Source organism: Oratosquilla oratoria, chromosome 1, assembly GCF_046742065.1.
Source record: "Oratosquilla oratoria isolate Oo_2021 chromosome 1, ASM4674206v1, whole genome shotgun sequence".
Taxonomy (NCBI): Eukaryota; Metazoa; Arthropoda; class Malacostraca; order Stomatopoda; family Squillidae; genus Oratosquilla; species Oratosquilla oratoria.
This window is the reverse complement of record NC_134777.1, coordinates 57241453-57307685: the sequence shown is the minus strand read 5'-3', so window position 1 is coordinate 57307685 and position 66233 is coordinate 57241453. Positions and strand designations below refer to the sequence as shown.

General features: G+C 40.3%; 1 protein-coding gene across 4 annotated transcripts; it reads left to right on the top strand.

Moving 5' to 3' along the window:
• The first annotated feature begins 7208 nt into the window (after window positions 1-7208).
• LOC143027608 (pyridoxal-dependent decarboxylase domain-containing protein 1) lies at window positions 7209-51194 on the top strand. 4 transcript variants are annotated; one of them, XR_012966636.1, is made up of 18 exons: window positions 7236-7387; window positions 23488-23708; window positions 24499-24838; window positions 26565-26752; window positions 27271-27460; window positions 27771-27918; window positions 28150-28277; window positions 28459-28530; window positions 37051-37155; window positions 37286-37387; window positions 37808-37876; window positions 37989-38090; window positions 38346-38510; window positions 40729-40963; window positions 41330-41482; window positions 46550-46752; window positions 48384-48444; window positions 48727-48928. XR_012966636.1 is itself a non-coding variant. In XM_076189167.1 (18 exons), the coding sequence occupies exons 1-17, from the start codon at window positions 7322-7324 to the stop codon at window positions 48435-48437; spliced, it is 2538 nt and encodes an 845-aa protein (XP_076045282.1). In that variant the 5' UTR covers window positions 7236-7321; the 3' UTR covers window positions 48438-48444; window positions 48727-48915. The 4 variants fall into 4 exon arrangements, 3 of the variants coding, with proteins under 3 accessions (XP_076045196.1, XP_076045282.1, XP_076045115.1); XM_076189167.1 differs by having other exon boundaries at window positions 48387-48444; window positions 48727-48915; XM_076189081.1 differs by lacking the exon at window positions 48384-48444 and having other exon boundaries at window positions 7209-7348; window positions 48727-51194.
• Window positions 51195-66233: the final 15039 nt, after the last annotated feature.

The window sequence follows — 66233 nt, the reverse complement described above, 5'->3', positions numbered from 1 at the left end:
TCGTACGTGGAGGTTCGTCGCAAATTCCAGAACGAATTTGGAGTTCACCGTAGCGTCAAAACACTGGACAACAAGTCAATCTGGAGGATTGTTAAACACTTCGAAAAGGAGCAAACACTCCACAATTGCAACAAGGGTAGAAGTGGCGCAAAACCAATCCTCACGCCAGAGAAACGCCGGCAAATCAAGGACTCAGTTGTGAGAAGCCCCAAAAAGTCCTATCGCAGACGGGCACAAGAGCTAAGCCTTTCACCAGCCACACTGCTGCGCTCCATGAGGAATGATCTGAAGCTCTTCCCCTACAGGATTTCCACTCATCATGTCTTGAAGGATGAGGACAATACCAGGCGCATTGAAATGTGTGAGTGGTTGGACGAGAAGCTGGAGCGCTCACCTGGGTGGTTGAACAACATCTGGTTCAGTGATGAGGCTCATTATCACCTCAATGGGACGGTAAACAATCACAATAACGTTTTCTGGGGCGAGGAGCCTCCTGAGGAGATGAGTGAGAAACATCTGAAGGGCGCCAAAGTGACTGCATGGATCGCATTCAACCCCAGACATGGTCTTCTCGAACCGTACTGGTTTCAGGACGGGCGTGGCAAGACAGTGACAGTCAACAGCGAGCGTTACTGTGAAATCATCAACAAGTTCAACACTGAACTTGGTCAAAGGTTCACTGTCCACCAGAAGAGCAGAATGTGGTTTCAGCAAGATGGAGCTACGCCCCATACAGCTCACGATTCTCTCGCCTTGCTGAAGGAGCTTTTCGGATCCCGCGTGATCAGTTTCCGCACAACACACGAGTGGGCACCTCATAGCCCTGACCTCAATCCCTTGGACTTTTGGTTCTGGGGAGCGTCTAAGGGAGAGGTGTATGCAAACAAGCCAACCACCCTTGACCAGTTAAAGCAGAGTGTCGAAGCTTATGCAGCCAATGTGACGGCGGAGACATGCCGCAAAGTCGCGGAGAATTTCTGCCTCCGGATCAAAGCATGTTTTAATCGACGTGGTGCTCACATCGAGCACGTGCACTTCAAGAAGTTTGCTTGAGTGCTGAACAAATTGCCATCATGTCAGCTTTTCAGAATGCTAAAGTTTGTTCTTGCATCTCTGTCCGTTCTTAAATAAACCGAGGTAAAAATTGTGGCATTTTTTCTGGAGCACCCTATACCAATTCGAAATCCTGATGCTATTTCTATGGTGGTCCCCGTCATAATCGTGGACAGTGTCTTGCAAGAAATGTCACTTGCCATAAATGTGATAAACTGGGATACTTTGCTAAAGTGTGCCGGTCTACTACGTTGTCTACTTCTGCATCCACTCAGTCTTCTATATTGGCATTTATAAAGGCAAAGGATTACAAAGGCGGAGCATGCCGACAGGAGACCTTTTGGTCTATATCTAGGTCGGATGCGAAAAAAATATATAATAATTGTATACGCCTCATATACATGACGAGTAGTATCGCCCAGTCATATAACCCACTTCCTCCCTCACTCACTCACTGTCCACCGACAGTCAAGCATCAAACGCTGACCTAAGCACTCCTCTCAAACTAGCCGACTCAACACTTCGTGCTCGTGTGAACAGCACTGTCAACCACCATACACACACACACGAACACACGCGATCAATCTAGTAGCCATCCAGTACTGACATACGATATTACGTATACTGACGGTCCTCCCCTGGATATATAATTAACATGTATGGTAGTAGACATCAATACGTAATTAATGCAGTTGCCCCACCCATGTGGGACAACAGACAAAATAGAGATTAATGTTAAGATCACGATTAAAGGCAACTCAAGAACTTGTTCATTTGGCACTTCCGGAGAGGAAAACTCTCTGGCAAGACGCGGACCAGCGTCGGTTCTTGTGACGTGCCCTAGTGTGACTGTGTAGAATGTGTAATCTAAGTTTCTTAAAGGTATGACAACCAAAAGAAAAAGGTGTACATAAAGTTTATATATGGAGAGAAACCAAATATTTATAAATTTAATAAATGTGGAATTAATATATATATATATATATATGAGATGGAATAGAGTAAGGTTTACGTGCGTTGGGCACGTGGGTATCTGAAGGTATAATGGTTACCTTGATACCGTGAGCTGAATCGAGTGGTATGCCAATGTCCGGCAGGGGGTGGTGTTGCTGACGTTGCAATTGGAGTAGTCGAAGGCAACGTTCGGTGAAAGAGGTTGGGTGGTTGATGTGGAAAGTGGGTATGCTGTCTGGGGGGATGAGGTGGCTGTTACGCGGGTCTGTGCGCAGCCGGTGTGAATCCTCTGGGGCGGATGAATTATGCTCGCATGTTATGGAAAGGGAGACAAAGCGAGTATCAGGGATGGTTTGAATGGGTAATGTATGGTTATTATTACGGAATATATTGGAATTAAGTGGAAGAAATTTATGTTACCTTGAGACATAGGGCACGTCACAAGAACCGACGCTGGTCCGCGTCTTGCCAGAGAGTTTTCCTCTCCGGAAGTGCCAAATGGACAAGTTCTTGAGTTGCCTTTAATCGTGATCTTAACATTAATCTCTAGTTTGTCTGTTGTCCCACATGGGTGGGGCAACTGCATTAATTACGTATTGATGTCTACTACCATACATGTTAATTATATATCCAGGGGAGGACCGTCAGTATACGTAATATCGTATGTCAGTACTGGGTGGCTACTAGATTGATCGCGTGTGTTCGTGTGTGTGTGTGTGTGTCGTTTGGTGGTTGACAGTGCTGTTCACACGAGCACGAAGTGTTGAGTCGGCAAGTTTGAGAGGAGTGCTTAGGTCAGCGTTTGATGCTTGACTGTCGGCGGACAGTGAGTTAGTGAGTGAAGAAGTGGGTTATATGACTGGGCGATACTACTCGTCATGTATATGAGGCGTATACATATCAAATAAAAACAAATGAATGAATAAATAAAAACTATAATAATGTAAATAATAAATAAAATAAATAAATGCATAGGTATAGTTAGATAATAAGCAGGTAAATAGTAAATAATAATAAATTGACATAACTAATAATATTGAACAAACGGACAAATGATAAAAAATAAACAAATAATATAAAATAAATTATAGTCATTACAGCATGGAAATTCGTTTTGTTTTGAAGGGTCATTGTAGTACAGGCGGTACAGTCCTCGCTTTATATGAAGCATTTCGCTCTGACGGGGGTTCGAATCCCAGCAGATAAGTTTATTTCCAATTGTCAAAATGACACAAACAATCAATACAGCATCTTGCTTAGGTGTTTATCTAAATGATTCTTAAAGATTCGAACTGAACTACAGTGCACTGCCTCTGCAGGAAGTTAATTCCATTCATTAACTACACGATTGGCGAAGTTGTTTCTACCCACTTCCAAATTAAATATATTTCCGGACAGGTTCTAAGTATTCTTTTTAGGCTACAACACAAGGCCTAATAAATATCCCTTAAAAGTGCTCAATGGCAATAAATTGCTTTCGTCTACGACTATCATTTCATTTTCCTGCAGAAAATTTCCCTTCCTCTCCCACAAAAACCGTTCCTGCGCGAGCTGGGGTGATGAAAATGGAGAAATAAATACGGCGGGGCGATACAATTTCACCCAAATTATTTGTCCTGAATTCCTGGACAGTGGAAGGAGGAGGGGGTGGTTGAGGGGCATAAGAATTCTCATACACTGGGAAATTGGTGAAAGGGGATAGCTACAGTTGGGAGCTAAAGCCCAGGAAATTTGGGACACCGGCCGGGACCACGCACGTTCCCTCCAAGCCGAGCGTGTAATTTCAAAGGACCAGAGAAATGTTTAGATATAGATAGGGAGATAGACTTTATTTGGCAATGAATCAATGTACATGAAGTGCAAATAATGACAAGAACACATAGTTCGGAATAATAAGTATAAATTGCCGAGGATAACACAAAATTCTCAAAAGAAGGGACTATTATGATTCAAGATATCTCCACAATCACTGGCATGCAATTTATATTAAAATTTATCTTTGTATCATGAACATTATTTCACAGTAATTCACTTATCAACTAACTGGGCAAGATACATACATATGTGGTTGGAGACTTCCTACCTGGCTAGCCCTGCGCGCTCTAAAACCTTGCTAACATAATAAGATAATACCTCTGATTATCTCTTTGGCCTCTCTTTTAATAGTGAACTGACTGGTGATGTCTTCAAATGAGTGGATGCCCTCAGCTAAACAGGATGCTGTTGATACGAATATTCGTGGATCCATGCGTCGCATAGAGGCGGCGGGAACCTTGCCTGCCCTTAGTCGATAGCGCTGAGCACGTGTGGGGGAGGGGAATCAAGTCCAAGGATTTAATTTCCCAGATTTCGTCAATCTTTCCGTACTTTTTACACTCTCTAGAAGTCTGTCTTCCTGAACACGTAAGTTCCATGTATTGAATCACTGGAGTGGGTTTGCCAATGACCCCGACTGAACTTGTAGATTCAGATTTCGGGGCACGTCACGAAGCACAGTTCGGGGTACGTCACGAAACATATTTCTGGACATGTCACGAAGCATATTTCTTGTTTCAGTAAGTTTCCGGGACACTCTTAACACGAGTCACTGCAACGTGATTGGCCATGGCCAACGATGAGAATAATATGTTCATGCTGATTTATTCACTTTCAAGGAAGTGAGGTCCTCAAACGTGTTCTCTTGGAGAGTGTGGCGTGCCTACTGCGTGATATCAGCGGCATCAAGCATGAGGGGACGCTGTTTTTCGGCGGGCACTTTTCCAACCGTTAAATGGCAGAGGAATGCGACGCAACGTCTGGGCAGAAGTTGAGGCAATTCTAATAGTTTTGTGATGTAGTACTAGTTACAAGAAAGGGACACATGATCCTAACTAGGCTAATTAAAACTAGCCTAGACGAGAAATGGCAAGCGTGCGGGTGGGGGGGGGACGCAGCGGACCCTCCAACCAAAACAAATGACAAACAAAATAAAATGGTAATAAACAGATAAAAGATAGCAATCCTAATCACAAAGTACAAGGATACAAATTTGTAATATGGTGAATTAGTTAAACTAATTGAGAAGTTGAGACATTTCAATCTTAACATTATAACATCTGTGATGACTTCGATCATGAGCATACGAAGACATCTTGAGAGACGAGGGGGTATTCCTGAGTAAATAGAAGATACTTAAACTCGATAGGCAACTACAAATAATAAGCGTTAAACTCTCACAACAGTTGCTGGGAAGCATGGGGGGGGGTACCAAGAAGTAGTTATTATAGGCCTTAAGACTTCCAGAGCTTCCATTGAGCGAAGGGAAAGTAATAGCCGGCTGAAAAGAGAGGAAAGAAAATGGGAAACACTAGGCAGTGTATCACAACGCCAAAATTGAGACATTATTTACAACTTTCCTGGAAGAGATTTTCATATATTTGAGTTGGGAAAACATTAATGAGAAATATTTCATAATCATAGATTTGCAAAGTAAGTTATTATAATTTCAGCAATAACTAACAAAAAGAAAAAAATACAGGGTATGCTGAGTGTTCTCAGCAAGGAGTCTCAAAATAGAAAAATAACAATTAGTCTATGGTGAGAAGTCTGAAGAGTATAATCTGTTAGATTATATATCAAAACTAAATGAATATGAAAATTAAACAAAAAATACTATTAAAATTAAGTGGAAAATGTTTGGCAGGCATAAACATGAAAATGTGGCAGGAAAAGGCGAAGTGAAGGTGGAGGTAGAATGTAGATTGAGAGAAGCGAGTAAATGCCTTGGTGGATTGAAGAGTGTAATGAGGAATAGACATTTGGGAATGGATGCTAAGAGGAGACTGTATGAAGGAGTGATTGTGCCAACGGCACTGTATGGGGCAGAAACATGGAACATAAGAGAAGAAGAGAGAAGGAGTTTGAATGTGTTTGAGATGAGGTGTCTGAGAAGTATGATGGGGGTCACTAGGCTAGATAGAGTGAGAAATGAGGAGGTGAGGAGAAGAACAGGGGTGAAAAGGGAGTTGGGAGATAGGGTTGATGAAAGAGTATTAGAATGGTTTGGACACATGGAAAGAATGAGTGAAGAAAGACTAGTAAAAGAGGTATGGAAGGCAGATGTGGAGGGAGTGAACATGAGGGGACGTCCTAGGATGAGGTGGATGGATGAGGTGAAGGGGGCTTTGGGGAAGAGGGGAATGTATGTTGAGGAAGGGAGAGGACAGAAGACAGGGGTGAATGGAGAATGGTTGTATATGGATGATGTTGTGATGCATGAGGTGGAATGGGGGGTGAGGTATGTGTGAGCAAAATTTGACGCAGCCCGAAGGGATTTCTCCCCGTCTTTTCCTTTTATGCATGGGGGGACGGAGAGGGGGGTCGCCGATTTAATGAAGCGGCCTTGCTGTGGATGTGCTGTGTCTTGTGACACTGCTTCTGACCCAGGGCAGTGGACAAGGTGCAGGGATGACCCGTCATCCAGGAGGTACTAAGATAAGAGGGAGGGTGGAGGGGTGTGGAGTGTATTCAGGGATGGAATGGGTGGGAATGATTTTATGCCTTTTTCTTTTTGGCTACCTCCCTTGTAAGGGGGAAAAAGCCTTGGTATATGTATGTATGTATGTATGTAGGCTATGTATGTATGTTTTACAAAGTGAAACTTGGAAATTGACAAAGGCGATGGAAACTAAGCTAAGGAGTGCGCAGAGAACAATGCAAATGTCAATGCAAGGAATAAAATTGAAAGGCAGGAAGAGGGGAAGTTGGTTAAGAGGACAGACTATGGTGAAATATATTGTGGAGGAGATAAAGGACCAGATGTGGAACTGGGCAGGTCAAAACGCTGCAATATGGGAAGCGAGGAAGAGGAAGACCTGATAGATTTTGAAGAAACGAGATGGAGAAGTTTGCAGAAGTGATTTGGTGGTAGTTGGTGCAGTCGTGTGAATCACGGAAGAGGCTGGTAAAGGAATTTCTTCAGTAGTGGATTACAAATGGCTGATTTATCGAGTGATTAATATGTATAGGTATAATTAGAGACAGCTCCCATTATTTGAATTATGCGCCATTTTCAAGGTCCCTAAGAAAAAATAAGATTCAATCATATTCATTATAACATATTATATGAGTATGTTTCTATTAAGAGATTCTTACATTTACTGAAGAAAGGCAAAATTCAAATAGGGAACCTTTAATAAAGGGATACACATTGTACGACTGCGGTGTGTCGTCAGCAAAGCTACTGCCACGGCGTAAATAAGATCGGCCGTAGGGCGGTGAACACTCCATAGTATTATAATTTAGTGATTTATAGTTTGGAATTTTGACGGTGACAATGGCAGAACAGGAGAAGGTGGTAGAGGTAAATAGAACAAACTCGGGTGTGCCTGTGGAAGTATTGGTGAGAAAATGTAATGTGTTGGCAAACACTGGTGTTGTTTACGTGGCTGCGAGCTTTGGTGAAGTGTCAAACTACTGCCATGAAATGTTTACTTCTCTCAAATGTTTGCAGTCCCCGCACCATATAATGCGATGAGGGTGGTTTACCGCGATCATTTTTTCATGTGTTTCAACTGATGAATTGATTTTTATATGATCTTTGTGTTGCATACCATGTTAATTAAATGACTTGAGATGGGTTGCCAATTTAATCGGCATAGGCTGAATGGGAGCAAAAATTTTCAAGCTTGTATTTAAAATTTTGCCTTATTACTGCGAAGTAATGTGTAAATTTGGATTCAGGACACTTTGGGAAAAGTAGTATTAGATGTGAAAGAGGTTGGATACACCAGGACTACATAGGGTGGAAGAAGAATTAGATACATGGTTTGTGGGGGTGCTTGCTAAGACTGAGCTAATACTACACCAAAATCACCTACATATTAGCCCTGTCAAAAAATTCCTTCCCCATTATACCAACCCAGCTGAGTTATCTTAAGAGGGAAGCATCATAAAAAGAAAAGAGGTGGATTTCCAAGTTGGCCTTGATGGTGGACGTCTAACCAAAGACAAGACAAGACAATCGGACAAGAATAACAGTGGCATAACTTTATTCAGGCCACCACCCAACATTGAAGAAAATACCAAAATTGAACCAGCCTGGATAAACTCAAATTTCTGAAAATGCAGTCACCATACAGAAGACACTGAGAATATTTTAGTCCCACTGACACCCAACATAGACAACAGCATAAGTTCTCCTTGAGTGACATGTAGGCCAAACTGGAGGCCTTTGCTAGTTATATAGGGGCCAGGGGGGGGGGTTAGGTTATAGGTCTCCTGTAAGAGTGACCTGTATCAATGGATGGATTGGTGGGAAGTGTCCCTGCTAGAGGTTATGAGACATATTTATTCCTAGGAATCTATAAAGAAAAATTTGATATCTTTATAAACATAAGTAAAATACTCTTGACACTTGGCGATGCACAGGAATACTTGTACGTGGGTGTTGTCAGCTTATTTGTTGATATCTGGAATACAGAGAACATTTGTGGAAAGAGAATCTTTATTTTTTAAAATAGGACTAGATAAATAATGTGATGGAAGGGAAAGGATGTAGTTTTTGAAAGCCAAAAAAATAGATGAATAGTAATAGATATCCCTGATCGAAACTTGCTTCCACACAGCAATTAAAAAGTCCCCATGCCCTTTCATAGATATTTTTGGGAAGAGACATTGGACTGTTGTCTATGTTGTATTGATGTGGGATGCCCCCCTTCCCCCCAAAAAAATAATGAATAAATAAAGAACAGGACAACAGTAATAAGCCCATATAACTTTTTGTTACCTACATGTTTATGTAGGTAAAAGAGAAGTACAGCAAAAGGTAAAGGAGGCAAAGAGGAGAGCAGATGTGAAGTGGGGTAAGAGTATGACAGAAAATTTGGAAAGTAATAAAAAGATATTTTGGAAAGAAATTAAGAGAGGAAGAGGAGGCGAATCAAGTAGAGAAGGAAAGGTAAAAGGTTCAGATGGAGAGATGATAATGGAAGAGAAGGCAGTAAGGGGAAGATGGGCAGAATATTTTAGGGAGTTGCTAAATGTGAAGGAGGATAGGGAGGGAATGATAGGTGCCGTGGGAAATGCTAAGAAAATGACCGTGATGAGTGAGGAAAATGGAGGAGAAATAAGGAAGGATGAAGTGAAGGCAGTTGTTAAGATGATGAAAGCGGGTAAGGCACCTGGTCTGGATGGATGCCATGCAGAATGTCTAAAAAAAGGAGGTACAGTGATGGTGGACTGGCTGGTGAGATTATTTAATGTTTGCTGGAGAGAGGGTAGAGTGCCGGAGGACTGGAGGAGTGCCTGTATAGTTCCACTTTACAAGGGAAAAGGGGACAAGTGTGAATGTAGTAGTTTCAGAGGGATTAGCTTGTTAAGTGTAGTTGGGAAGGCTTATGGGAGGATCTTGATTGAGGATTAGGAGAGGAACAGAGGGAGTAAAGGTGGAGTAAAACACGGCAGGTAAACTTCTATTGTAATTGTACGTGGAATGTACAATCTACGTCTTCACGTCACTCTTACGACAGTCAAGAATGACCTGTATGCACCGCAGCAAGCTCACGACTGCTTGCATGCGTGACTAGGCTTGAGTAGCATGCCCTTTAACCCCTTCCATACGGTGCCGCACACGTAGGCGTCATGGGGAGCGAGTGTATTCGCGAGGCTGCCATATCGGCGTCTTGATTATATTTATTGTAGTCGCCCCTCCATAATGACATTCTTTCTAATTCTTTTGTAATCGCATTTTCTATGGTTATCAAAATTCACGGGTGAAGAGAGAACGATCGATATAAGCGGTGACTATATTTTATGATGCGAGTATTATTACGACACGTCGTACGGCTGGCATTGGTTGCTGCCACCGAGATCTAAGTCCATGACGCCTACGTGTGCGGCACCGTATGGAAGGGGTTAACAGTTGCTAAATCTAATTTTTACAATTATTTTGATTATTCACTCGCGCACAGAAATTTACATTCATACACCTTTCAGTTGCACAACAACTTAAATTTAATAGTAATAATGATCTATATCCCATTCATTCAACTTTCGCATTACAAATATATTAATAATTACTTAATAGGTACCAATGGCAATTAGTAAGTTCCCGAACATTCACGCTGACACGCATGTACATACACACGAAGATACAGGGATAGAAGAAAAATGGAATATATTAAAAGAAATTTATAATGAAGGAGTGAACAAATATGTACCACAACAAAAAATGGAAAAGGCATACATAAAGAGCTGGTACAACAAAAGATGTAGTGAAGCTAAAGAAAAAAGAGACAAAGCTTGGAAAGAGTGGAAAAGAGATAAGAAACAAAGCAAATGGCAAACGTACATCAAACTAAGAAACGAATATGTAAAAATACGCAGAGATGAAAAGAGGAATTATGAAAAAAGGATAATAGACAAATGTAAGGAAGAACCCAAACTATTTTACAAATATGTAAATGGAAAACTGAAAAACAAACAAGAAAGAGAAAAACTGTGCCAAGATAAAAAGGAATATACAGAAGAACTGGAAATGGCTGAAATTATGAACAACCACTTCAGATCAGTATTCACAATAGAAAACTCGCCTAACAGTGTAAATAGAGAGAGAGAATTATCTCCAGCAATGAAAGAAATAAACGTAACACAAAAAGAAATCAGTGATCAAATTAAAACCCTTGATGTCAGAAAATCACATGGCCCAGACGGGATTGCAAACTGGGTACTGAAGGAATGTATGGAAGAATTAACTGACAAAATATACAATATAATTAAATCCTCACTTAAAGAAGGAAAAGTACCATTGGACTGGAAAAAGGCAAACATTGTACCAATTTATAAGGGAGGTGATAAAGAAGATCCATCTAACTACAGACTGGTCTCATTAACAAGTACAATAGCAAAAATTTGTGAAAGAGTTGTCAAAAACAGATGGGTTAAATACCTGGAAGAAAAATCTATACTGAACCCAAATCAATTTGGATTCAGACAAGGGAGATCATGTACAACAAATCTGATCTGCTTTTACTCAAGATTAGTAGACATAATACAAGAAAGAGATGGATGGGCGGACTGTGCTTTTCTGGACCTGCAAAAGGCATTTGATAAGGTACCTCATAAGAAATTAATAAATAAGATAGAATCAAAGGGTGGAATCAGAGGAAAATTATTAGAATGGATGGAAGACTTCCTGATTGGGAGGAAAATGAGAGTTGTAATTAGAGAAAAATTCTCCAACTGGGAAGAAGTAAAAAGCAGTGTCCCGCAAGGATCGGTACTGGCCCCAATCATGTTCGCTGTATACATTAATGACATGAATGAAGGCGTGGAGTGCTATATAAATTTTTTTGCAGATGCAAAATTACTAAAAAGGTAAAAACAGAAGAGGACTGCAACTCATTGCAACAAGATCTGGACACGATATGGAATTGGACTCAAAAGTGGGAAGTGAAATTTAATATAAAGAAATGTATAATGGAATTTGGAAAGAGTAAAAACAGAATATCAAAAGAATACAGAATTGGAGAAGAAAAAAGAAAAAAGTAAACTCTGAAAAAGATCTTGGAGTGATGATTGGAAAGGACATGAAACCTGATAAGCATATAAATAAAATATTCGGAGAAACCTACAACTTATTGAGGTCAATCAAAGTGGCATTTACTTATTTGGATGAAGAAATGATAAAGAAAATACTAACTACACTAATAAGACCAAAACTTGAGTACACAGCATCACTTTGGACACCCAGCACCAAAAAGAATATTAAGAAACTAGAAAGATTACAAAGAGCGACAACCAAACTAGCACCGACTCCCTCCGAACTAACATATGAGCAAAGACTATCCAAACTGAACCTACCAACACTGGAACAAAGAAGAGAAAGAGGAGATTTGCTGACTATGTACAGAATAATGAAAGGAATGGAAGTTTTAGACAGGAACGACCTGTTAGTGTGGGACAACGGCAAAACGAGAGGACACGGAAAAAAACTGAAAAAAGATAGTTATAGAAAAAACTTGAAAAGGAACAGTTTCCCACACAGAGTGATTAATACATGGAACAAATTAGACAACAAAACAGTATGTGCAAACACTATACAAGATTTTAAGATAAAACTTGATGCGGAGAGATACAAAGACGGGTCACCACGAGCATAGCTCCCCTCCCGTATATTACAACTAGGTCAATACACATACAGAAATTCTAACTATGCATTTATCTGAATCTACATGGAGCATAATGCTAACAAAATAATAATACAATAGGAACAGTGTGGATTTAGAATGGGTAGAGATTGTGTAGATCCGATCTTTGTAGTAAGACAAATATGTGAGAAAGCTATAGGAAAGGGGAAGGATGTTTTTTTGTTTTTTTATGGATCTGGAAAAGGCTTACGATAGGGTAGACAGAAAGGCACTGTGGGAGGTTATGCAGATAAAAGGGATAGGAGGAAAGCTTCTAGGAGCTGTCAAGAGTTTTTATGAGAGTAGTAGAGCATGTGTCAGGATTAGAAATGGAGAGAGTGAGTGGTTCGAGGTAAAGGTGGGACTTCGTCAAGGATGCGTTATGTCACCCTGGCTGTTCAACTTATTCATGGATGGGGTAGTGCGAGAGGTAAATGCAAGGGTAGTGGGTCAGGGATTGGAGATGATTAAAGAAAATGGAGAAAAGTGGGAGGTGAGCCAGCTGTTGTTTGCTGACGACACTGCGCTTGCGGCAGGATTGGAGGAGGGACTGAGGAAGTTGGTGACAGAGTTTGGGAGAGTATGTGATAGAAGAAAGCTAAAGATAAATGTGGGTAAAAGTAAGGTGATGAGATGTACAAGGAGTGAAAGTGGCAGTAGACTGGAAGTGAGCATTAAGGGAGAGCGACTGGAGGAAGTGGATAGTTTTAGATACTTGGGTGCAAATGTGGCAGGAAAAGGTGGAGTGAAGGTAGAGGTAGAATGTAGATTGAGAGAAGCGAGTAAATGCCTTGGTGGATTGAAGAGTGTAATGGAGAATAGACATTTGGGAATGGATGCTAAGAGGAGGTTGTATTTACCTAGTTGTATTTTGCGGGAAGGGGAGCTATGCTCGTGATGTCCCGCCTTTGTATCTTGCAGTGTCTAGTTTGTTTTTAAACTCATGAATGGTTTTTGCGCATACTATTCCATTGTCCAGTTTGTTCCAAGTGTCCAAAACTCTATGAGGAAAACTGTTTTTCTTCAGTTCTCTTCTATAGCTATGTTTTTTTATTTTCTTTCCATGTCCTCTTGTGTTTCTTTTGTCCCAGTTAAGTAAGTTCTCACTATCGAGTACCTCTGTGCCTTTCATGATTCTGTAGATGGTCAATAGGTCACCTCTCTCTCTTCTTTGCTCCAGTGTCGGTAACTCCAGTTTAGCCAATCTCTCCTTGTATGATAGGTTTGCAAGTGCAGGTGCCATTTTTGTAGCTGCTCTTTGGATTCTTTCTATTTTCTTTATATTCTTTTTGGTACTGGGGGACCACAATGTCGCTGCATACTCTAATCTAGGCCTTATCAATGTAACCAATATTTTTTTCATCATGTCTTCGTCCAAGTATGTAAACGCCACTTTTATTGATCTTAGCAAGTTGTAAGTCTCCCCGACAATTTTGTTAATCTGTATATCATAGGACAAGTCGTTCGTGATAATTACTCCCAAATCTTTTTCGGATCCTACTTTCTTTACTTCTTTGGTTCCAATTGTATATTTTCCTGATATTCTGTTTTTGCTTTTTCCAAACTCCATTATGCTACACTTCTTAGTATTAAAGTCCACTTCCCATTTCTGACTCCAGTTCCATACCCTATTTAGGTCTTCTTGCAGTGCTTCACAGTCCTCATCAGTTTCTATTTTCCTTAGCAGTTTGGCATCATCGGCAAAGAAGCTCATGTAGCAGTTCACGTCCTCATCCATGTCATTCATATAGATAGCAAACAGTATTGGTGCCAGCACAGATCCTTGCGGTACTCCACTGATCACCTCTTTCCAGTCTGAATATTTTTCTCTGAGCACTACTCTCATCTTTCTACCAGTCAGAAAGTCCTCTATCCATTTTAGTAGGTTTCCCTGTATTCCTCCTATGTGTTCCAGCTTTTTTAGTAGTTTTCTGTGTGGTACTTTGTCAAAGGCTTTTTGCAAGTCTAGGAATGCACAATCAGCCCATCCATTTCTTTCTTGCACTATGTCTATTAGTCTTGAGTAAAAGCATATTAAGTTTGTGGAGCATGATCTTCCTTGTCTGAATCCGAATTGTCTTGGGTTTAATATGTCATTGTCTTCCAGATGTATGAAGGAGTGATTGTGCCAACAGCACTGTATGGGGCAGAAACATGGAACATAAGAGAGGAAGAGAGAAGGAGTTTGAATGTGTTTGAGATGAGGTGTCTGAGAAGTATGATTGGGGTTACTAGGCTAGATAGAGTGAGAAATGAGGAGGTGAGGAGGAGAACAGAGGTGGAAAGGGAGTTGGGAGATAGGGTTGATGAAAGAGTATTAGAATGGTTTGGACACATGGAAAGAATGAGTGAAGAAAGACTAGTAAAGGAGGTATGGAAGGCAGATGTGGAGGGAATGAACATGATGGGACGTCCTAGGATGAGGTGGATGGATGAGGTGATGGTGGCTTTAGGGAAGAGGGGAATGTCTTTTGAGGAAGGACGGGAGAGGACAGAAGAGAGGGGTGAATGGAGAATGGTTTTATATGGATGATGTTGTGATGCATGAGATTGAATGGGCGGGGGGATGGGGGGGTGAGGTAGTATGTGTGAGCAAAATTTGACGCAGCCCAAAGGAATTTCTCCCCGTCTTCTCCTTTTATGCATGGGGGGACGGAGAGGGGGGGTCGCCGATTTAATGAAGCGGCCTTGCTGTGGATGTGCTGTGTCTTGCGACACTGCTTCTGATCCAGGGCAGTGGACAAGGTGCAGGGATGACCCGTCATCCAGGAGGTGCTAAGATAAGAGGGAGGGTGGAGGGGTGTGGAGTGTTTTCAGGGATGGAATGGGTGGGAATGATTTTATGCCTTTTCCTTTTTGGCTACCTCCCTTGTAAGGGGCAAAAAGCCTTGGTATATGTATGTACATGTTTATGTACTTTGGAAGTTATTGTTCATTTACAAGACTTGCTTATATGATATTTTATAAATTTAATGCCTAGTGGGAGCCATGGGTCAATGGACTTACTGATTGACTACCTAATGAAAGATTAAAAGTTATGGAAATTATAGAGAAATAAGGCATGAGCTCTAGCCTATTGAGGAGTATCATTGCACTTTACTTGCTTACTTGGTTTACTTGGAGAGGTTCCGAGGTCAGTCCTCACAACCATAGTGATCTACCGCTGCTGCCAGTCCTGCTGTCCCTCCTCACAGGGGCCAGTTGGTCTGTTATTGTACTTGATGACAACCTACTGATGGCAGTGTAGCCTGGCACTGGGGGCTCGTCTGGCACCTTTTCCATAGAAACCTGTCCAGTACATGCTAGCTGTCCACTGAGCATTTGGTTCTCTCTCTCTCACTTCTTTTGGGAGGGCATCGAATATTTTTGGACCCTCGTGACCTAGGCTGGATGCCAGTAAGGTCTTAAGTCTCTCTGGAGCTCTTGGTGGGAGCGTTTGTCTCTTGCAACCATATTTTGGATAATGGCAGAGAATTTTCTTCAGCTGGGAGAACCCTCCATTCATCAAAGTGTTAAAAATTCACAATAAATCCATTGAAGAATATTATTTCAGTTTAAAATTTTATTCATCCAGGAGGTGCCAAGATAAGAGGGAGGGTGGAGGGGAGTGGAGTGTATTTAGGGATGGAATAGGTGGGAATGGTTTTTATGCAAGTTATTTTATTCTGTTGGAAGAAGCCTCCACTCCTGAGATGGTTAAAGGTTCTTCTTTAACCCATTTAGGGGTATTTCTGCTCTTCAGAAATTTAATGAGGCAAGGGTATTCATATATTCATCAATTAAAGATCCATCAACAAAGAAAAGACTATTTTAGTCAAATGTGTAAGGTGTCATATTCACTGAAAAAGATAACTTAGCATTACACTGGTGATAATCAACACTTCTATCCATGGGAACAATATTGTGCCAAAGAGGTGTAGTTATGGAAATATTTAAGAGAGGCCTAATGTGGTATTAAACCATAAAGGAGGACATAAAGAAAATCCCAGAATTAACCATTGTTTGACCAGCATCTTAGCTAAGATGTGTGAGAGAATTGTGAAAGATAGATGGGAAAAGTATCTAGAAGATATGACTGTTTTGATTAACAATCAATTTGATTTCAAAAATAGTTCACACATCTCAAATCTGTTAAGCTAGGTAGTTAATGTGCTACAAGGGAGAAGTGGTTGGGTGAATTATGAGTCTTGCTATATTGCTTCTGACCCAGGGTAGTGGAGGAGGGGATACAGGGATGACCCATCATCCATGAAGAGCTAAGATGAGAGGGAGGAAAGGGGAGTGGAATGGGTGAGAGTAGGCATGTGCCTTTCACTTGGCTACCTCCCTTATAAGGGGAAAAAAGCTCTTGGTGTATAGATAGACAGATTTGGAGAAAGTTTGACAAGGTGCCACACTAAGGTGGAAATAAGTGTATATTTAAGGACGTACTGAAGCACCAGTACATGGAAACTAGTAAAAGAAAGGGTAGAATAGAGAAGTAATAGTGGAGCTCCACAAGAGTTGGTACCTGAGCATTTGTACTTAGTTTGTGTAAATCACTACACTAAACTACCGGGTATTTGCACAATAATGCCAAAAGATGGCTAGCCAATCATCTGGCAGGCAGGAATGCTTTTGTGTCATATAATGGCCAATCATCGCACACCAGAAACATTAAAAATGGAGTACCACAAAGCTCAGTGCTATCCCCCACACTCTTTAATCTATATGTGCATGATATAACCACACCAGACACCTCAGAAATACAAATCTCGTCCTACGCAGATGACATAACAATCACATGTACACATTGTAACACAGACAAAGCTGCAGAAATAATACAGCCATACCTTGACACACTTAACACATGGTTCATTACAGACTCAAAATAGCCCCAGCCAAATCTACAGCAATACTTCTCACCAACTGGACAAAAGAACACAAACACATACCTCATCTCTATATCAACAGTACTCTAATACCACACACACGCACACACACTCGTCGGTCAAAGTTTGGAACTCTAAGAAAACTTCAAGTTTCATCAATCTCAACAATGAGGGAGTACCTTTGTTGTATTAATAAGGAAGGAGAAAGCTCATGGTGTAGTGGGAAGGTGAAGAAAAAGGAGAAAGAGAGGGATTACTGAGGAAAATGGAAGGAAATGAGGAAGGGGACGAATGGGCCCCAGATGTTAGAAGAGGTGTAAACAAGAGGGCTGCAGAACACACAGAGGTGGAAAACAAGGAAGCAGAAGTGTCAAAAGCAGAAATATAGATAATATTAGATCAATGGAATGAGAAGATAACTGCTTTTATGGATTTAAGGAGGGAGAAGGTGACAACCTCCCCCGACTGGTAAATCTAGAGGAGAAACTAAAAAAATTGAACGAAACATGGGAGGTTAGGTTTAACAAATTAACATTAGTTACCCAATAAGTTGATAAACTGGAAGAACTAAAGAAGGAGAATCAAAACCATACTAAAGAAATAGGAGAATTAAAAAGACAGAAGTAAAGGATGAGAATAAGGAATTAAAGAGGAATAATAAAGAGAATAAAGAGTCCATAGCAAAAGAGGTAAGTGGTTGGAAAAAAAAGTACAAGAGAACAATAAAATTTAATTTAGAGATATAGTGGAACAGCAGATGAAAGAACAAACTAAGGACACAGTTATTAAAGTGATGAGGGTGAAGTAGAATATAGTAAGAGACTTAGTAGATAAAAAAGAAATGTATAATTATATTAGGGATGGAAGAGAAGTATAATCCAAATAGGACTACAAGAATAAAGGAAGAAAAGGAAAAAGTAAACAAGATATTAAGTAGTTCAAGAAGATGAACCAGAAACAGGGAAAGAAATAGAAGAAATATATAGACTAGGGAAATACAATACAGATAAGACCAGACCAGTTAAGATTAAATTCAGGTCACAAATGACAGCAGAGAATATCTTGGCAAAAACAGGGAAACTAGCAATAATCAATATAAACAAGTATGGATAAAAAGAGAAATGAATAAAGAGGAAAGAGAGGATGAGAAAACAAAAAACTAGAAGCTAAGGAAAAAATGAGAAAAGAACAGAATCAGAAAAAGAGAAATTCTATTGGAGAGTAGTGAATATAAAAGTGAGGAAATGGTACATAGCAGAGAAAAACAGAAGGGAAACAGAAAAACATGATGGAAGTAGCAGAAAATTAAAAATGTCTTACACAAATATAGATGGCTTAATACCAGGCTTGAACGAATTGAATGATTACCTGGAGGAAAAAGAACTGGACATAATGGGAATTATAGAGACAAAATTGAAAGGTCCACTACCACCCAACAGTGTTGGACATGGTGCATATAATTATTGGATTAGAAAAAGAGAGGTAAAACAAGGGGGTGGAGTTATGTTCCTGACTAAGAAGGATATAAATGTGAGGAATGTCACAGATGAAAAGAATAGAGTAGAGATGATTATGATGGAAGTGGAGGACAAGGATGGGAAGAGCAGGAAGTTTGTAGTAAATTATGTGCCTCCTAAAATGGCTTCATGGGAAGAGAAAGAACACAAAAATATGTTAGAAGACACAAGGATAACACTAAATGAGATAATGGAAGATGGAGGAAGAATAGTTATAATGGGTGACTTTAATAGTAAAGAAATCTGCTGGGAAGAGATGACAGTGAAGGGTGGAGACGACCTATAGGGAAATGTACTACTTGATATGAAATGAGGAAGAACCATCAAGACTGGACCTAATAATCACATCAGAACCCGAAATAGTGGACAAGATTGAATATAAGACACCAATAAGTAAAAGTGACCACATATTGGTTGAGCTTGAACTAGATGAGGAAAAATACATGAAAAAAAATAAACAATATAAAAAGAGAAGATTGATGTATGAATTTTTTTTATATAATATAAGAGAATTCTTTCAAAAAGCTGACTGGGAAAGAATACACAAGGAGGAAACAACAGTAGAAGAGAAATGGAATATTTGACAAAAATTTATTAAGGAGTGGAAAAGTATGTTCCAAGACAAAAGCAAGAAAAAGAATATGTAAAGTGTTGGTACAGCAAAAGATGTAGGGAGTTAAAAGACAAAACGGATAAAGCTTGGATAAAATGGAAAAAAGACAAAAGACCTGAAAAATGGAAAATGTATACTAGTTATAGAAATGAATATGTACAAGTGTGCAGAGAAGAAAAGAGAAAATACAAAAAAGATGTCATAGAAAAATGTAATGATCAACCAAAACTATTTTACAGATTTGTAAACAACAAACTAAAAAGCAAACAAGAATTAGATAAACTATGACAAGGAGTTGAATACACAGAGGAATTAGAAATGGCAGAAATTATGAACAAGTATTTTAAATCGGTGTTTACTAGGGAGAACATACAACCGAGAGATATTGAGTGGGAGGAGAAAATCCCCCCTATGAAAGAGATGGAAGTATCAAGGAATGAAATAATGAATCACTTGAGTAATCCCGATGTCAGAAAATCGCATGGACCAGATGAAATGGCAAACTGGATTTTGAGAGAATGCTGGAATGAACTAACAGACAAAATACACAGTCTAATGAACTTCCTTGAAAGAAGGAAAAGTTCCAGAAGACTGGAAAAGAGCAAATATGGTACCAATATATAAAGGAAACAAGGAAGACCCTACTAACAATAGACCGGTCTCTCATACAAGTACGATAGCTAAAATTTGTAAAAGAATGATCAAAATTAGGTGGGTAAGGCATTTGGAAAAAAACAACGTACTAAATCCAAGGCAATTTGGATTTAGACAAGGACGATTATGCGTCACAAACTTAATGTGTTTCTATTCAAGGCTAATAGATGTAATACAAGAAAGAGATGGATGGGCTGATTGTGCATTTCTAGACCTGAAAAAAGCTTTTGATAAGGTGCCACATAAGAAGTTGCTAAAGAAATTAGAAACTGCAGGAGGACTACAGGGCAAACTGCTGAAGTAGACAAACACTCTAATTGGGATGAAGTGATAAGTGAAGTTTCACAAGGAACAGTTGTGGCCCCAATAATGTTTGCTATATATATAAATGATATGGATAAAGGAATTGAAAGTTATATGAGCTTCTTTGCAGATGATGCAAAATTGTTGAAAAAAGTGAACACTGAAGAAGATTGTGAGTCGCTACAGAGTGATCTCAATAAAGTATTGGAATGGAGTAGGAAGTGGGAGATGAATTCAATATTAAGAAGTGTAGTATAATGGAATTTGGAAGAAGCAAAAAAAGAATAGTAGGATCATATAAATTGGGAGAAGAAATTAAAAAAGTAAAAGATGAGAAGGAACTGAGAGTCATTATTGTGAATAATATGTCCCCTGAGAAACATTTAAACAAAATTTTTGGAGAAACTTATAATTTAATAAGAACAATCAAAGTGGCATTTACATACCTGGACGAAGAAATGGTAAAGAAAATACTAGTCACTTTGATAAGACCAAGATTGGAGTATGCAGCGATGACGTGGTCACCAAGTACAAAAAAATGTATAACAAAACTTGAAAGAATACAAAGAGCAATTACAAAATTGGCACCAACACTCTCAGAACTATCATATGAAGAGAGACTAGCAAAACTTGAGCTACAGACATTAGAGCAAAGAAGAGAGAGAGGAGACTTGATAATTATTTATAGAATCATGAAAGGCATAGAAACTATTGATAGAGAGGATCTAATAAAATGGGATAGTAGAAATACAAGAGGACACGGAAAGAAAATCAAGAAAGACAGTTATAGAAGAGACCTGGAAAAGAACAGCTTTCCCCACGGGGTAATAGACGTTTGGAACAAGTTAGATGAGAAAGTGGTGTGTGCAAAAACGATACACGAATTTAAAAACAGTCTAGATAAAACAAGATATGAAGATGGGATACCACGAGCATATCTCCCCTTCCCATAAAATACACACACACACGCACACCAAGAATCGATACATCCATGTCATTCAAGCAGCACATCACAAACATAAAAAAGAAATGCACACCTAGACTGAACACACTTAAATTAATGACTGGAACAACATTTGGACAAAACAAAGAAACTAATACTAAAATATACAAACAATGCATATGGTCAGTGATGAATTATGTTAGTCCAGCATGGGTACCTAATCTCAATGAGACACGCCTCAACACCCTTCAGATTGTACAAAACAAAGCCTTAAAAACAAGTACAGGCTGCACAAATGCAACACCTACAGACCATCTACACTATGAAACAAAAGTCCTCAAAGTCAAGGATCACCTTGATATGAGAGGCACACAAACACTTGCTGCAGCCTCCACAAACACAGCACACCCATTACACTACATAGCAGAACACCCACACACACCAATAAACAGAAAAAAAAACACTCGGATACCTATATCACACACAAATACTCTCCTCTCTTCCTCCAAAACCACCAAATACCGGCCTCCAGAAACATATTCATAATAATATCACTCACTGCTCCATTAACACACTAAAAGACAACACATTGCTGCATGCCAGACCCCCTGATATCCATCCCTCTGAATCCTCTCTCCCAAGAAAGGACAAAATCCACCTAGCCAGACTGTGGTGCGGCCACCACCCAGCCCTTCTAAGCTACCAGAAGAGACTGGATGACCGCATTGTGGACAACTGCCCAGGATGTAACACTTCACCCCACACTATTCATCACATAATGGAAGACTGCATTATACACAATCACACATGCAAACAACTCAACATACACTCTATAAAGGATTTGTGGGAAAACCCCGTTCCAGCCATGGAGACGGGACTGCTCATACAGACAGTCTAGGAAATGACAACAACAACAACATCTGTTTGCATGTGGTGCAAAGATAATGAGGAAATAATAAGATGGAGATGATTGCAAATTGTTACAAAAATTTGTAGGCTGATTCTTTGAATGGAACCAAATGTGGAAAATTATTTCACTACTAAATAATGGAAAGTATTGGATATGGGCAGATGTACCAATAGGCCAACAATCATTGCTCTATAAGAAATAGAAAAATTATCAGAACAAAAGAGAAAAAGAAAAAAGGTGAGGAACCTGCACCAGGAGGCATGGAGCTGTGGCTGAAGCACCTTTGCCCCATGTTCTTGCTCTGTTAGGGCAAGTAACGATCACTGAAGAGAATTGGAGAGAAGTTCAGGATTTGAACCCACAACTATGTGAATACAAGACCAGCATGTTTCAAATTATGCCACCAGTGTAATTGGAAGAAAAGGATCTAGGAGTGTTGATCATGGATAATTTGTTACCTGATAACCCTGTCAGCAAGATGAGTAATTTTTTGTTGATGGACAAACTAATGCCATTTCACAATATCAGTAAAGAGGATGGAAAAGTTCATGAACAACCTACTCCACCCAAGATTAGAATATGCAACATAGGTGTTGCCCTCACAAAAAAGAAGACTATAGATAAGATTGAGATAGTAGAGACTAGAGATCACATAGGTCCTCAACTAAGCAGACAAACTGTATTTATAAGAAAAGATTAGAAAAACTGGAGCTGCCTTCATAAGAAGAAATATGGAAGATGACATGATTGGGATGGTCATGTCAGCAAAAGGAGACAAAATTAATGGAGAAGACTGTTTGGGATAGGAGAGCATATAAAATAACATAATTTTCCATGCAGGTGTGTCAACTTGTGGAAGAGCTTAAATGAAGAAATAGTCCAGTCAAAAACCATAATTAAATTTAAGACTAAGTTTGATCCATGGAGACAGATCTTTGCTTGATATGTTAAGATAATTTAGCCTGTACATTACAATAAATTTAGGTAAAGTAGGTAAACATGCATGCAATTTGTGGTTCCATAAAATAAATGAAAGACTGGAGATTTTGAAATTTTAAAAATGAGCATTGTTTTGAAATGAGAAAGTCACATGGGATGGGATAGTATAGATTTTTGTAAAACCACAAATAGGTAATCACTTGTTTTTGTATTTGCCCACATTATTCAGAAAAAAAAAATTATTCTTGCATAACCAGTCATATCTCAGTCCGTGATTGTAATGACTTATAAAGAAAAAGTTCCAGCCTTACTACCTATGAAATGTTAATTACTCTTTTCTTAATCATTAAGGGAGTAGGGAGTTCCATGCCATAAGGAAGAAAAGTCTAGCACTGAAAAACAAATATATGTTTTCATAAGTGTGTAGAAAACATACTTATGTTATTCTTTCCCACATAATTAATGAGTGCATTCCATATTTCTTCATGGAATATTAGCCCAGTATTATTGATTTTTAGATATAAAGATGTGTATGTTAATTTTTGTACACTTTCTCTCATTTAGGAAGGAGCTGAAGATAGAGTGGAAGCAAAAGAAGATCCACCCAAAGCAGTTGAGCTAGCTACTGAGGAACCTGTTGTAGAAGCAGCTCAAGCAGCCACAGAGGTTGAGGAACCTACAGAGCCTGTAGCAGAAACTGAAGCAACAGAGGATCCAGTAGAAGTGCCAGAAGAGACACCAGCACCACGGAATTTGGAAGAAGTGGCTATAACAGAGAGTGAAGTGTAAATTGATATGTTATGGTTTTATAATTAAGCGGGGTAGATTCAAGAATGTTGAAACAAGAAACTTGTGTAGATTGAGTGGAATAGGTGGGAGTGGGTGCATGCCTTGACTTGGCCACCTCCCTTATAAGGGGTGAAGAAGCCCTTGGTATATAAGTAGAAAATTATGATCTAGGAACACTTATGCATTTAAGGAATTGTATAATGTAAAATTATTTTCCATGTAGAAATAAATATAAATATTGGTGGTTGCATTATGCTACTTGGTACCATTTCATTTTGCAGCATACTTCTGAGTGCCATCATGGAAGCTACAATTAGTAGGAGATTTATAAGCCATGACAGTTGTATGCTATTATCAAACTTGTAAATGTTAAAAATGTAGTAAAGAAGCACTGTGGATTGTATTAGAAAGACATATATAGGAGAAGCACAAAAACACAATTTTGAATTGCACCAACAGATATCATAAACAGTTGAGTGGTGCCAGTATATGGTCAAATAATGAATCTCACTCAGTGAATTTACTTTCTTTTCTCATCAATGTAGTTTGTGGAATTGTACAAATTACGTGTATTTCCCTCTTCCTTTTATTTATCATATATTATTGCAAAATAGGTCATCTTAAACTTGCATACACACACATATACACATATAAATATATGTGTGTGTGTGTGTGTATATATATATATATATATATATATATATGTATATATATGTATATAATATATATATATATTTTTTACTTACGTTTCTTCACTTAGATTTTAAATAAATATACATTTTCTAGCCCAAGACCAAAATTAGAAGCTGAAGTCAGTCCAGATGAGGAAGAGGTACCTAAAGAGGAAGTTGCTGAAAATGAGACAAGTCAAGAAGATGTTGAGGAATCAAGAGAGACTATTGAGGAAAAGATTGAAGTAAAAGAAGAAGAGGTGGAAGAAGAAGGTGAAGAGGGTGGAGAAGATGAAGATGATGGGGAAGATACATACCTTTCACTTTCCCTCTTTTCATCTGAGGTTTTCAATTTGTTGGGAACACCTGTGGAACCCATGTCATCTGATGAGCGAAGACCTAGTCCTTTGCATGCAAATCCTGCCGACCCAGAAACTGTTATCAAACTTCTTCAGGTAAAGATATTCATTCATGGGCAGTCTCAGTAAATCATCAATAGATTATTGAATATATGGGGATTTATAGCAACCGTATACATCTATGATATCTCTGGCCAACGTGTCTTTATTTTTTTAAGCATAGTACATTATCTTTGCTTGATGTGCTAAGATAATTTATCCAAATTGATTCAAAGAAGTTTCCTAAAATGAACAAATCTTATGTTAACAAAATGCTAGAAATTGTTGTTTCTTGTGATGAAAAAAAAGGTAATTCAATGGAACCTCAAAAACATCAATCAAGATCTAGTTAATCTGGGTGTAACTTAATAAAATCATCCAGCATAAGCCAGAATAAAGCAACAGGTAGCTGATGTCATAACATAAAAGTGGTTAAGTGAGATATGTAGAATGAGTAAATATGATATGTAAAGTTACATGCACCAAAGGCTCTTTCCCCCCTAACAAGGGAGGTAGCCAAAAAATAAAGGCATCCACTCACACCCAATCCATTCCCACATACTCCACTCCCATTCACCCACCTTCCTCCCTCATATCTTGGCTCCTAGATGATTGGTCATCCCTGTATCTTGCCCACTGCCCTGGGTCAAGCAGTGTTGCAAGACACGGCATATCCGCAACAAGGCTACTTCATTAAATCGGTGACCCTCCCTCTCTGTCCCCCTCATGCAGAAAAAGAGAAGACAGGGAGAAATCTCTTTGGGCTGCATCAAATTATTTTTTCACATATACTCCCTCACCCCCATCCCCCACCCACTCCCTTGAATGCATCACAGATAATCCATATACAACCATTCTCCATTCACCCCTATCTTCTGTCTTCTGTCCATCCTCAACAGACAGTCCCCTATTCCCCAATGCCCCTTTTACCCCATCCATCCATCTCATCCTTGATCACCCCCTCATGTTCACTCCCTCTACCTCTATCTCTTTTACTAATCTTTCTTCACTGATTCTTTTCATGTGTCCAAACCATCTCAATACTCTTTCATCAATCCTATCTCCCAACTCCCTTTCCATCCCCGTTATCATCCTCACCTTGTTTCTCACTCTATCTAGCCTAGTAACCCCCATCATACTTCTCAGGCACCTCATCTCAAACACATTCAAACTTCTCCTCTATTTCTCTCTTATGTTCCATGTTTCTGCCCCATACAGTGTTGTCAGCACAATCAGTCCTTCATACATTCTCCACTTAGCATTCATCCACTTCCTCCAGTCTCTCTCTCCTGTAATACTCACTTCCAGTCTGCTGCTACTTTCTCCCTTTGTACATCTCATCGCCTTACTTTTACCCACATTTATCTTCAACATCCCTCTTTTGCACACCTTCCCAAACTCTGTTACTAACTTCCTCAATCCCTCCTCTGATCCTGCTACAAGCACAGTGTTGTCAGCAAACAACAACTGGCTTATCTCCCACTTTTCTCCATTTTCTTTAACAATCTCCAATCCCTGACCCATTACCCATGCATTTACCTATTGCACCACCCCATCCATCTATAAATTGAACAGCCAAGGTAACATAACACATTCCTGGCAAAGTCCCCTCTTTATCTCAAACCACTCACTCTCCATTTCTGATTCAAACACAAGCTCTTCTACTCTCATAGAAACTCTTGACTGCCCAGGGGTGGCCTTGTACAAAAGAGATCTGAGGTATCAGATTTGTTGATTCTAAAGTATGATACCACAGTACCATACTAAATTGGATGTTTTCTAGGATCTGATTACATATGATGAGGAAACCGAAGTGCCTTCAGCGGTTGGTCCTTTAGACTCTGTTGGACGGATGGCTGCTCTCTCTCACATGTTGGCAGCAATTGTAACTACACTGGAACCAAGCCATCTACGGGGTCTTGCAACTCGCATTGTTTCAGATACAAGCATGTGGATGTCCAGACTATTCAGGTAGGCTTTACATGTTACCAAATGTCCTTGTATTTGTTTGAATGCTTTATGATGTATGGTATTTGTCGGCATTTGTAGTGCCATCTTTGTATGTATTGACCCTAAAGTATTGTGCCCCACTATAGATTTTGTAGCAGCAAAGGTTGGGCAACTTTGGTCTGGTGTAGTATGGAGAAGGACCTAGAATAAGTAATATCAGTCAGAACATGCTCACTAATAGTTTAAATGTACTCCCAATTATGCCAATCAGCACAACTATTTATTTGTATATTGAAAAAGTAATGTGTTATAAGAGGCAGTTATTTACCCCAAAAATGTAGTTTTCTCAATATGGAGTTATGGAGTGCTTCAAACAGAAATAAGTGAATGGGTTCTTTTAGTAACTCAGAAATTTGGATTGTTGATGAGTAAAGGGAATAGAAGCTGAGGAATCTCCTCCCATATGGTTAGAAGTAAACTTGGTTATAGAAAACCCAGGCTCACCATAATTTGTATAATCTGGAACTTTCAATTTTCAGGTGTTTTGAGTCAACCGCATTTTTCCATGATGATGTGCGAGAGGGCATTGTTAGAGTGTGTCGGATGCAGTTACATTTGCGTTATCCCAAGTTTGCCATTGAGGGTTTTGCAGCTCTGTATGCTCGGCCACCAGTCATTTATACAAGTAGTGCAGCACGGCCTGGGTTGCCACAGCATATAGCATCCATGGTGAGTAGTGATATGTTACAGGTGTTTGTTGCTTTAGATTACTTGCCCATAGACCGTTACACCTGGGCTCAGTGCTGAGGAATACCAAAATAGTTTTGTTTGGGGCAAAATATCAATATATAATTTTTTTTTCTCTGCTTAACTTTTGCTGTGCAATGGGCTGGTTTGTTTGTTAATATGCATTTGAATTTGCATTATACATAAAGAAGATATAGAAGCATATGCATTTAGGCATGTAGCTCATCCTAGCAAGCATGTATACATCCAGTGTGATAGCTCTCATTGTAGTAACTTAATCACAAATACACAGATTGGGCTTGGCACAAACTGTGTGCGTGTGGTTCCCTGCAACACTATGATTGGCAGCCAGAATGCAATGGACACAGCTGCATTGGATCGCATGATGGCGGAAGACTTGGCTGCTCAGAGAAAACCACTTTTGGTCATTGCCAATGCTGGTGAGGGATGAGTAAAGAGAATGTTTGGGATAGATTGTTCTTCTGCTTTAGGTGCTTTTGGTATCTAGGTACCATTTATGATATTACAATAGGCAGCATACATAATCTATTTATCTATCTCATAGTTGAGGTTGAGGGTATTAAGATGCCAACTTGATTTGATGTTTAGATTACAAACTAAAGTGTGTTTATGTTAATATCAAAGTCCTTGCTCTTTTTTATTTTAACCAGGTGGTGGTTACGTTGGGGGAGTGGATAATGTAGCTCGAATCCAGGAGCTTTGCAACAATAATGACGTCTGGCTGCACGTAGAGGGCCATGCTCTAGCTGCCCTGACACTTCCCAATACTCCCAACTTGGTATGGAGATATTAATTCCATGTTTCCTAAAACCAGTACTATATATATCTTTATTGCCATGCCCCTCGATCTTTTGTTTCAAATAAATCATTGTATAGTAATAGACTACGAAATTTGTGAAAATTTTATCGTTATTATGCAGTAATGAACAAGATTTTTTTTTTTCTTCTTTAATTCTCAGCCTGCCAAGGTGGGGCACAGTCTGACTCTTCCACTGACCCTCTGGCTTGGAGTCCCATCTCTCCCTTATGTGGTATCCTTTTGAAAAGTATGGTCATGAGTGTTTCATGTCAACCTTTTTTGACTGTTAAAAGCTTCTCTTAACTGAATAACAAACATACATATCACTTCAGGCATTGAAAGGGTTCAGAGATGGCTGCATACTAAACGAAATTGCATAATAATGGTCATATTGAAATAAACAAGTGGGTTCTAGTAGTGAAAGATAAAAGTAAATGCATTTTTTATGTGTTATTGATGTTCAGTTATTCTTATTAGAACCAAAGATAAAAAATATGAGATAAATATAGTCGTTAATGATAAGGGTGCAAGTGAGTTCAGATTAGAAAAAGGTGATGATGATTGATTGATTAGTCAATTATTTAATTGTTTAAGCAATTGGAAACATATTCTTGTAGTGACTGACAAGAATCCTTGGGTCCTTCCATAGATATCTGGGAAGAAACATTAGACTGTTTTCTGTGTTGTATTAGTATGGGACTCTTCTATATTTCCCATTTATTAGCTATTCTTATTTGTGAAAAAATGGAGAAAATATAGTTGATATTGATAGAAATCCTGGGCTTGGTTAGGAGACCTTGGGAGGAGGTGAGGTGTTTTGACTGGCTTTGAAGATAAGTACCTGGGAGATCAGTCAGTTGGTCCATAGCCCCAGGTCTTTCTTGCAGGAGACCCACAGCTCCCAGGTAACCAGCAACATCCGCCAGATTGGCCCATAAGTCACTCAAGGAGATATTGTGTTGTTGTCTAGAGTGGGGCAATGTAGGATGAAGTGTTTAATATCATCATCGTGGGAGTTGCTTCTGTGGCCAGGCCTATTCTGTGTTGCTATTGTTAAGGCAGGATGATGACCTGAATAAGGTCATGCTACTGTGGTTCTTATAGGGCTGCTGTCTGGAAGAATTTGATAGTTGGTCTTGGAATATTTTATCCGAGTGTGGATGTGTTGCATGGGGCAAGTGATAGGCTGATGTATATATTTAGAGTAGAATATATATATTTTTTCCCCTTATTCTTATGAAGTAGATATGAAATATTACACACACACTTTCAACAAACGGACGGCTTGAAGAACGTTCTGAAGAAAAGTGCAGATTGTGGATCCCAACGCAAAGAGAAGTGCCTTTTTGTATTTACAGGGTGGGGGGAAATTGCTCGTGGGGTAGTGGGAAAGTAAGGAAAGAGGAGAAGGGGAGGGATTGCTGGGAAAATGGAAGGTAATGAGGAAGTAGAGGACTTGGTCCAAATAGACCGCCGTAAAGTAAACAAACGACCACAAGACGAGCTGGAGGACGACGGAATGTCTAATAAGAATGTAAAGATTAGAAGTATAGATAGGAACAATACAGTAGAAAGTGATGAGAATATTTTCAAGGGATTTAAAGAGAGTGAGGGGGACACAAACCCCCCCCGACTGACAAGACTAGAGAAGAAGGTTGATAAGGTGATCGAGGACTTGGAGAGTAGGTTAGGTCATATGAACACCATTTTACAAAGGGTTGAAAGATTGGAAGAACTGGAAAAGGCGAATAAAAACTTAACTGATGAAATAGAAGACCTAAAAAGACAGTTAAGAGAGGTAAAGGTGGAGAATGAGGAATTGAAGAAGAATAGTAAAGAAAACAGAGAAACGATAGCTAAAGAAAGTAAAAATTGGAAGAAAACCCAAGAAGGAAATAAGGTTTCATTCACTGACATAGTCAAACAGCAATTGAAAGAACATACTGAAGACTCAGTTATTAAAGTGATGAGACAAAAGGAGAATATAGTAAGGGATTTAGCAGACAAGAAGAAATGTATAATTATATTAGGAATGGAAGAGAAACACAACACAGATAGAACCACAAGAATCAAAGAGGAAAATGAAAAAGTAAGCCAATTACTAGAATCAGTTCAGGAAGATGAACCAGAAATTATGAAACAAATCGAAGAGAAATTTAGACTCGGAAAGTATAGCACAGACAAGACCAGACCAATTAAGATTAAATTCAAGTCACAAACAACGGCAGAGAATATCTTATCCAAAACAGGGAAACTAGCAACAAGTGAACAATACAAAAAGATATGGATAAAAAGAGAAATGAATAAAGAGGAAAGAGAGGAAGAAAAGCAGAAAAGACTGGAAGCTAAGGCAAAAAACGAGAACAGAACGGAGTCAGAGAAAGAGAGATTCTATTGGAGAGTAGTGAACATGAAACTAAGGAAGTTCGACATACAAAAGAAAAACATAAGGGAAACAGAGAACACAATGGAAGTGGCAGAAAACTAAGAGTGTCTTACACAAATATAGATGGATTAATAACAGGATTGAATGAGCTGAATGATTATTTGAAAGAAAAAGAACCGGACATAATGGGAATTGTAGAAACAAAATTAAAAGGCCCACTACCACCCAACAGTGTAGGACATGATGCATACAATTATTGGATTAGAAACAGAGAGAAAAAACAAGGGGGTGGAGTTATGTTCCTGACTAAGAAGGATATAAACGTGAAAGGTGTCATATATGGAAAGAATACAGTAGAGATGATTATGATAGAAGTGGAAGACCGAGATAAGAAGAGCAGAAAATTTGTGATCAATTACGTGCCTCCGAAAACAGCCTCATGGGAGGAGAGTGAATATAAAAGTATGTTAGAGGACACAAAGATAGCATTAACTAAAATAATGGAAGACGGAGGAAGAATAGTTATGATGGGCGACTTTAATTGCAAAGAAATCTGCTGGGAAGAAATGACAGTAAAGAGTGGTGATGACTCATGGGGAAATGCTCTACTTGAGATGATTACTGACCATTCAATGACACAATGGATACAAGAGAACACTAGGTATAGAAATGAAGAAGAACCATCGAGGCTAGACTTAATAATTACATCTGAACCTAGAATAGTGGACAAGATTGAATATAAAACACCAATAGGTAAAAGTGACCACATATTGATTGAACTGGAACTTAATGAAGAAAAATATATGAAAAGAAATGAACAATATAGAAAAGGAAGAATGATGTATGAAAAAACAAACTTTGATAAAATAAGAGAATTCTTCCAACAAGAAAACTGGGAAGAAATATACAAAGAAGAAACATCAGTGGAAGAGAAATGGAATATTTTGACAAAAATTTACAAAAAAGGAGTGGAAAAGTATGTCCCAAGACAAAAACAAGAAAAAAAATATGTAAAATGCTGGTACAACAAAAGTTGTAGGGAGTTAAAAGACAAAAGAGACAAAGCCTGGAACAGATGGAAAAAAGACAGAAGACCTGAAAAATGGAAAATATATACTGGTTATAGAAATGAATATGTACAAAAGTGCAGAGAGGAAAAAAGAAAATATGAAAAAGATGTTATAGAAAAGTGTAAAGATCAACCAAATCTATTCTACAGATTTGTAAACAATAAACTGAAAAACAAACAAGACTTGGAGAAATTAAGACAAGGAGGAGTTGAATACACTGAGGAAATGGAAATGGCAGAAATTATGAACAAACATTTTAAATCAGTGTTTACAAGGGAAAATATACAACCTGAAGAGATTGAGTGGAAAGAAAAAGTCCCCCCTATGGAAGAAATAGAAGTAACAAAGAATGAAATATTGACACACTTGGGTAATATTGATGTCAGAAAATCGCATGGGCCAGATGAAATAGCAAACTGGATTCTGAAAGAATGCAGGAATGAACTGGCAGACAAAATACATAGCATAATAAGCAGTTCCTTGAAAGAAGGAAAAGTTCCAGAAGATTGGAAAAAAGCAAATATAGTACCTATATATAAAGGAGGAAATAAAGAAGAACCTACCAACTATAGACCAGTCTCTCTAACAAGTACAATAGCAAAAATTTGTGAAAGAATTATCAAAAGTAGATGGGTAAAATACTTGGGAAAAAAAACAACGTACTAAATCCAAGGCAATTTGGATTCAGACAAGGACGATCATGCGTCACCAATTTAATATGTTTCTATTCAAGGCTAATAGATACAATACAAGAAAGAGATGGATGGGCTGATTGTACATTTCTAGACCTAAAAAAAGCTTTTGACAAAGTACCACATAAGAAGTTGCTTAAGAAATTAGAATATGAAGGAGGAATACAAGGTAAATTGCTAAATTGGATGGAAGACTTTTTGCAAGAAAGAAAAATGAGAGTAGTGATAAGAGATCAGCACTCAAAATGGAATGAAGTAATAAGCGGTGTCCCGCAGGGAACAGTTCTGGCCCCAATAATGTTTGCTATATATATTAATGATATGGATGAAGGAATTGAAAGCTATATGAGCTTCTTTGCAGATGATGCAAAACTACTGAAAAGAGTGAAAACTGAAGAAGATTGTGAATCACTACAGAGTGATCTAAATAAAGTACAAGAATGGAGTAGGAAGTGGGAGATGGAGTTCAATACAAAAAAGTGTAGTATAATGGAATTTGGAAAAAGCAAAAACAGAATAACAGGATCATATAATTTGGGAGAAGAAGGAATAAAAAAAGTAGAAAATGAGAAGGACCTGGGAGTCATTGTTATGAATAATATGTCACCTGAGAAACATATAAATAAGATTTTTGGAGAAACTTATAATTTAATAAGAACAATCAAAGTGGCATTTACATACCTGGATGAAGAAATGGTGAGGAAAATCCTAATCACCCTGATAAGACCAAGATTGGAATATGCAGCAACGATATGATCACCAAGTACAAAAAAATGTATAAAAAAACTTGAAAGAATACAAAGAGCAATCACAAAACTGGCACCAACACTCTCAAAACTATCATATGAAGAGAGACTACAAAAACTTAAACTACAGACACTAGAGCAAAGAAGAGAGAGAGGAGATTTGATAGCTATTTACAGAATCATGAAAGGCATAGAAATTACTGATAGAGAGAATCTGATAAAATGGGATGACAGAAATACAAGAGGACACGGAAAGAAAATAAAAAAAGACAGCTATAGAAGAGATTTGAAAAAGAACAGCTTTCCTCACAGAGTAATAGACAGTTGGAACAAGTTAGATGAGAAAGTGGTGTGTGCAAAAACAATACATGAATTTAAAAATAGTTTAGATAAAATGAGATATGAAGACGGGACCCCACGAGCATAGCTCCCCTTCCCGTAAAATACAACTAGGTACAACTAGGTAAATACATACCAAAGGCTCTTTACCCCTATCAAGGGAGGTAGCCAAAAAACAAAGGCATAAAATCCATTCCCACCCACTCCATCCCACATACTCCACTCCTTTTCACCCCTCTCCCTCCCTCATATCTTGGCTCCTCTTGGATGATGGGTCATCCCTGCTTCTCACCCACTGCCCTGGGTTAGAAACAGTGTTGCAAGACACAGCACATCCACAGCAAGGCTAATTCATTAAATCGGTGACCCCCTTCTCTCTCCCCTCACGCAGAAAAAGAAAAGACAGGGAGAAATCCCTTCGGGCTGTGTCAAATTCTTTTTTCACACACTCCCTCACACCCCATCCCCTACCCACTCCCTTTAATGCATTACAGCATCATCCATCCACAACCATTGTCCATTCACCCCTATCTTCTGTCTTCTCCTATCCTTCCTCAACATTCTCCCCTTTCCCAATGCCCCTTTTACCCCATTCATCCATCTCATCCTTGATCTCGCCCTCATGTTCACTTCTACTTCTACTTTCCACACCTCTTTTACTAATCTTTCTTCACTGATTCTTTCCATATGTCCAAACCATCCCAATAGTCTTTCATCAACCATATCTCCCAACTCCTTTTCCACCCCCATTCTCCTCCTCACCTCCTCATTTCTCACTCTATCCAGCCTAATAACCCATATCATACTTCTCAGGCACCTCATCTCAAATGCATTCAAACTCCTTCTCTCTTCATCTCCTATGTTCCATGTTTCTGCCCCATACAGTGCTGTCGGCACAATCACTCCTTCATATAACCTCCTCTTAGCATCCATTCCCAGATGTCTATTTCTCATTACATTTTTTAAACCACCAAGGCATTTACTCGCTTCTCTCTATCAACATTCCACCTCCACCTCCACCCCTCTCTTTCCCGCCACATTCACACCCATGTATGTGAAACTATTTCCTCCAGTCTCTATTAATGCTTCCAGTCTGCTGCCACTTTCTCCCCTTGTACATCTCATCAGCAAACAACAATTGGTTAATCTCCCAGGCACCTTATCTCAAATACATTCAAACTCTTCTTCTCTTCCTCTCTTATGTTCTATGTTTCTTCTCCATACAGTGGTGCTGTCAACACAATCACTCCTTCATACACTCTCCTCTTAATATCCATTCCCAAATGTCTATTTCTCATTACACATTTTAATCCCCCAAATCATTTACTTCCTTCTCTCAATCGACATTCTAACTCTACCTCCACCCCTCCCTTTCCTGCTACATTCACACCTAAATATCTAAAACTGTCCACTTCCTCCAGTCTCTCCCTTAATATTCACTTCCAGTCGCTGTCACTTTCTCCCCTTGTACATCTCATCACCTTACTTTTACCCATATTCAACTTCCTTCTTTTGCACACCTTCCCAAACACCCTCAATACTTCCTCTGATCCTGTTACAAGTGCAGTGTTGTCAGCAAACATCAGCTGGCTAATCTCCCACTTTTGTCCATTTCCTTTAACTATCTCCAATCCCTGACCCATTACCTTTGCATTTACTTCTCGCACCACCCCATCCATGTATAAATTGAACAGCCAAGATGACATAACACATCCCTGGTGAAGTCCCACCTTAATCTCAAACCACTCTCTCCATTTCTGATTCTAACACAAGCTCTACTACTCTTATAAAAAATAACTGTGCTTAACAGCTTTCCTCGTATCCCATATATCTGCAATACCTCCCACAGTGCCTTCCTGTCTACTCTGTTGTAAGCCTTTTCCCAAATCCATAAAGGCCCAAAAAACATCCTAACCTTTTCCTAAAATTTTCTCGTATATCTGTCTTACCACAAAAATTTGATTCATGCAACCCCTACCTGTCCTTAACCCACACTGTTCCTCACCAGTTACTCCCTCTATTCCTTTCCTGATCCTCTCAATCAAAACCCTCCCATAAGCCTTCCCAACTACACTTAATAAACTGATCCCTCTGAAACTACTACACTCACACTTGTCCCCTTTTCCCTTGTAAAGTAGAACTATACAAGCACTCCTCCAATCCTCCAGCACTCTACCCTCTCTTAAAGAAACATTAAATAACATCACCAGTCCACCATCACTGTACCTCCTTTTTTTTTTTAGACATTCTGCATGACACTTATCGAACCCAGGTGCCTTACCTGCTCTCATCATCTGAACAACTACCTTCACCTAGCCTTTCCTTATTTCTCCACCATTTTCCTCATTCGTCACTGTCATTTTCTTAGCGCTACCCTCCCTATTTTCCTTCACCTTTAGCAACTCCCTAAAATACTCTGCCCATCTTCCTCTTATTGTCATCCCTTCCATGATCATCTCTCCATCTGCACCTTTTACCTTTTCTTCTCTTCTTGATTCACCTCCTCTTCCTCTCTTAATTTCTTTCCAAAACATCTTTTTATTACTTTCAAAATTTTCTGTCATACTTACCCCATTTCACATCTGCTCTCCTCTTTGTCTCCTTTATCTTATGGTCTACTTTTCTTCTCTTTTCTTCATACCTCTCATATAATTCTCTCATCCTATTTTGTAACCAGTCTGCTCACTTCTTCTCTTCTACAACCTTCTTTGCTTCCTTATCCCACCACTAACTACCCTTCCTTCTATTTCCTCCCATCCCCCTTGTTCCACACACTATCTTTGCACACCTTCCTTGTGACTCCATCCTTGAACCATCCCCACTCCTCCTCCACTCCTAATTCTACTCTAGCCTTCACTCCCTCCCACTTTTCTCTAAACTTTTTCTTGTACTCCTTCTCCTTTTCTTTCTCACTTAAGCAGTTTACTTTAAGCACCTCCCTATCTTCTGTCCTTTTCCTCTTTCTCCACCTATCCTGCACTCTCAACTTGCCCTCTACCAAAAAATGATTGATATTCCCCCACTCTCTCCCCTTAGAACATGTACATCCTTAACTCTTCCTACTAATCTCCTGGTTACCACTATATAGTCCATTAACACCCTATCTACCACCCTTCCATCCACCACCCTCTCCTATGTGTCCTTATGCTTGAATTTTTTTGTAAACACTATATTTTTTTCCTTTATTCTTATGAAGTAGACGTGAAATATTATACAAACATATACAAGTAGATTCCTATTAATTAGGAAGAATACAGTCATGTGATTGATTAGTGAAAGAGAAAGGTAAGGAAGTATGAAGTGAAAGCTCCCATGTTATTAGGAAGGGGCTATGGAGTTGTTCAAAGTTTGATTTTCATGATGAGTGTGAAAGGTTAAAACAGAAATTGGAAGTAGGATAGTTTACAACTTATAACAGTCAACAAAATAAGTTAATTGTATGTAACTGAAGACTTTGTCTATCCATGATATTTAAACCCATAATCAAAATGCCAAATTATATCCTTAATGAAGTTCTAGACATTGTATAGAAGCTGTGATACAACAGCGGCATTGAATGCTGGATTAACAGCATTGAATTTGCATGTACGCCTTGCCTGCCTGCCACTTTGGTCAACTTTACAGGTACATAAGTTTAGCTAACAGGATCTCAGGGTGGGTTTCTTTAAGTGACAATAATGATTATAACTATAGAAAACTTTTTGTAAAGTGAAATTACACATTTTTGTAACTATTGCCATCTTTCCTCTTTTAGACATTAGGTCAGAGTGGAGTTGTTTCTCGCATCCAACATGCCTTTGAGCTGAGCCAGCAGCTACAGTGGCACCTTTCTTCCCTTAACGTCATTCGAATGCTGGTTTGTTAATCACCTGTTATTTATTTATTTTTATTTATTTATTTATTTTTTTTTTTTTGGAGGGGGGAGGGGATTCAAAGTTCTTGAAATACAAAGAGAGGGTTATTGTTTATATTTGATAACTATTGTGACAGAATATGAGTCATACGTGTTCATACCAAAAGTCCTTTTCTTCATTAGAAAGTGGGTGACCAAATCAGAGCATACACCCATCCTACATTCATCCAAAATCCATTTATCATGTCACCTCCCCCTCTGTCTTGGCACTTGAATCCAAAAAGTGTTAAGATGGGAGAGACAATAGATGGGTTTGGCTGGCCACCCCCTTATTATGAGGAAAGTGCCTTTTTGGTATGTGCATGTATGTATTCATGAGATGAAATTGAACCATATTTGTAATGGATTTTGGTGTTTTAACAGAGTCCGGCAGCTACAGAGACTAATTCTGTATCTATTCAGAACCTGATTTCAAAATCAATTGGAACTACGGTAAGTTTATTACTCCTCATATCAGAAAGTGATCTTTACAAATGAAGATACTGAGGGCATATTTGTACCATCCTGAACAATTCTATAATTTCATTCATTTATCGTTTCCCAGCAACTCTTAGAGACAGTATGTGGGTCAGTGGTTTTCCAATATGTCGAAGACAAGACAACAGACAAGAAGAACCCAGAATATTTTGATAATCTTAATTCTTGGGTAAGTGTATTCTATTTAATATGTCAATAATATACTTTTCTCCTGCAAAGAGTTGAGGCATGCTTTGATGTGGCCACCTCCTTACAAGGTGGAGAAAGCTGCTGGTGTATACATATATATTCTTAAGACCCTGTCACCTATATAAGGAGGGGTGGCCAAGTTAAAAAATTCCAAATGCTAAAACATATGATATATAATTTTATTTTGACCAATTTGGTTCCTTTTCCTTCTGTGAAAAAATTTTGCTTTCTTTAGCTTGGACAAGTTGTACGCAGAGATGTTGGATCCATTCCACTGGAGCTTTTGCAATTGGAGTCAGCAGGGTTGGTGTTGCGATGGAGTCCTCTGGAGTCTCCAAACACAAGTGCCGTCACCAGTGCAGATGTTGCCCGTCTCATTGAATCCTTGGAAAGCCAAATTGTAAGTGAGATGGTTGTATTAACCTTTGATATTGTAGCTGGGTTGTTTAGCAATTCCACCAATAATTAAAAATTAATTGAATGGAAAAGGGGAATGTGACCTTGTATACAGAACATATTATATCTGGCCTCATAAAGGATACCCTTTTATGCCTTTACTTTTTTTTTAGGAATGTCCTCTTTGGGGCTACAGGGAGTAAGATGCCATTCTATCCCTGTTCCATTTTTTGTTGCCTCATACGACTGAAGTGGGAAGACTTGGAGGCATTATTCTTTTCCCCCACCACAGGGTTAGGCAGAGAAAGGAAATGAATATTCAGAGAAATGGTACAGGACAGTAACAAGGGGTGGGAGGGACAGTCACAGTATAATAAAATATCATCATATTTCTATAAACAGAGATTTCTTCTATCACATACAATATTATGTATGGCTCTGGTCCATAGGGGTGCCCTATATAGACCCTAAAATATCAACCTCACGCTACTTAGCCACAATAACATGCAGCCAATACCCCAGACAGGATAAGCCAGTTGTTGTTTGCTGACGACACTGCGCTTGTAGCAGGATCAGAGGAGGGATTGAGAAATATAGTGACAGAGTTTGGGAAACTGTGCAAAAGAAGGAAGTTGAAGATAAATGTGGGTAAAAGTAAGGTGATGGAATGTACAAGGGGAGAAAGTGGCAGCAGACTGGAAGTGAGTATTACAGGAGAGAGACTGGAGGAAGTGGATTGATTTAGATACTTGGATTCAAATGTGGCAGGAAAGGAAGGGGTAGAGGTGGAGGTAGAATGCAGATTAAGAAAAGTGAATAAATGCCTTGAGGGATTAAAAAGTGTAATGAGAAATAGACAATTGGGAATGAATGCTAAGAGGAGATTGTATGAAGGAGTGAATGTGCCGACAGCTCTGTATGGGGCAGAAACATGAAAGATAAGAGAGGAAGAGAGGAGGAGTTTGAATGTGTTTAATGTGTTTGAGATGAGGTGCCTGAGAAGTATGATAGGGGTTACTAGGCTGGATAGAGTGAGACATGAGGAGGTGAGGAGGAGAACAGGGGTGGAAAGGGAGTTGGGAGATAGGGTTGATGAAAGAGTATTAGGATGGTTTGAACACATGGAAAGAATGAGTGAAGAAAGATTAGTAAAAGAGGTGTGGAAGGCAGAGGTGGAAGGAGTGAACATTAGGGGACAACCTAGGATGAGATGGATGGATGGGGTGAAAAGGGGCTTTGGGGAAGAGGGGAATGTCTGTTGAAGAAGGACAGAGGAGAGAAGATAGGGGTGAATGGAGAGTGGTTGTGTATGGATGATGCTGTGATGCATGAGGGAGAGTGGGTTGGAAATGGGGGGTGAGGGAGTATGTGTGAAAAATAAATTGACACAGCCCAAAAGGATTTCTCCCTGTCTTCTCCTTTTCTTCATGAGGAGATGGAGAGGGGGGGTTGCTGATTTAATGAAGTGGCCTTGCAGTGGATGTGCTGTGTCTTATGATCATTGCTTCTGACCCAGGGCAATGGGTAAGATGCAGGGATGACCCACCATCCAGGAGGTGCCAAGATAAGAGGGAGGGGAGGGGGTGGATGGGAGTGGAGTATGTTGGGGATGGAATGGGTGGGAGTGGATTTTATGCCTTTCTGTTTTGGCTACCTCCCTTGTTAGGGGAAAAGAGCCTTTGGTATATGTGTGTATGTATAAAGGATAGAAAAAAGTCTCCTGTTGGCTTGCTGTTGTATTGTAATGATAACCTAAAAAATGTAAACAACAACTAGGTGAGAAAATAGATTAGTAGATGTTTATTAGTTAGATAATAATGGTTGCCTTGATTTTCAATGATTGGTAGTAGTCCTTGAGCCCTCCCATGGTTCACTCTGGGAAGAAACATTGAAGTATTGTCTGTTGTATCAGTTTGGAACAGCTGCTGCATCACCAGCCTACAGTAGTAAGAGGGGAACAATCAGTCATTGTCAGTTCTCTTTATGTAAAAATGTGGAGGAAGTACAAAGTTGATAGAGATCCTTAATCTAGTCTCGAGGTTCAGGGCTGCACTTCCAGATGGGCATGAGTATTGACAGGTTTTGAAAATGGGTGGCAGGAAGATGATTCATGCAGATACCCATTGTTGGTCCTTAGAAGATTGAATAAGGCCAGCGTAGCTATTATCTATCTACTCTTTGAATTCAGATGTATGTGGCACTCACTATTTTGTTTCCCTCAGGAAATTTTGAATGCAACTGTCAAACAGAGGTCCAGGTTTGCAGAACTAGTTTCATCTGCCAAGAACCTTGAAGTGGTAGAAATCCCTGGTTGGGCAGGCCTAGGAGGTGTGCGCTACATTCCAGACCTTGTGATGGCACAAGATCTGGCGTTAGAAAACACCCAAGAAGATGTGAACAGCCTCAACACTCATCTTGTGTCACTGCTCAAGGCTACTGACTCTGCTTTCTCCCTTGGTGAGTTGCTTGAAAGTGTAAATACAAATTTTGATCATCATCCAAGTGAAATTTGTATAACTTTCTTCTCACACACACTGTTCACAACTCAGTTTCTAACTTCTTCAATCTCTCCTCAGAATTAGACCTAAGTACAGTGTAATTCACAGATAACAACAGGTTCACCTCCCATGTCCCTCAACTTGTACCCACCAATTCCAAACCTTTAATTAGCACTGTATTAATGCTAAATTATGGCATGCATTTGATTGGTATCTCCACAATATGGTCCAACAGCTAACATTGACTTCTATGTGCCCTTGATGGTATCAGTTGCAACCATGTACTTCCTGATGTGGACTTTTCACCACCCTCATTATTTTACAGGTGAAGGTAGTGATGGCATGTGCTGTGTCCGCTTTGGCATGGTAACAGCTGACACAGACCTGTCAGAACTTTTGTCTCTCGTCCTTAATACTGGCCGAGGCATCGAATCTTCAGCAAAGTTCCTTGACCAGATGACAGATGTAGTTAGGAAAGGTAAGAAGTCTGTATTTTTATCTGGAAGTGCTTAGTGAATATTGATATGTAATTTTAGTTGTGAAGTCTATATGATAGTAATTGTGAAGATAGTAAGTGGAAGCTGGTAAGTATTTTGAGAAGTTACTGAATATAGAGGAGGATTGAGAGGCTTTGTGACAGTGGGAGATGTCAGGAGAACGATTTTGATAAGAGGGGAGAATGATAAGGCTATAAAAAAAGAGGAGGTACAAAGAGCATTGGAAGACATGAAAGCTGGAAAGGTAGAATGATATAGGGTGGAGTAGTTATAGTGGAATGGCTGGCAAGATTGTTTAATGTGTGTCTAAGGGAAGGAAGTGTACCAACAGATTGGAGGAGTACATGTATAGTTTCATCAAACTAGAGAAAAGGGGACAAGTATGAATGATGGATCAATCTGTGTTCAGTGTTGTCAGTAAAGTGTAAGGATTATGAAGGTATAAGAGGGAGTAATTGGGGAAGAGCAGTGTGGATTGTGGAAAAAAAGACTGAATATTTCAAGTAATTGCAGTTCAACAGATATGGACACAAAGGAAAAACAAACAGCAACAAGCCTACTGGCCCTTACTTAAGGCTGTTTGTGTTAACAATACTAATCTACAGTGAAGAAACAGGGCAGCAAGAATTTTTATTGTAAAGAAGAAGAACTAAACACTGCTACTACCACTATCCTATCCAGACCAGGTGCACAACCTGATCTTATCATCTTAACTGCCTTCACTTCATCCTTCCTTCTCCTCCATTTTCCTCACTCATCACAGTCATTTTCTTAGCACCTCCCACTACAGGTATCTTTCCCTCCCTATCCTCCTTCACATTTAGTAACTCCCTAAAATACTCTGCCCATTTTCCTCTAACTGCCTTCTCTTCCATTATCATCTCTCCATCTGCATCTTTTGCCTTTTCTTCTCTACTTGATTCATCTCCTCTTCCTCTCTTAATTTCTTTCCAAAACATCTTTTTATTACTTTAAAAAAAATTCATAATCTTAACCCATTTCACATCTGCTCTCCTCTTTGCCTCCTTTATCTTATGCTTTACTTCTATCCTCTTTTCTCTGTATCTCTCATATGATTCCCTCATCCTATTTTGTAACCAATCTGTGAAAGCTTGCTTCTTCTCTTCTACGACCTTCTTTACTTCCGCATCCCACCACTCACTACCCTTCCTTCTATTTCCTCCCATCTTCCATGTTCCACACACCATCTTTGCACACTTTGTGACTCCCTCCTTGAACCATCCCCATTCCTCCTCCACTCCTAGTTCTACTCTATCCTTCACTCCTTCCCACTCCTCTCTCAGCTTCTTCTTGTACTCCTTCTCCTTTTCTTTCTCATTTAAGCAGTTCACTCTAAGCACCTCCCTACCTTGTGTCCTTTTCCTTTTTCTCCATATATCCTCCACTCTCAGCTTACCTTCCACCAAAAAATGATCTGATATCTCCCCACTGTCTCCCCTTAGAACATGTACATCCTTAACTCTTCCTATTATAGTCCTATCTACCACTACATAGTCCACTAATGCTCTATCTGCCACCCTTCCGTCCACCACCCTCTCCCAATTGCACTTATGCTTGACTTTCTTCCTAAACACTGTATCTGATATCAACAACTCTCTAGACACATCTCCACTATCAACTCTCCATTATAATTGTTCCTGGAACTCCACAGTTCCCAACCACTCTGTCAGTTGGTTCATTTCCTACCCTAGCATTAAGGTTTCCCAATACTACTACACTGACGCTTCTCCCTAATCCCTCTATGTGCTCATTTAAATCTATCCAAAAAGGCCTCCCTATCTTCTACATTCTTTTCACTGCCTGGCCCATATGCACTTACAAAAACCCACATCTCCCTTCCCAGTTTCACCTTCATTCACATTAATCTTGAAGAAATCTCCTTCCACTCCACTACACACTTACCTATCTCTTCACTTACAAGTATAGTAACCCCTTCTATCCCTCGCCCTCTCTTCATTCCTAAGAACCTCCCTACAACACTCCCAAACTCACACTTACCCCTCGCTCTTAACTTAGTTTCACTCAAAGCCAACACATCCATCTTTCTTTTCACAAACATACTGCTTATCTCTTCCCTTTTACTATCATCTGTACTACATTCATGCACATTAAAAGACCCAAACCTTAGGGTGCTGGTTGGAAAACTCCTAGACCCTCTTATGCCTTTAGTTTTTTTAGGAATGTCCCCTGTGGGGCTACAGGGAGAAGGATCCCTACTTCAAATCCCCGTCCCATTTTTCTCACCTCTTACGATAGTGGAATATATGGGAAATGAAATGGGTGGGAGTGATTTCTATGCCTTTTTCTTTTTGGCTACCCCCCCGTGTAAGGGGGAAAAAGCCTTTGGTATAAGTATGTAATACCCCAGATCTGTGAAGATGGATGCAAAAAATTTACTAAGGATGAGGCCATCTCATTTTCATCATTCATATGTTTACCTTCATTGTCATTTAGTGGCCCAATGCCGCAAGTATTTTTTTCTTATTTGCATAACTATAGAATTTGTTGGGGTTTGATTTGCTTGCTTCATCAATATACTCTTCAAGATTTTTCTTATTACATTTTGTCATTGTTTCACGATAGGGAATACAGATTTATTGCATTGTTTAGCTCCGTGGTGAAGTTTTCCAATGCTTTATCAATATCAATCTTGTTCAAAGTTTTGCTTCAGTCAGAGTTTTTTAGTAATAATCAGAGTCTAGTAAAATTGGCTTAGAGAAGTTGGGTACTTCTTTGCTGATTTTAAATTTACTAGCCTTAATTTTTATTTTGAGTGTGATAATACGATGATCACTAGTACTGAATATTGGGCCAACATTCTCTTCATTTACAAGATTCTCTGTTGTAGAAAATATTAGGTCAATTATATTATTTTCTCAAGTCAGCTTGATTATGCATTGGTGGAAGTCACTTTCTAGTAAGTTACTATACAAGTCTCTTCATGTATGCGAATTCAAATGATCACTCCATCTCTTAACCAGCAAGTTAAAGTCTCCCATGATTACTCTTACAGCGTTAGTTTCTGAGATTAAATTGAATAATTTTTCATTATTTTCCAGCTGCTGACCCAGTGGTATATAAACAAGTCCAATCATTACTTTTGATTTACTGCATTTGTTTTTAATTTCAACAAACATTGTATCCACCCACCCATTCTATTTTCTCTTTTGCAACTGAAATTTGAATAGCCCAGCAAACAGTATTCCACAATAAAATCTCAGTTTGATGTATCCCACCATGATTTTGTTATTCCTATCATGTGATAGTTACCTGTCACTGCAAGAATTTCAAGATCTTCAAATTTGTTTCATACATACATACATACATATACCAAGGCTTTTTCCCCCTTCCAAGGGAGGTAGCCAAAAAGGGAAAGGCATAAAAACACTCCCACCCAATTCATCCCTAAATACACTCCACACCCCTCCCACCCTTCCTCTCATCTGAGCACCTCCTGGATGACGGGTCATCCCTGCACCCTGCCCACCGCCCTGGGTCAGAAGCAGTGACGCAAGACACAGTACATCCACAGCAAGGCCGCTTCATTTAATCGGCGACCCCCCCTCTCCGTCCCCCTTTGCATATAAGGAGAGGACGGGGAGAAATCCCTTCGGGCTGCGTCAAAATTTACTCACACATACTACCCCACCCCCCACCCCCCCGCCCATTCCTCCTCATGCAGTCACAACATCATCCATATACAACCATTCTCCACTCACCTCTGTCTTCCGTCCTCTCCCTTCCTTCCTCAACAGACATTCCCCTCTTCCCCAAAGCCCCCTTCACCCCATCCATCCACCTCATCCTAGGACGTCCCCTCATGTTCACTCCCTCCACATCTGCCTTCCATACCTCTTTTACTAGTCTTTCTTCACTCATTCTTTCCATGTGTCCAAACCATCCTAATATTCTTTCATCAACCCTATCTCCCAAATCCTTTTTCACCCCTGTTCTCCTCCTCACCTCCTCATTTCTCACTCTATCTAGCCTAGTAACCCCCACCATACTTCTCAGACACCTCATCTCAAACACATTCAAACTGTCTTTTGTATTTAGTGGATTTGGAGAAGGCATATAACAAGATTAATAGAGAGGCATTGTGGAGTGTGTTGTGAATGTATGGGATAGGGGGAAGTCTGTAGATGGTAATCAACTTTGTTTTTGCATGAGTACATACATATACCAACAGCTTTTTCCCCCTTACAAGGGGGGTAGCCAAAGTCAAAGGCATAAATCCACTCCCACCCATTTTATCTCCACATACTCCACTCCCATTCACCACCCCTCCCTCCCTCTTTTCTTGCTCCTGGATTATGGGTCATCCCTGATCTTGCCCACTGCCCTGGGTCAGAAGCAATGCAGCAAGACACAGCACATCCACAGCAAGGCGACTTCACTTAATCGGCGACCTCCTCCTCTCCATTCCCTCATGCAGAAAAAGAGAAGACGGGGAGTAGTAGAGTTTATTTAAGGGTCAAGAATAGAGAGAGTGAATGGCTTGAGGTGAATGTGCTGCTCTGTCAGAGTCATGTGGTTTCATCATAGTTTTTAAATATATATAGATGGGGTGGTAAGGGCAGTTAATGCACGGGTTTGGAATTGGTGAGTGCAAGTAAAGGAAGTAGGAGTTGATCAAATTGTTTGCTAACAACACTGCACTTGTGGATGTGTCTGAGGATAGACTGATACAGTTACATTGGCAGAGTTTGAGAGTATATGTGAGGGAAAAATGCTGAAAGAAAATGTAAGCTAAAATAAAGTGGTGAGATGTACAAGGAGTGGTGATGGTAGGTCGGAGGTAAGTTTGAAGGGTGAAAGGTTGGAATTGAAGAGCTTTAATTATTTTGGGGTCCCTTGTGGCAGTGAATGGAGGAGTGGAGGTAAAGGTGAATTATAGAGTACTAGAGGTGAGCAAATGTTTCCCATTGAATTACTATATATCAGTCAATTTTAATCAGTTGGCTTCTCTATTCTCAAAGAACAGTAAATTTGTCAACTAATCTTTATTCCCCAATGTTTTTTTGAAGGAATTGAAGCTGCCACAGAAGACTTGAAGAGAGAGAATGAAGAACGATTGTGGCAAGAGGGTATATTGCGACATGTTCCTCTCGTAGGATCAGTATACAACTGGTTCTCACCTCCACCACCCCCAGGAATCAAGGGAAGAACATTGGACCTAACTGCTGGGGTCTTGGAAAGCACAGAAAACATATACAAGTATCATATGCAGGTAAGGGGGTTCACCAGTGCTCATTTAGCTCAGTAACAGTTTTGTTTTAGCTTGTTGTGTTTATGTAATCTGTTTTCTGGAGTAGTTTACTTGTTTAAAGTGCTTGCTCTTCTTTGGATTTACATAGCAAAAGGCCGTTTCCCCCCATATAAGATGAATAGCTGAATCAAAGCATACACTCATCCTGTATCTATCCAATACCCATTTGTCACCCCTCCCATTTTGGCATTTCTTGAATGAATAGTCATCCACTCCTCTCCCTATTGACCATTTTCAGAGTATGTGAATTCCCTCACCTCTCTCTTGAGGTACAGCCCCTAGGAGCTGACACTTTGTCTCTGTAATAGATTCAAGATATTATCTTCATCTATATGTCCCCCACCTTTTTGGATTTAAGAAAAATAATAAGAAAGATTGAAATAATAGGAGGAATACAAGGTAAACTGCTGGAATAGATGAAGGATTTCTTAACTAGAAAAAAAATGAGAGTGGTACTTACAGACAAAAATTCAAACTGGGAAGATGTGATAAGTGGCGTCCCACAAGGCTTTGTACTGGCTCCTTTAATGTTTGCCATATATATAAATGATATGGATGAAGGAGTAAACTGTTAGATGAACTTCTTTGCTGACGATGCCAAATTACTCAAGATAGTAAGAACAGAAGAAGATTGCATATCGCTACAAGAAGACCTAGACAAAATATGGGAATGGAGTCGGAAAAGTGAGATATATTTCAACATTAGAAAATGTAGCATAATAGAATTTGGAAAAAGTAAAAATAGAGTATTGGGACAGTATAAAATTGGAAACAAAGAAGTCAAAAAAGTTGATTCAGAAAGGGACTTGGGAGTAATCATCTCAAGTGATTTGACACCTAATAAACATGTCAATATATTATTTGGTGAGACAACTTATTGAGGTCAATGAAAGTGGCCTTCAACTACATAGATGAGGATATAGTTAAAAAAATAGTTGTTACACTCATAAGATCTAAACTAGAATATGCTGCAACACTATGGTCACCTAGTACAAAGAATAACCTAAGAAAGTTAGAAAGAATACAAAGAGCAGCGACAGAGAAGACGCCTACACTGACAAACCTGACATACAAACAAAGATTGGAAAAATTACATTTTTCATCACTGGAACAGAGAAGAGAAAGAGGCAATTTGTTGACCATTTTCAGAATTATGAAAGGGATGGAAATTCTCAACAGAGCCGACCTATTAAAGTGGGACAGAAGAGAAATAGGAGGACACGAAAAGAAACTAAAGAAAGATAGCTACAGAAGAGACCTGAAAAAGAATAGCTTCACACATAGTGTGATTGATGTCTGGAACAAACTGAGCGGAGAAACAGTGAATGCCAAAACCATACATGATTTTAAGAATAAACTAGATGTGGAGAGATACAAAAACGGTCACTATGAGCATAGCTCTCGTTCCATAAAATACAACTAGGTAAATACAAAGAGCACTGGTAACTACTTCCATTACTAGTAAGGCAGTGACATTAAAATAGTCCCACACTAATGCAACACAAGCTTACTAGAAGTGTTGTGGTGCTACACAATATAGAATTTTGTTCCATGTTTACTGTGAGTAATAACTTTTATATAAATTCTTTCAGTAGAAAATCACAGCCCCAGTGTATCAAGCAATGGTCCTCAGGCCCCCACCATAGACTTCTAGTAAGAAACTTTGGACTGTTGACTGTGCTGCATAAGTGTGGGTCTGTGTCTTTGTCAGTGGTGAACAGGAGGAGGAGGAGGAGGGGAGAAAAAAAAATGTGGGGTGGGGGAGTAAAGTGTGTCTCTTGTGGCTGTTAGATTTTGAAGATAGCCAGTAGGGGGATTGTTTTCTCAAGCATCCTTCTTACAGGACTACCACTAGCAAGTGTTTATTGTTGGTCTTTGTACTGTAAAGATGTTTGAAAATAGGTGAGGAACTTGAGATTTTTATTTATTCTTCAGATTCGACATGGCACTGCACCTTGTGGAGCAGAGACAAAGCTCCCTCCAGCTCCATCAGTTGTAACTTCTGTCACCCCAAATGCCACCTCCCCTTCACACTCCCGTACATCCTCCACAACATCAGGAGTCACCTCACAGTCATCAGGACATACTCTCTCTTCAAATGGAAATATAGTTCAGAAAGGAAGCTAACCATTTATTTGTAATAAGAAACATTTACAAAATTTAGAAGTTTAGCTGTTGAATTCCCTTGATGTATTAACCCACTGACCCAGAGAAATGAAAACTCATAATCTCAGGAGAAAAGTGTACATTAGGACCTTATGTGCTGCTTAGTTGAAGTATTGTGTACAGTGGCTGTCAGAAGAAATAAAATAGAGTGAAGTTTCTTGTTATTTGCAAAGAATAGCCATTTACCAACAGAAAGATGTTCAGATGTTATTCAAGTTTGCTGAGTTTGCCAGAACACAAACTTCAAGGCATTCAGTTGTCAGGCAGATAGTGTTCTGCAGTTGTAGATTAATATCAAAATATGTTGATAACAGTGGCAGCTGCATTTTGGTATGTATTTTTTAGGAAGTAACCTGATAATATGCAATACTGTTTGCCTTAATGATGTGTGAAACTCCACAGTGAGTAAGTGAGGGTGCGGTGCACTGCTGACCACCGGGCATTATCAAGAATCAACCTCAGAATGACACAGTTTGCCATTTTGTAAGAGCTTGTGGACTGTGATGTTAATTGATGACTTATTTATATAAATTTTAAACTCAGAAATGCATTCATGTGAACCTTGCTTTTGTCAGCAAAGGAAAAGAATGCATAGAAAGCAAAAGGGTGAAACCATTTGTTCTGAGGTTGATTTCTGTACCATCCATTCAATACACATTGTTTTTGTTTTCCAAATTCACAATTATCATGCATTACATACTCCTACGTGATGTCAACTTGTTACATTAAGATGTTTGCAGCAAATACGGTTAGCCTCTAGTATATTATATCATGCTGTAGACATTTGGCTGTGGGTTCCAGCTTGGGAATTGCTACTCCAGATCTCCTGGAAATGGTGCAGATGCTAGTATGTTACTTTTTTCCACCCTTTAATCTGGAAGAGGCTCCGGCCCCACACATTCCATAGCATTATTAGGCAATAGAGTGAGCATTTACTGTATACAGGACGCAATAACAAACCCTAACTCCCATTGGTTTGCTGGTTTTGCTTTTGTTTGGGGCAGTGGGTTTGTGTGTGTGTATGTGTGAGAGCAAAAGGGAGAGAGATGTGGAGGTTGGGGAATTATTTTGGTTGTTGCTCCACAGAAGCGGAGAACTTGGAAGGGTAATGACTGGAATCCTTTTGAAAGAGTTCACTTTTCATAACTTGTTAATTGTTGATTCAGGATTTTAGTAGAAGGGTATGAGATAGCACATGAGTACAGAATATATTACATAAAATGTAGAATTCTTGTTTTTTGTTTGATGAAAGATTTACTGTTTAATTAAGGGACATTAAAGTCCTGACACAAGTATTTGCGTGTGTGTGTATGTTTGAATGCTTTTCAGAAAATCTTCTTTGTATCTATTTTATTTACAAATATTATGCACTATTTTGTTGGTGATTAGCTTTTGTTTACACAGTAGATGGCATTATGATTTGTGCATTATTTTTCTGAGGTTTCAAAGATACATCAGTGTATCTTTTGCCAAGTTTTGTTTCCGTTATTATATTATAACCAAATCATGGCGCTTGTGGCTTGCCTTCTTGTTTTAGTTTATTTAACTAATTTATTTACCTATATGTACTGAGACTACAAATAAAAAAAAAGAATTTTAAAGTACCTAAATATTAAACCATTTTTGTAGATTTGAAAGAAAAAAATTGTTCCATAATCACTAGATTTTGACATAAATGTATATATATACGTCATGTTCTGAAGTGACATGTTAAATTTGTTCTTGAGTTGAGGGTTTTGCATTTAATATCACCCCTTTTTTTTTGCATCATCTGAATTACTTTTACCACACTTCATAGTATTCATTGACATTTTACTTTTTACTTTTTTCTCTCAATCCTATGATTACTGTGGTTGCTAACTTTGCCAAAGAGATTGTGATGTATGTTTATACAGCAAAAGAAGTGGGCAAGGCTTGTGTACAAACTGTAGGCACTGTGGCAACATTATCTTCGTAGTGTTAGGGCAGTGCCTATAGTTTGGCTTAAAGTTGTGGGTAGGAAGTAGGGGAAAGGTGGTTCCCTTCAGAGTAGTACCAGTATCCTGGCAGGGTTCCAAGGATTGTAAATGGTGAAGGTGACACAGGTGTGGCACTTGCAAGTGCCAGTTCATAGAGTTTGGATTGAGCTGAAATATGTATAGAAACAGTGGTCCATAATGACTTTAGAAGATTTTTTCCAGTTCTCCTTGTACTTTTGTCTGAAATTATTTTTATCAAAATGCCATGCACAAATGAAAGTGAGTTTTTCTTACCTCAAAAACAACTATTAAAAAAATAAATGAAAATAAAAATAAGTATTTTTGTGTGTATAATAATGTCACATCCTAGGACGTCCCCTCATGTTCACTCCCTCCACATCTGCCTTCCATACCTCCTTTACTAGTCTTTCTTCACTCATTCTTTCCATGTGTCCAAACCATCCTAATACTCTTTCATCCACCCTATCTCCCAGCTCCCTTTCCACCCGTTCTCCTCCTCACTTCCTCATTTCTCACTCTATCTAGCCTAGTAACCCCCATCATACTTCTCAGACACTTCATCTCAAACACATTCAAGTTCCTTCTCTCTTCCTCTCTCATGTTCCATGTTTCTGCTCCATACAGTGCTTTTGGCTGTTGTGTTGTTGCTGTTGTGCTGTTGTGATGCATGAGGTGGATTGGACGGGGGAATGGGGGTGAGGTAGTGTGTGTGAGCAAAAATTTTTGACGCAGCCCGAAGGGATTTCTCCCCGTCCTCTCCTTTATATGGGGGGACAGAGAGGGGGGGTCGCCAATTTAATGAAGCGGCCTTGCTGTGGATGTGCTGTGTCCTGCGACACTGCTTCTGACCCAGGGCAGTGGACAGGGTGCAGGGATGACCCGTCATCTAGGAGGTGCTAAGATGGGAGGGAGGGTGGAGGGGTGTGGAGTGTTTTTGGGGATGAAATGGGTGGGAATGTTTTTGTGCCTTGTCCTTTTTGGCTTCCCCCCTGGTAAGGGGGAAAAAAGCCTTGGTATATGTATGTATGTATAATAATGTCAACTTATTCCCTATTATTTTTGGTGAGATAGTATATGTGAATGATATTTTGGTGCAGCCTGAAGGGATTTCTCCCTGTCTTCTCTTTTTCTTACTGTGGGTGTGCTGTGTCTTGCTGCATTGGTTCTGACTCAGCAGTGGGCAATGGCGTAGCTAGGCGGGGTCTGCTGTAGGCTATAAACCTGTATAGGCTGTATCGAAATAATAGTGGTTTTAATGTTGAGACACTACTCACAATTGAAGGACCTTTTCAATTTCAAGTAACTTGAACCTTGGCATGTGTATTTAAAGAATTTTCTGACATCAAGGTTTATTATTTGGTCCCTTATTTCTTTCTGTCACAATTATTTCTTCCATTGGGGGGATCTTTCTGTCCTTCATCCCAATTTTGTGAATTTTCAATTGTGAATACATATTCAAAATATTTGTGTGTATAAGAGATACAAAGATAGCACTAAATTTTGATAAATGTGCCGTATTAAGTTTTCAACACGGATTGTGACTGGTTCTTGATCCATTATCAATAGCATGATTCCCAGATTAAAACTCTAATCATACCCTGATTTAGGTGTAACCAATGACCAATAAAACTGCATGATCATGCTAGACGTATATAAGGTAACACAAATTATTTTTTACCAAATACACTGAAAGGTGTACACTCCCTTTTTCTGAACACTATTTCAAATTATGAAAATCATATCTGATCACTATTAGAATTATTTTCGTGTTTTGTACACATTATTTAAAATTAGTTATGATTTAAAACACTTCTACGTGTAGTTTAAATTACTTGGGTCTACACAGATATACAAAGATAAAAAGTTTTTCTTTTTTTTCATCAAATTAATGTGAGCAGTTTTTCATATCCAATCAACTACACCTTTAAGATATATATTTTCTTGCTCTCAATTTATGAACTTGATGTCACAGGCCAAACCTGGCTCACAGCTGGAATGCAAGAATTATTGTTTTTCAAACAGGCGTACTTTTCTATGGAGTCGCCTGCCTAATTAGATCATTAGAATTATTACTCTCAAAAAAATAAACTCTCTATCCATACCTTACTACAGTAATCTATTTTAGATTAGCAATTAGATCATAATATTTATATCCCACTTATGGCACAGTTTCAGACCAATCATTAATTTATCTATTATATTATGAATTGTTTTAGTTTGGTTAGAGTGTTTGGGCAGCATGTGTAAACTGGTGGTACAGGTTGGAGGTCCAAATATAGGTAAGCACGGCATTCACTTTTTGCAATCTGTATTTTAGGAGTTTGCCTATTGAAGCTCCATGATTTATTCCCATTTTTGCTCCCCGCCTACTTCAGTTTACATACATATCTTGTAATCTACCAGTGAAAATAGGTCTAGAATCCCTTTGCAACCAGTTTCCAAATCTGCCTATTCTATTGAAGCTAGGATGGCCATTTCCAAATTTCCAAAAAGGAGGACACTGCATATTGATGATTATAATATACTGTAATATATAGACAGACGCTCCTCTACTTATGTTCATTTGGTTTACGTTTTTTCGATTTTACGTTTGAACTGACTGTAAAAAAAAAATTGTAAAAAAAATTTTTTGAGTGAATTTTTTAGTTTAGCGCGCTCTCCGTAGTTCAAACGATACTTACGCATGACGCTGCATCCATTGTTTACATTGCACAAACGACAGACTGAAAGTGCCTTGCCTCCTCCTCCTCCTCCTTCTCCCCTCCTCCTCCACCATCTCAATTTATGTTGCTTGAATTTATTTGAAATTAATGTTATTATTTTACAATGTTATGTGTATAATTAATGATTTAGGGGTGTTTTGTAAGATACGGTAATAGAATTTACGGATGTATAGTACAGTAACAACTTACATTAATTTTCAGCTTACATTCGGCCGTTCGGAACGTAACTAAAACGTTAGTTGAGGAGCGTCTGTATACATATATATATATATGTATATATATATATATATATAATAAAAAACTGAAAGTGAATATTTTTCACTTCTAATGAAATCAACAAAAAACAAATACCTGTATTTCTTGCAATTACAACACCAAAAAAACCTATTTGTATCCTCACCTTGATTGCCTAGAAGTTTATTTCTTTTTGTATTCCTGCCCTCTATTGGCCATCTCCAATAGTTTTTTGTTGCCCAGAAGTATTTTGTACATAGCTGAGCATTCTTATGAGAGGTTGATACAGATCTGAAGCTCTGCCTTGATCGTGTCTACTTCCAAACAGTTTCTCTCGTTCCTCCAAGTTGATTGAAAAAACGTGCTCCAAATGAGCATTACTGCATGAAATGGAGAATGTATATAAGCACTCACTTTCTTCAGTTTTGTGAATAGGAACTCGGATTTATAGTTACTGAACAGTTTGAGATAGCGTTCATCACTGTGGCAATCTACCATTTCATACATACATACATATTCCAAGGCCTTTTCCCCCTTACAAGGGAGGTAGCCAAAAAGGAAAAGGCATAAAATCATTCCCACCCATTCCATCCCTAAATACACTCCACACCCTCTCCACCCTCCCTCCTATCTTAGCACCTCCTGGATGACGGGTCATCCCTACACCCTGTCCACTGCCCTGGGTCAGAAGCAGTGTCGCAAGACACAGCACATCCACAGCAAGGCCGCTTCATTAAATCGGCGACCCCCCCTCTCCGTCCCCCCATGCATAAAAGGAGAAGATGGGGAGAAATCCCTTCAGGCTGTGTCAAATTTTGCTCACACATACTACCTCATCCCCCATCCCCCCGTCTATTCCACCTCATGCATCACAACATCATCCATATACAACCATTCTCCATTCACCCCTATCTTCTGTCCTCTCCCGTCCTTCCTCAACAGACATTCCCCTCTTCCCCAAAGCCCCCTTCACCCCATCCATCCACCTCATCCTAGGACGTCCCCTCATGTTCACTCCCTCCACATCTGCCTTCCATACCTCTTTTACTAGTCTTTCTTCACTCATTCTTTCCATGTGTCCAAACCATTCTAATACTCTTTCATCAACCCTGTCTCCCAACTCCCTTTCCACCCCTGTTCTCCTCCTCACCTTGTCATTTCTCACTCTATCTAGCCTAGTAACCCCCATCATACTTCTCAGACACCTCATCTCAAACACATTCAAACTCCTTCTCTCTTCCTCTCTTATGTTCCATGTTTCTGCCCCATACAGTGCTGTTGGCACAATCACTCCTTCATATAGTCTCCTCTTAGCATCCATTCCCAAATGTCCATTCCTCATTACACTCTTCAATCCACCAAGGCATTTACTTGCTTCTCTCAATCTACATTCTACCTACATCTTCACTCTGCCTTTTCCTGCCACATTTGCACCCAAGTATCTAAAACTATCCACTTCCTCCAGTCGCTCTCCCTTTATGCTAACTTCCAGTCTACTGCCACTTTCACCCCTTGTACATCTCATCACCTTACTTTTACCCACATTTATCTTTAGCTTTCTTTTATCACACACTCTCCCAAACTCTGTCACCAACTTCCTCAATCCCTCCTCCGATCCTGCCACAAGCGCAGTGTCTTCCACAAACAACAGCTGGCTCACCTCCCACTTTTCTCCATTTTCTTTAACCATCTCCAATCCCTAACCCACTATCCTTGCATTTACCTCTCGCACTACCCCATCCATGTATAAGTTGAACAGCCAGGGCGACATAATGCATCCTTGACTAAGTCCCACTCACTCTCTCCATTTCTAATCCTGACACAAGCTCTACTACTCTCATAAAAACTCTTGACAGCTCCTAGAAGCTTTCCTCCTATCCCATATATCTGCATAACCTCCCACAGTGCCTTCCTGTCTACCCTATCGTAAGCCTTTTCCAGATCCATAAAAGCCAAAAAAACATCCTTCCCCTTTCCTATAGCTTTCTCACATATCTGTCTTACCACAAAGATCTGATCTACACAACCTCTACCTGTCCTAAATTCACACTGTTCCTCACCAATTACTCCCTCTGTTCCTCTCCTAATCCTCTCAATCAAGATCCTCCCATAAGCCTTCCCAACTACACTTAACAAGCTAATCCCTCTGAAACTACTACATTCACACTTGTCCCCTTTTCCCTTGTAAAGTGGAACTATACAGGCGCTCCTCCAGTCCTCTGGCACTCTACCCTCTCTCCAGCAAACATTAAATAACCTCACCAGCCAGTCCACCATCACTGTACCTCCTTTCTTCAGACATTCTGCATGGCATCCATCCAGACCAGGTGCCTTACCTGCTTTCAGGAGTATTAATAATTGCATCCACAATCCCATACTCTTCATACAAATCATCCATATTAATATCTTGAAGGTTACAGGTCTCGACTGCCTCACTGAATTCTCCAAAAGATACATCACTTGTCAGGCCCAATTTTGATACTTTATTGTGAAAACTGTTTTCAGAGAAGTCATATCTGTCACTTACATACTTTCTGGCCCTTTCATAGAAAACAGTGAAGTTTGTTTTACATTTCTTAGCCATGTCTGGAGTAAGCTTACTGAATACCCAAAAGACAAATCCTTCATTCTTCTCTCGAGCTGAATGATTTGGTTTCTAGTGCTTCAATAGGGCCTGAGAACAATTTAAGAGTGTGACTGAGGAAGAGGAAATAGATCTCTGACACTTCAAAGTCATTTCTTTCATCTCTGAAGCACTTCCACAGAACCTTGGGACAATCCTCCTCTCCTAAGCTCTGAAAATAACTTTTTAGGGCTTTCCAGTACTTCAGTATTCTGTAAATTGATGGCAAAAGAGATAGCCATTTAGTTACATGTTGCAATAGATTGCACTCATCAGACTCCACAAATTTGCAGAACTCCTTCAACTGTTGTGTTCTGCTTGCCAAGATGCTGAAATGGCTGTACACCTTGAGCACAATATTTTCAACATCAATGTCCAGTTTTCCAGCAGCAAATTTTGTTGCATTGTGCAAAAATGAGCCAAACGGCAGCAATAATGTTGTTTTGGGTCAGTTCCAGTTTCTGATAAATGCTGTTGTATTTTCCATAGTTTACATTTGCATTGTCAGCTGTGTATGCCGACACTTTATTCAGATCCAGACCCGAGACTTCTAACTTAGACAATAACTGATTTGTGATAGCTTCTGATGATTCATCATTATCAGTGTAAAAGTCAAGTAACACATGTTGCACTCCCTCCTCAAAATTAAAGTATCTCAAAAGAATTGGGAAACATTTTGTTGCACCTTTGAAGCATCAGTTGCTATTGAAAAGTGCAAGTCGTGTTCTTTTACATATTCCACATGCTTCTGTACAGAATATGGTGCTAAAATATTTTCACACAGAGCTTTTGCTTTGGTTCTTCCACATGTTACACCTTTCACTACCGAGGAGTTACTATATACCTCTCCGTCAACTTTCACTGCACAGTCAATGCTCCTATATGACTGGTGATGTTTCACAATATGATACAATTTACAAAGTTCTGCAGCTATGATTCTGTCATCCTGAGATGATCGAGCTGAAGAAATAAATGATAGCAGCACTGCTAGCACTGCGAGTGTTAAGTCTATGTTTGTCTGTGGCTGCGTGTCGTTCAGCTGCACTCTTCCCCATACCTCCTATCTCAACATCACAATGACACAGGTGTACAAAAAGCATGAAACTCATCTTTTCTGCTTTTAGCAATGAATCCAAACTCTTTGGCCCAGTCAGAGTTAAACAAAGTCTTTCTTTTTGGCATTTTCAGACTCCTTAACCTGATAAATCAATTGCCAAACTACACTGCACCATGGCCATCTCAGGACTGCAGCCCAATGTATGAGATATGAATCATGCAATCACACATAAACAACATTGGTCCTGTGCAGTTCCTGTCTACTTCGGCTGCCGAGTTCCGACGTTGACCTTGTTCTGGGTACTCCCATATAGTTTAATTGTACAGCAATATTGTATACCCTGGGTTATTTATTTGTTTATTTGTTTATACATTCTTTATTGATTTTTTTATTTATCTATTTGTTTATTAATTTATTTTTGTCACACCCCAAGAAAGGAGGACAAATGCACGTCCAGCATAAGGTTGCACCGGATGGAGGACAAAGTGCTGAAAAGGAGGACTGTCCAGCCTAAAGGAGGATGTCTGGCCACCCTAGTTGAAGCTCGTTGAAATTAATTTCATTTTCATCCTGATTTGTTTAAAATAGCAGCCAATACCAATTTGTGATTTCACCAGAACAATTATATATTTGAATTCAGCTTATTTATATCCTAATGCTGTAGTCATTGTAATTAGTGTTTGGTATTTCATAATCCACAAAACGTAATTTTTGTACAAATATGCCTTTCTTACCCCGTTGAATCTTTTGGATGATAAATATAGGTGTAAAATAGATCGCAAGCATGACGACATTGATAAAGAGGAGTTCTTCATTGAGAGTAAAAGACTTCAGCATTTTATTGCTGATGCTGATATTGAAGAAGGAATAAAGATAAGGAAAGAAGGCCCCCATGAACTTTTGCAGTTTATTCAAAAGTATAACCTTGGGAACTCTGTTCCAAATATAGTACCATTACTGTGGATTTTCCTCACAATTGCCGTTAGTGTTGCTACCTGTGAGAGGAATTTTTTTAAACTAAAACTGATCAAGAATTACTTAAGATCTACTATGAGCACCTTGCGGTTGAGAAATCTTGCCATACTGTCTGTAGAGCAACAATTGACAGATGAAATAAATTTTGACATTGTCAATGAAGAATTTGCCAACAAAAAAGCAGGAAAAGTTACTTTGTAGAAAGTTGTAGTTTTTATTAATCATTTCAGAAATAAAGATGGTCCTAATCTTTTTTACACGTTTTTACAATTCTTCCCTATATGTCATTTTTGCCTTTTGTTTAACTGTTACTTACAAATTTTGAGTTTGTTTGGTGTGTGTTTAAAGCATACTACATTTCAGCATGTGAAAGTAATATTATAAGGGTACACAAATTAGTTAATATATATATACAACTTTAAGAGTGAGTCACTGTACAATATGTATTTTTTGTGGGAAACCGGGGAGGCCAAACTCAAGGACCACCCTGGGCGGCACACACTCTAGCTACGCCACTGGCAGTGGAGGAAGTGCAGGGATCACCCATCATCCAGGAGTCAAGAAAAGAGTGAGGGAGTGGGGGTGAATGGGAGTGGAGTATGTGGGGATGAAATGGGTGGGAGTGGATTTATGCTTTTGACTCTGGCTACCTCCCTTGTAAAGGGGAAAAAGCCCTTGGTATGTGTATGTATATATTTTGGAGTCTGAACAAGAACTGCCCAGCACCCAATGACACACCCAATCTACCACAATGAATAAAAAGAAAAGGAGTGACATCACTATTTAGGTTTAGAGCTGGGTTCCCAATATCACTGGGAAATTTCCAACAAAATTCAGATTCTAAATCCATTAGCTTCAACAATCCATATGGAAACCTAAAGCACATCTTAACAGAATACATATATATTTAGTCACCTACTAGACCAAAAGGATTGGCAAGATAACCATCCATTGCACACATGGAAACTGAAAGGCCTTTTCTTCCTTATGGGGGTGTTAGCTTAATCAAAGTATACACCCACCCTCTATACCACACCCATCCAAAAATTCATGTATTGCCCTTCACATCTTAGCACCTAGTAGATGAAGTCATCTGTTCCCTGCCCACTACTTGGGTTGAGGCAATGCAGCAAGACACAGCACCTCTGCAGCAAGGCCAAACTGGTTTACCCCCATGACTTCTTTATACAGAACTAGCTCCCCCATCCACTTGAGAAAAATACAGAGAAAACCAAAATATATACCTTTGGACTGCTTCAATTACTCATCCATTCGTAAGCACTTTCCACCCGTACCTATTTTTTGCCTTCTCCCTGTATTACTTGACACTTTCTTCTTGCATCTAATGCCCCAGAATAATCAGACAAAAAAAACAAAAACATAGAGGTACCAAGTTAATGCAAAAATGAGTGGCGAGCCTCTGGCTTGCTAGGAAAATACTTCCTCTCTGGATTTTTTTTTTTTTTTTTTTACCAACCTAAAATCATTACTCTTGTCTTGATCATCAATTTATACTTTGGATTTCAGATTATTTCAGTGTTATTACTAAGCCTGGTTATCATGTTAACTTTATTGCTGGTTCATTTTATATGCTTGGTGGTTATTGGTAGAATCCTCACTTTAGAAGGGAGCTGTACAGACATATCCCTCCAACACACACACCCTGATCCCCAAGAATGCAGCAGCCCCCATTCAATTGTTACCCTGTGAGAGAAGACCCCATTGCCTCCCTTCCTGTGTTAAGATCATCCCCAATATAATGGAAGACCTCTTATAGCTGGACCCACCACTGCACCATGATGCTTGATCGTTTGCCCTTTCATTAGGTATATTGTCTGTCTTCATTTATCTTATCTTTGTTAATAACATTGCATTTGCTCTTTGTTTATTGTAGTAATTTGTCCCCATGTTATCAGTTGGCTAATTACCCTTTGTTGTCATTTGACCTTCCACAGCCAGTTGGCCTTCTGTTGTAAGGTTAATCAGTTGGGCCAATAAACAGATTCACTCTCTCGAAAGCATTTAGAAAGGTTTAGAGATCAAGACTTATTCTCTCCATAGGAAATATTTACATAATTCTGTGTAAAAAAGTATGTGTGGTAGTTGAAGGGTCAATATGTCAGTGCTAGACAAAGGCCTCTCCCAATCTCTCTCATGAGTTGCACAACTGAACCAACCTCTGCCACATATTCCTTTAATGAAATTCCTTATCTCACCTTTTCACACACCCTTCCTACTATATTACAGAGGCACAGCCATCTGGATGGAAAAAAAAAATGCTACACAAATAACAACAACACTTCCCACCAGTTCCCCAGAACATGTCCATGCAAAAAACACCCTGGCATGTAGGCCATACCAGAGGTTATTACAGGTTACCTGGGGCTATGGGTCTCCCGAAAGAGTGACCCGGAACAATGGATTGAGTGATCTCTCAGTTGCCCTCTCTACATGTGCCTTTGTCTCTATTGCCTTTATCACTATCAAAGTTTCACATCTGTAAATTATACTTGGTACACTTTGTACTGTACCACATATTAAATGATAGGTAAAATAAAATAAAAATCTAACAAAGATTGATTTATTCTGTCAATCTATTTATTTTACTGCCCATTTTCAAAAGTAATTAACTATTTCACCTACATCTGAAAGTGTAACCTCAAGAGGCTTACACTTTATCTCTTGACTAAGCCCAAGACCTCTATCAATTTCAGCTATATTCCACTTTTTCACAGATGGAGAGCTGACAACAGACAACTGTTCCTCTCCTCCTGCTATAAATTGGTGACATAGAAACAGTCCTATATTATTACAGGATAAACAAAAGTCCTTTTTATTTACTTGTTTATTTATTTTTGAGAGAGACAGAGAGATGGGAGGGCACAAGGACTGTTGCCAGCCACTGTGGGGTTGCAAGTTTCCAGTAGTGAAACTCAAGACAACAATTATTATAATTATTTTCTTAGTTTAACTGTTAGGTGATGACATTTTACTTAGAATATTTAAACACCTAAATATTACAAAAGCTTATTTGGTTGGAGGAGTGATATGTCCACCCCCTAGTATACTTGTACTATTACAAATTATGCTTCCCAAATTTTGAGTAAAAGCAGCAACGACTGCAACAGCACTGTAGGAGAGAAGCCAATGTATTTAACGTTTCGCCCGGGTGAAACGTTAAATACGTTGGATCCTATATTCTGCGTTTGGCTTCTCTCCTACACTCCCACATTTTGATTAATCTACAGTATTTCTTATTGATCAGCTCGTGTGTCAAAGGTGCCGCTTCGACGTGATATACACAGTTGGAGTTGTGCTACAGCTCTCCCACATAATCTCGGTGTACGCTGGTGGCCAAATCGGGAGTGTACTGGCCTCGTATTCGTTTGGTTGTGAGTTTGACTCCCGCACTTCTCTCCGATTCCCATTAATGACTGTTACCTGCACCAACATTCCAAGCGCATGTAATAGCGGCACTGCATCCAACACCGACCACATCCGAGACAATCGTCTCCCATGCAGACCGAGACGGGAGTGATGACGTCACGAATGCGAGCGGAACGGTGTGCACTCATCAGGGCTCGCAATTGGCCCATAGCCAAAGGGAAGGCGGCCAATTGCGAGCCCTGGTGAGTGCGCGCGCTTCCGCTCGTGTTCGTGATATCATCAGTCCTGTCTCAGTCTGCATACGAGACGGTTGTCTTGGATGTGGTCGGTGTTGGATGCATTACCGCCACTACACGCACAGGACAAAGGTGACGGCTTCACGCCTCTCACTGTCTCCTTCAAAGATATAATGTCCTCGTTATTTTTTCCATGCCTCTGTCACAGTTCAGTTACTTGTTTTATATTTCATATTCATAATTCACAATTTTTAAGTTGTAGGTCATAACGGTTTTTAAATATATGTGTTTTAATGTTCAATTTATTGTAAGTTAACCGGAAGTACATTAGATAGTCCCGACGCGCAATACCGGTATTCAAACATTGTATCCTTTGCATTTTTATTTAGACCGGGGCTCAAACATTTGCTATTTATATGATGTATTTCTAATTTTAGCCATTTCTTCTAAACTTGCTGAACACTTGGTACTTATTGGCTTATGATTATAGCGTCATTCGTATAGTGGTATTTTGTATATTGTTTTGTTTCATATTTTTGTATATTGGTATTTTGTATATCATTTGTGTATGATGTATTGGTATTTTAGTTTAATGATATTTACACTGTAATACTTTGTCGTTCGTTTGTAAGTGATTCTCGTAATGTCACAACTTCGGCGTTGCGACGCACTACCTAGTGTTTTCCCATTTTCAGGGCTTCGGCCTCTCCTTTATATGCAGACTGGTAAGCATCCCTTTCTTTTCGGCTCCGGAAGGTGACCCTTCAACTATTACTTTTTCCTTCGTTCAGTAAAGATATTGGAAGTCTTAAAGAATCTAGTGATTACTTCTTTATATTTTTGCTGAACCTTCTCAGGCAGGTTAAAGTCACGAGTCCCATTTCCCCGCAGTATTTTGTTGTGAGAGTTTGGCGCTAGTTGGTTGACAGTGCCTTGTTGAGTCTAAGCATACTCGATTTCCTCTATTAGATGAGGATATCAACTCACCTCGTCATCCAAATCTTTGTTTTCATAAGCTACTCATATTGGGAGCCAACAAAGGTTCCTATAACAGTTCGAAATGTCTCAACTTATTCACTATGTCATATTATTGTGTCTACATTCTCGTACTATATTAAATAAATTTTTTGCCTGTGTATCACCATTTGTTTTCATCTTTATTATTTTTTTAGAACCCGCGTCATTCCATACCCCTGCGCGTCTGCCACTTATTTTAGCTAGCTTATAATTAGGTTGTCCGCCGGCGAGGGGAGGGGCGCGACGGTGGTGGCGGCGCCGGGGGGCGGGGCCATCGGACGGAGGTGTCGCCGATTGCGCCACCAGATTTTCCCACTCGGAAGGCGAATTTCGTAGTCCCTGGACCTGCCGCGGCCCATAACCACGCTGACTTGTCCCACCGGAGGGACGTTCGGTCCTGAATCCGCACGTGCTGGCCGACGCCCAGGGCGGGGAGGGGCCGGGCGTGCTCGTCGTATCTCCGGATCGTTTGGGCGGCTTGGGCTGCGGCCTTGCGATCGCATTCTTCCGAGCGAGCCTGCCATTCGGGCGAGAAGGACTTCGGGTGGGCCGGGACGCATGTCCGGACGGGGCGCCCGAACAGGACCTGGGCAGGTGAGCGGCCGGCCAGGGACGGGGTGTTCCGTAATTCGAGGAGACCGCGGTCGAACTCCTCGCAGTCGATGTTGCCGTTGGGCGCGGTCCTAAGGATGAGGTGCTTAGCTACCTTGACCGCGGCTTCGGCGTGTCCATTAGACTGGAGTTAGTTCGGGGAGGTGACCAAATGGTGGACGCCCCAGCGTTCCGTAAAGCGGTTGAATTCTGCGCTGGTAAATGGGGGGCCACCATCGGTGCAAAGGTGGAGGGGGACGCCGACCTCCCTGAAGTAGCAGCAGAACTTCCGGATGACTCTGGTAGCCGTTGTGTTCTGGCCGCAGGTCACGATAACTGGCCAACCCGAGAGCCTGTCCGCTATAACCAGGAATGACTTCCCTGCGACGTGAAAGAAGTCGGCAGACACGGACTCGAAGGGCCGGGTGGGGTGGTCATTGTACAGCAGGGGTTCTCGCTGCTGGCTGGGGCGTAGCACCTGGAAAGGCTCGCAGACCTCCACCGTGCTCTTGATGTCGGAGTCAATGCCGGGCCAGAAGACGGTTTGTTGAGCCCGGCGCTTGGTGGCTCCCGCGCCACGGTGACAGTCGTGGAGGCGAGCCAGCGTGCGCTTCCGCAGAGCGGCGGGGATCACGATACGCTGGCCGTAGAGCACCAGATTCCCGTCGGCAGAGAGGGCGTCGCGGTGCTTCCAGTACGGGAGGACGGAGCTGGGTAGGGTGAGGCGGTTGGATGGGAACCCGGAGGGCACGCAGGTAAGCAAGTGACCGTAGGCGGGGTCCGCCCGTGCCGCGGCCCGGAGTTCCTGGAGTGCCCTGTCGGCGTCGGGCGACGGCGCTTCTGGCGACAACGCTCCTGACATACGCGGTGTCCTTGTCGCAGTCGGTCTCGTCCTCCGGCATGGGGCGGGAGACCGGGGCTCGTGAGAGGGCGTCGGGTATGCAGAGCTGCTTCCCTGCGCACCATTTCGCCGTGAAGACAAAGGGCGAGAGCCTCTCCTTGAGCCGCTGTAGGCGGGGGTTCTCGACGGCGTCGAGGGTGTATGAGTTGAGGATGGGGATGAGCGGACGATGGTCCGTCAGCAACGTGAAGTGGGGCACTCCAAACAGGTACAGTTTGCATTTGGACGAGGCCCACGTGACGGCAAGCATCTCCAGTTCAATCGTGGCGTAGCGGGTTTCAGCGTCCGCCAGGAACCGCGAGCCACACTGGACGAGACGCAGGTGTCCCTGGCCGTGATCCTGGAGGAGAGCGTAGCCGATGCCGTGAAGGCGCGACGCATCCGTCCGCAGTACCACCGGCAAGGCGGGGTCGAAGGGCACCAGCACGGGCGGTGACGACAGGGCTCGCTTGACATCGGCGAAATCCTTGTCGTGACCTGGGGTCCAGGTGAATGAGCGCTTGGGACTCAACAGAGTCCGTAGGGGTTGAGCCGCTGCCGTTTTGGCCGGAGAGAAGTCCGCCAGCTGGTTCACCAAGCCCATGAATGAGCGTAAGTCGGTCAGGATGGCGGGCGTGGGAAAGTCCCGTATGGCCCTGACCTTGTCCTCGTCGGCGGATATGCCGTCGGCGGAGAGGCGGTAGCCACAGAAGCTGACACTGGGGGGCGGCAACTGTGAATTTCTCCTTGTTAAGGGTGATGCCGTGGTCGCGGCACCTGGTAAGCATGTGGTGGATCCTCCGGAAGTGGGAGAGGATGTCGTCGTCGAAGAGAAGTATATCATACACCACCTTAACACAGTTGACCACGCCTTGCAGAGCCGTGTAACCCCGTATGGACGGTACAAGCACTGACGGGGACCAATGGGCTTCGCAGCCAGTAGGCGTCATCTTTACAAGCATGTTGCAAGGGGCAGTAGTGAAACAGGTCGTGCGGGCGACGTTCCGGCGACAGGAGGGGCCGGGACGGGCAAAGTCGGCGGAGGGCTCGATGGAGGGGGCGGCGTGCGGGCGAAGAGGGTTAGGAGTTGTTTGAAGGGTCTCCGCCATTTCGTCCATTTTCGCCCTGTGGGCCTCCGCCATTGCGTCCATTTTCGCACGATCTTCCCTCCGTTCCTCTTGGACCACCGCTATGGTCGCTGCTAGGCGTGCGTTGCACGGCGTCGTTCCCACCATCCCGCGGTAGTGTCACATTTAGTGTGAGCGCGGACGGGGCGCGTAATTCGACGTCGCTGTCTTGCGACGAGGGTGAATCGCTCTTTTTTTGCCATGGACCTGGCTTGGGGGTGCGGTCTACACGAGTCAGCTGGGGCGTGGCGTGACGTGAGCGCGTTCACTATGTGGGTCACGGCCGCGTCGGGGGCGCTCTACCAAAACGATGTATCCAAGGGGTTGGAATGAAGGGCCTCTTTGTTCGGTCCTCTAGGGGTCCGCCGAAGCGCGTCGTACGATAGGGCTCCACTGCTGAACTGCACTGCACGATACTGCACGTTTCGACGTGCACACTATTGCAGG

Excerpts from the sequence above, each read along its gene's own strand:
- LOC143027608 (XM_076189000.1), top strand. The coding sequence starts at position 7,322 with ATGGCAGAACAGGAGAAGGTGGTAGAGGTAAATAGAACAAACTCGGGT. Across the intron at positions 7,388-23,487 it reads GTGTGCCTGTGGAAGTATTG|GAAGGAGCTGAAGATAGAGT; the intron begins GTGAGAAAATGT and ends TCTCTCATTTAG. Across the intron at positions 37,877-37,988 it reads CAAAATCAATTGGAACTACG|CAACTCTTAGAGACAGTATG; the intron begins GTAAGTTTATTA and ends ATCGTTTCCCAG.